General features: G+C 27.0%; 1 protein-coding gene across 1 annotated transcript; it reads left to right on the top strand.

Annotated features, from left to right (window-relative positions):
* The first annotated feature begins 38,781 nt into the window (after nucleotides 1–38,781).
* Nucleotides 38,782–71,083, top strand: kl-2 (dynein heavy chain 2, axonemal kl-2). The gene is made up of 65 exons (XM_089216553.1): nucleotides 38,782–38,827; nucleotides 42,263–42,385; nucleotides 43,370–43,494; nucleotides 48,170–48,336; nucleotides 48,436–48,601; nucleotides 48,662–48,786; nucleotides 48,891–49,070; nucleotides 49,387–49,699; nucleotides 49,822–50,042; nucleotides 50,113–50,270; nucleotides 50,344–50,489; nucleotides 50,564–50,706; nucleotides 51,134–51,230; nucleotides 51,364–51,513; nucleotides 51,589–51,781; nucleotides 52,081–52,228; nucleotides 52,294–52,494; nucleotides 52,581–52,708; nucleotides 52,793–53,035; nucleotides 53,590–53,720; nucleotides 53,986–54,284; nucleotides 54,370–54,493; nucleotides 54,559–54,710; nucleotides 54,783–54,894; nucleotides 54,960–55,098; nucleotides 55,173–55,387; nucleotides 55,462–55,570; nucleotides 55,631–55,758; nucleotides 55,822–56,041; nucleotides 56,119–56,460; nucleotides 56,539–57,011; nucleotides 57,103–57,447; nucleotides 57,954–58,071; nucleotides 58,219–58,355; nucleotides 58,434–58,589; nucleotides 58,656–58,867; nucleotides 58,927–59,115; nucleotides 59,168–59,445; nucleotides 59,595–59,924; nucleotides 59,993–60,102; nucleotides 60,336–60,451; nucleotides 60,533–60,846; nucleotides 60,908–61,176; nucleotides 61,232–61,371; nucleotides 62,447–62,591; nucleotides 63,966–63,998; nucleotides 64,091–64,236; nucleotides 64,299–64,626; nucleotides 64,740–64,904; nucleotides 64,964–65,130; nucleotides 65,190–65,361; nucleotides 65,417–65,996; nucleotides 66,072–66,499; nucleotides 66,626–66,992; nucleotides 67,051–67,197; nucleotides 67,262–67,562; nucleotides 67,618–67,834; nucleotides 67,895–68,086; nucleotides 68,203–68,387; nucleotides 68,855–69,185; nucleotides 70,094–70,244; nucleotides 70,319–70,473; nucleotides 70,545–70,634; nucleotides 70,710–70,857; nucleotides 70,925–71,083. Exons 1-65 carry the CDS (start codon nucleotides 38,782–38,784, stop codon nucleotides 71,074–71,076), a joined length of 12,831 nt encoding a protein of 4,276 aa, XP_089072679.1. The 3' UTR covers nucleotides 71,077–71,083.
* Nucleotides 71,084–72,089: the final 1,006 nt, after the last annotated feature.

Here is a 72,089-nt window from a genome sequence, read left to right as displayed (position 1 = left end):
TTTTATTACAATATCATAAAATATTCTTTCTGAGTTATATTATTTTATATTAATAATATTTATGTACTGATAATCAATCTTCGGTCAGAACAGTTTTATCGTATGTAATGGTTTTAAATCATTGAATTCAAATTTAATCCATACGTTAAGTAACGCCTCTTGCACTTACTGAACAGGAGATTGGTACCCAATTGCCTATTTTTTTTATTACCTATAATTGTTAATATACATTATTTGTATTTGATAATTATTACTACGATTACAGGTTGGTCGAAATATTTGAATGTTCTTACTTTTGGGGAAGTATGATATGATTATAATTAATATTCTATCAATATTTAAAAATAATTCACATTAGGTATATGCCAACAATATATATAAAAATAAATATAACTTTTTCGAATATTTTAAATTGACATAATATGATACATTTAATTCATCGACCAGTATTGATTTATACAATTCAGGACCATTTTTATTTTATACTATTGTCAATATTTGAACATAGACATCTATAAAATGGCCATATATAATATTGGACTGCAGTCGTTTATAAATATTAGTTTTTTATTTATAAATATGAGTTTGTACACACTGTAATAATAATTGACTGTTACAACATAACGAAAGGGTCTGGAACTATTTGTAGTCAAGTAAGCGGCGTCGGTGGTAGGGTTGTGGCTGGAGTGGTGGTGGCAGCGTAAAATTGGATTACAAAAACGTCCGGCGGAGCTGAATGCGTAGCAGCGGCATCATTTCTCTGACGGAGATAAAATAATAATTGGACCCAAAACGACAACGGGTTGAGTACACGCAATTGGGATTTAAGATAGGCCTCTGACCGTAGGGCATAGTGTCTAAAATAACACACAAGCTCTCCCCCGGACAAACCATCACCACAGCCGTTCTATAATACGTATTTCCCGCCACAACGACCGACAGTCGGATGAATATACGGTTCCCCGAGGATCTTATAAAATTATATACATATAAAGTAATATGTATATATTATATACATACACATAAACTTATATATTATATATTTGGACTACATCCGAACGGGGTATCCGTACACTGACCCTAACCACGTGTGCTCGTGTGTGCGTGTACATATATATCATTATGCGTATGACATACACGCTATAATAATATATTATGTTTCGTATGTGTGTGTATGTATACGTTTAATAATCGTATTTCTGCGTGGTGGCATTGAACCTTCGTCGACGAGCAGTCGTATTCGTATACTCTAAATATGATATTATGCGTGTGTGTGTATATATAGGCCAGTCGATGGTGGTGAGGGAGTCAAGCTGAAGGGATGATAGAGTGAAGGAAATAGAAATGAAGAGAAATGACGTATATATTATAATAGTATTATAATGTCGTGCGTAATATTGTATATCGATTGGAAAATGCTATTTTCTTGCACTACATGATGGCCCACATATTGTGATTTGCGCCTGTTTGTCGGTTACGGTCGTGACTTTTGTCTATATGAGTGTAGAGTGTACACTGTACAATATAGGTGCATACCTACTGAGAAATAGATAATAATACGTATATAAACTGTCACGTATAACACCAAGGTAGTAGTGGAATATTTATGTATTGTATAGAATATATTGTTGTTGGTGTTGTTACCTGGATCGTTATATTATACACATAAAAAATAAAATAAGGACACTCAGTACCTAATATATGTTATTCCAATATACAATAGTTCTACGCGCCCACGCTTGAATCCATTCATAGTGCCTACAATGTTTAAAATATTTTCTATTATTTCTATACTTAATGATATAGGTCGTACAATTTTGAGAGATATATATACGCGTTGAATTTCGTTTTGGGTGTTTCCGCGTGGCATCAAAAATATAAAATAAATTCATAATATGTTCACGTACATTTATATATAATATTTAAGATGTATAATAATATAAGTATAATAATAATAATAATATATCGTCGGTATGACGCACGTAAAATATGCATCGAACATAATGTTTACGAGGTCGAACATGACATTTTAACAGTCAAATCACGTAAAAAATTCGGTACCAACAACGGATGACGTGGAAAAGAAGTCTTTCTACGGAGTTTTACGGACTATATTTCAGAACGTCCGCCCTATATTATACTTTATTTTTTTTTATTATTCTTAATGCGACATTTACGCCATACGTCGTTACGGATGATGTATCATAACGAGTTCGTTGTAACCTACTAAGACACGCATACACACAAGTGAGGATGGAAGATGGAAATCCAAGTTTTAGCAATGAGCGTAAATTCAACGTGCAGTAAAATATGAAGAGACGATCTTCTATAGGGATATCATGTGTACGTTTGTTTAGGTACACTCAAATCAGTATGAAGAGTGAGCACCCACTTTTTTTAAAATTCAACAGCTATAAATGCTTTGCTTATAAAACAAACTATATTACACAGGGCATACTACCTACTTACTTAAAAATAATATACAATTGCATACTGATAGGAATTCTGAGCCTTAAGCACCACAAATGTTTTAAAATCTGACTCACAAATAATTTACAGAATTTACAGAATTTACAGAATTTATGGAGTTATATTTTGTGCTATGGATATATATTTACCAATCATACTATTGTAATATAATTTATAAACATCATGCAACGTGCTAGTAGTTATAAGTCTGACACTAATTTAGCCACTCTAAATATTTAAAAGAATATTCATATTATAAAATATATTATACTCACCTAGTTGTGTAATAAAAACTATGTACCTATTAATAAAATTATTTATAAATTGTATTTATGATCTTAGTTACCTTCTCTTATTGATAATAATAATTATTATTGTAGAATTAAATTACTATTTGAAATTGTATGTCCTAATATAATTCCAAGATCATATACTAACTCGATAATTTTAATTTCGTCTTAAGAATGAGTCAAATAGTTTTTCACAATTACCGTCTCAAATTGCAACATACAATTAGCTAGTTATTCGCTTATTTTACATATAAATGCATGACATAACTTATTTAAATACCACTCATGGTAAAATTGTTAACTAACAACTTTTAAGCAGACGAAATTCTGACCAGAATATTTCAACTTATACGTCCTTAATTTTCAGGAATTCAATGATCAAAAATATAAGCTCTCAAAATCTAACTATATACTGAAATATACCCAAAACCAGTCTATTGTCTATTGAGTAGCGTCGGTTTATCAAATGACGGTCACTGAAGTCATATCAGATTTTTTATAAAATCATGTTGGTTTAAATTTTTTAACTTCGAAATCTCAAATTAAATTTTCTCTAGCTCAAATAAAATTTCGGTAAATCCGGTGTTCATATGTTGAAATAACAGTTTTCTCTGAAGGATTACGGTAAATAAAATCATATTGATGTTTAAAGCAAGAAAATTATATTTTTAAATTATAATTTTCGTAAAAAAAGCGATTTTTTAAGAATTTGTGAAACTCATTTAAAAATATAATAAATTTATAATTTGTTTAATCGTAATTTAAGTTTTATTTTTACTTCACTCGGTAACAGTTTATACTCGGTACAGTGCAGATAAATAGCAATAATGTGAAAAATTCACTTGACCAAGTACTTTAAGCATATTATGGGTCGTTAATCATAACCCCTTATGACAGCAATCGTATAGTTGTGTAAATGAACCCCAGGTAAATCCTGTAGTGATTTGAAATAAAGAAGATTTTTATAGTCTCCGTTCTCTTAATTTGTATAATCTGACTAATAATATACAAATATATTTTATTTTAATATAAACTATAAAATTATATTTGTGAAAGACGCTTAATTTATTCTTGAAGAAAAAAAATATATATTATTTTATTATATACTACCTATTGTTATATGCCCACCACTATAGAGACTATAGAGACTATAGAGACGCTTGTTTTACAGAGTATGATAACGCCTGTATGTAGGCGTCTTATCTTAGATATTTTGCTTATGCACGACAAGACTCATTCAAGTTAAGTAGTGTGCTTGTAGTAAAAATTACATTTTTTAAAACTAAGTATGATACTCTCATTCAACTCTAAAACGTGTATTATTTTTATTAATAAACTATTAAACAACATTTGATTATCACCCGCTACACAGAGAACGGTTTCAACAAATTGTCGTCTTCGGATACAACCAGAGACACAGTATAAAATATATCAGAATATCACAGCAGGTATACGCGGTGACGTTCATAACACTGTATAATATTATAAAGGTGAAGAGTTAAAAAAGTTTGAACGCGCTAATCTCAGGAACTAATGATTCGAATTTAAAAATTATTTTTTGTTGGATTGTCCTTTCATCGAGGATGGCTATAAGCTATAATAACATGTTTAAAAAGTCTACAGGTTAAGTCGGAACTTAAGATTTATATGAAATTTATGAATTTGATATTTAAAAATCCGTAAAAAATATCATAGTTTTGAAATAACTAGGCAACTAAAAAATATTAATACGAGGTATTCGTATTAATTTGTATTATTGTTTTTTATTTAAGTTGTTTATATTACTTTATATATTATTAAAACTTTATAAACATTCTACAACAAAATGGTGCTACTAGATCTAAAACTGTTTCATGTACCTATGTAGTTTTAAGCCTTTAGACTCATTGCGAAAACAGACGACCTTAACAGCTTACATTATTTCAAAGGATTATTCAATATTCAACCAATATTGTGTTGATATGGTGTCAAAAATAATATCTTAAAGGCTTAATGTTGTCAAAAGAAATTTAAAAAAATTGAGGGCAGAAGAATACATTAATTTAAAAGATGCTGTGCCGTGCCGTGACTAAAGATGATAATAGGTATATACTTTTCTAATATTAGCGAACATATTATATTACCATCGCCATTTACAGGATATCAAACTATCCAAGATACATGAAAGAAAAGAGTTGCCTACGAACACTGCATCATGCGAACGAAGTTTTTCCTGCTTACGAAGGCTTAAAACTTGCCTCAGAACAACTATGGGACAAGAAAGACTGTCTAATATAGCTATGTTACATATTGAAAGTCATCGGGTTATAGATTCAGAAGTGGTTATTGACAAATTAAGTGCAGCAGCAACTATACATAGTAGAAGGTTAAGTTTAATTTAATTTAGTAATTAGTATGTACCTACTAATATCCAATGTAATAAATCACAGTGTTGACTAATTATTTAAATAGTAAAATTTATTTAGTTCGTATTTATTTATTAAATTTTTATATTTAGTTAATGATAATACTAAATTGCCTATAAAGTTTTGATCGAGGAACCCGAATTTAGTTAAAATGTTGTTAAAAAAAAATGGCAAACGAATCAAGGGAGTTAGAAATTTTGTAGACAGTTGGTAACTTTCGCGATTAGTTTTACACCCCCTGAATTCTAGCGAAATTACTCCTATTTAAGTAACTACATTGATTTAAAATATAAAACTATAATTTTACTGTGTATGATGTTCACCCAGGGTCCCTTGAATAAAATAAATCTAGTTATGAATCATAATCATAATTAATATTTAATAATATTATGTACCTACTTACTTTCACTGAAATAATATTAAATTATTTAATTGCTTGAACCGAAAACTAATTATATGATATATAGATATACTGAATGTACTATTATACTCATCAATTAAGTAAGGAACATAAAAAATTGATATGAGATAATCCTTCTTCGCTCGCCTATTTAACAACATAGTTGAAAACTATAAAACAAATTAATTTTAATCACAATTAAACTTTATTTTAGATTGAATAAATGACAGGTAAAATATAAATATTACAAACAAATTGATTCACATAAGTAATATGTATATATACATATATATTATATATATATATACATTTAAAATGAAAAAGATAAAAATTTAAATATTATAATTAAATAAGAATTTTTATGTAAATTAAGTCTTCTTGTCGTAATTATTTCTCCATTGTAAAAGTTTGAACTTCTCTCTTATCAGAATTGACATTTTACACATTCATCGACCATGATGAAAGTACGTTTCAATATGTACCAACATATAATACATAATATATCACTATTGGTAACATTTAATGTTTATCTTGTAAAATGTATCTTCTCTTTGAAGTACCTAACTACAACGATGGGCCATCGTAAAACATTTGTAAAGGTTTCTCAGGATCATACTGTAAAATCATGCTTGATAACTTTGGTAACAAATTTTAAATGTCATGATTTCTGGAGGATTCATGTGAGGTTTTGAATGATTATATGTGTTTAGATTTATTTCATATGATATTGTAAATTCATTGGTTATAAAAATTTACCTGATAATTTTGAAAATACAGTTCAAAAATTAGTATGTTTCGGAGCACATTGCAAACTTAGCTGAGTGTTGAGGATAGTATACAAGTAATACTATATTGATATAACAGGACCTTATATATTTTATTGTTTCCGTGTTCTACGAAATCTTTCATGTTCCTAAATGTACGTTTATGGTTTATAACAATATTTTTGGCCTTATGAAATGGACAAACGAGAAGATGGGGTATCATTATATCATGTCGGAAGCCCTCCATCCAGATCCCATGGGCCATAAGTCACATGATGACCTTTTCAATTAAGGCCAATCTTATAAATAGTATGTCATCTGTTTTTGTTTATGTAAATACTGTATCCAAAAAAATGTTTTATCTTATAACTCCTTGTATATCAATGGCCATAGACGCCAAGGCTTATTTATTTAAATAAAAATAAAAATAAAATATACTTTTGGGAACTTTTGAGTAGTCCTATATAGTGTTGGGAATATATAGTTAAAATATTATCTAGATAAAGATAATAGATGAATATTATTTTATCTAGATAAAAAATAGATAAGAATTTTTTTGTATTTTTTTTTTACTTGACATAAACTATACAATGACATAGCCATAAGTCTCCCAAGGGGGCACTAAGTTAAATACTATATAAATATATAGCTAGGCAGTATACGAAATAGACCCGTATGTTTGCATATGTAATTTTATGGGATAAACATAATATTATACGTTCCTTGTATTTATTACAGATACTATTATTATGTATACAGATTAATTCGTCTAAAACGGCATACGAAGAAATACGCTATCATTTTTTGACAATCAATTATTAAATAAATCATTATTTTCTGTCACTGCGTTCTGAAATTACTCCTGCCTACATTAAATTATTTAATAGAAAATAAAAATAATAAAATATAGAGTACTGACAATCAAGATGCATATTAACCTATTATATTTTATAATTGCTTTGTTTGTTGATACTATTTAAAAGTACTAAATATCTTCTATTAAATTCCACTATTATGGTTTTCGAATATAAAATCTAAAAATATTATAAGTACTATAAATATCTATTAAAAAAATTATAAAAATTATCTAGATAAATTAGTATACATAATTGAAGTTGTCATCTAAGATAAAAAAAATAGATAACCTGTAAATTTTAATCTAGGTGAAATAATAGTTAATGAATTTTTCAGCTTGGTAATTATCTACCTAGATAAGTCTCTACACTGATCCTATTTATTTCGAGATTTTGAAAGCAATAAAAACCATTTGATAAAATCCTATACAACGTGTTTTACGAAAATGTTTTTCGTTAATTTTTCACAGTTAAAAAATATTTTTAATTTTTTGCTTGTGATCTCTTTGTGTTCCAATAAAATTAAATTTTCTTACTGAAAAATATTAAAAAAGTTAAAGATTTAATAAATTGACTGCTCCGAAATTTGATTTCAGATAATATTGTTGAGAACCCTAGCACTTATAGCACTTACTTTAGATTAGTAAAGATATTTAACAATTGTTTATTAGTGTAAGCAATATATATATATATATATTTTTTTAAAGCGACTGCTTCGCAAAGACAAAACATAGTAACATGAATCCGAACAAAAGCCAGACAAGCAATCGCCAAAGAATACAACTTCAGGAGCAAGTTACTTTATAGAACATATCAGGGCGGGCAACAACTTTTTGTGATACCAAGAAGTATGCACAAGAGCATCGTAGTTGCAACTCATGACTTGGGTAGACCTTTATCAGTGGAATTAGTAGAATAACGTAAGATTTGTGGTTTGTTGGGTTACGTAGATATTAGAGGTGGGTCGAACTGTTCGAAGTTCGCAAAATTGAACCGAACTTTAGGTGTTCGGTTCGAGTTCGAAAGTCGAACCAAGTCTTAAAAAAACTGAACCAAACCGAACTAATAAAAAAAGTTCAAAAATTAAAATAGTTCGTACTCAAAAAATGTATGAACAGCAAAAAATTATAACAATATGTCAAACGTAACATAATTATTACACGGATATCGACCGCGATTTGAGTTGAGTAGGTTGATGACCTCTCGGCAACTGCTGAAGAACAGGTATTTCTAAGCTATGGGAAGATTTCAGGGATCAGATTATCAAGTCGAAGAAGAGGGTGAAGGCCACCTTCGACAAACATCGTAACAACCAAAAACATTAAGTGTTGGGAGAAGTAGTGGTGATGGCCAGAACACTAGTCTCTACAGGCTTGTAAACTAAGCTTTAGGAGTGGTACCGTGGGCCTCTTGTTGTGACAAAGGTATTACCTAATGACACATATCGAGTCTCAACAGCACATGTGTCGCAACTGAAGTCGTAGAAAATTGCTGGGACTACCTACTGATCCTAGTGAGAATAAATCAGAAGAATTAGATACAGTTGCTGAGAGAGCAGACCTTGGAAGTACAGAGCTAGTCAAAGGTCAAGAAGTGAAAGTGAAGAAGACTACACGTGTGAAGAAAAAGCCAAGAAAGTTGAACGACTAAGAATGACAAATGGATCTAACTACTTGTATATTTAGCAATAATAAGTTTTGTTACCTTTTAATTTATAACGTTGTATTTTTTTGTTTATATATAAGTTTGATAATGTCGTAATTTTTTTTTATATATAATTTTATAAGTTGTACACTTTTCATATATAGTTTTCAGGACGTATTAAACTGTTAGCATGCGATTGTTTGTTATTTTTGTTTATATATATATAATTTTCATGATGTATACGACTCTTAGTCTATGATTTGTTTTGTTGGCTGGTATATAATAATTAAGAAAGAAACACCTATGAGGACATAGGATAGTCAGGGGGCTGAGTGTTAACCTTTCCCACCAAGCGAGTGATAAGACTAGGGCTGTACTAGTGTTCGGAAAGGTAGTATTGGTAGTTGGTTGGAGACCGGCAACGGAGAGTGTTCCCGTATAGGTTGTCCTGAAGCCAGATCATGACACCGTGTCTACCGAGTGTGCTTAATGCTTATAGGTATGTATTGTTATGTTTTGTTGCGGTTAACTTGTCATTAAATAATGAATAACAGTTTATCAGGTTTTCTAATTAGTAGTTATATTATTTAATACTCTTTACATAACTTAATATACTTTTTGCCATTAACTGGGCGAGTCTATAATAATATGCAACACATAACATTATAAAACAAATATATACCTCGCTCCGCTCTATCTTAAATAATATTACCTAATTTAAACTTAGTCATTTTTAATATAACATTTATTATACTATATATTTTTATGCATAGAAAATAAAATGAAATCCTAAAAGAGGGCTCTTGGGTGCCCGTAAATGTCTACAAAAAGATTCAAAAGCTTAGACCTTAGGTCAATAATACCCTTGTGGGTGCTTATATAAAATAAATATAAGATATTTTGACAAAGTTGACGGAAAAAGTACATTTGTATAGTCTTATTATTTTATTCGGGTCTATTATAGAGAGGTCTTATTTTCAAGCGCATAAACATTCCTGTTGGAAGTTTTAAACAAGCGTGCTATCTTTATGAAACTGAATCTTCAATAAAAATATAGAAAATTAAAAGGGTTGTTGAATGTTTAACTGTGATTTTTACAAATGTTTACTAATCGTTGTAGCACAAGATCTTTTTCCGTAATCAAATCAATTCATATATATTCAAAATTATACTTTTGCTAATATATTATTTACATATTAAGACATTATATTGTACACATAATACGTGTTTACAGTTGTATTATATTTATAACATGTACCACAACGTTTATTATATAATTATAAATATATATAAAATATTTGCATTGATAATAATATAGTTTTTCTGCATTTACCTGATGAATTTATATAAATATAATAATATAATACCTATATATTTATATAGACATAGTAGTATAGTAGACATAGTGTGGTACTTTTTATTTTTTTTCATAACTTATCTACCTATTTCGAAAAAAAGCTTACATTATTAATTATTAAATGATTATAAATATAATAAAGGTTATGTAACCAGACATCACACTTGTTGAATTCGGCCTGCCAAAGATCCAGGTTTAGATGGTTTTTAAATAAATAGTTAAATTTTCAACAATGAAGAAAAATTATAGTTTATTTTGAACTTAGCAAAAATTATTAATGTAAACTTGTATCGAATTGAGTTGCGTGAAGGTGCTCAGGTGTCAACGGCTTTAGTATGTTATGGCGCTAGAGACGATCATATTGAAGTATTAAAATATTAGAAACACATTATTTTGCATCATAATTTATAAAATGAGTAATAAGCAGAGTTAACAATACAAGTGATTCGCACAGTAGCTACAGTCAACATCAAACTTCTTATCGACCCTACTTTAGTCACACAGAAAATAAATCATTGAGGGCTTTCACATTCGTTTTACCAGCCTCCCTTCTCCCCAAATTGAAATTCAAGATTTATTTTTTACTAAAAATTAGCATGGATGGGCAAGATGATTAACATACAATTTGCATGATACTATTCAATAATCAATCTTTTTTCCTTTCTCCAGCCTCACCAATAATCGGGAAATAACTTTTTCAAATTTTTGAAAGCAATGGCAATTATTCTAGTTGCCCGGCGCCTTGTACGAGTTTTACAGTCTTCTTTATGAACGTTTCTCACCCGTCGTCTCACGATGTCTCATTTTTTTGACCTTTTAATGCATTTTTTAATTTTTTAGGACACATTTGATCCCATTGAAATATAAAATATACTACATAGTAATATACCTATGCATTATACATTATTTTAATTTGAACAACTAAACATCAAGTAATCCTGCTTTAAATTAGACAAGGCTGAAATTTATCTGTATGTCACACTTTCAATAAGCCGATTTCAATGCATAAAACAAACAAAATATTTTTTTATCGGCCAATAATATTATATCAGTGATGTGTGTGGCCGATAGTCGGACGCTTATATAGTTGTGTTGCCGATTCAACTATTGTCATAGTTTCTACGTATAGTCGATGATACAAGATAGTTAAGTTAATGTATTTTAGTGGGTATTTGTTGAACATTACCAATTATTTTTGATAACTAATCAGATTATATAATATTATATTAAAAGTTGTCCTTTTACCATACCTACCTCATACATGACACAAATAGGTACTAAACTTAGTTATTTTATTACTTGATTATGACAAAAACGTCATTTTCTACAGTTTGAACATTATAATATACTATATATTCAATTAATTTTGAAAAAAATGTAAAACCTAAAAGTTTTTTTGGAAGAACTAAAACACCGTCAGGATCATGCACGTACACAGAATACAATTTCGGGGAGGGGGATTACAAAATATGGCAATACAAATTGCACAGCAACATAATAAAACAATTTCTTCCTACTTGGTACTCATTATTTTTAATGTGACAATATTGTTATGCTAAATATTCAAACTTTATGCTTGTTTTTATTAAATTTACTAAATGTTCTTTACATTTGTTTAGTTTTCAGAAGTAAGTATATTTATTATTTACTTAAAGTAACTATGAATATTAGGAATAATAATAGTGATAATAATAAATAAAACTTTAAATAATAATATGTATTATGAACAGAACAGAAATGTATTTGATTAATGATTATTATATGCACATACAATTACCTAGGTATATTAAACTTTTAAGTAGATAGAAGAAAAAGTTTGCAAAGCGTTTGGAACATCAACTTCGGTTGCAATATTTTCAATATTACTCGATTCATTTTCATTTTTTCGTTATTTTTAATTTTTTTTTACACCAAAATTGAATAATGATGGCTGCAGTTATAATTATAAAAATATTTTATAATAATAGGAGTATAATATATTTGATTATTTAATTATCAAAGAAAATATTTCGGTTGTGGGAAGGTTTGACCCCCCCCCCCCCCCCCCTACATACATGCCTGGTCACGGTACAACAAAGTAGATACATGAATATTATGTGGTTCAATAGGTACAACACATTATATTTTAATTCAAATTTTAAGATCTTATAATTTTTAAACCATCATAATGTTCTAGTGTAATAAAATTTAAATAATAATTATTCATATGATGAAAAATAAGCAAGGTGCCCACAAAGATTTACCCATATTGCGATATCTCACGAAATAATGAAGATATCAAGATTCTGATTTTGTTTTAAGACTCACAGGAATAAAAACTACAATTGTTTCATTTTTTTAATTTTTTGGTGAAAAATTTAAAAGATAAATTTTTTTATTTAATCATTTCCAAAATAATTAAAGATAGCCATTTTGTAAAGTTTATTTCTCTGAAAATATTGGCGTTTAAACATTGTATTTTCATTAATTTTCTAATTTTTAATATTTTTTTTAGTTTTGAAGAAATAAAATATGATTTTAAGTTTTAACTAGTGTTATGGTCTCACCGGGTTGATTCGTTGACACCAGGTATCATTGAATTCGTCAATTCGGTAGTCTATCAAAAAGAAAGAAGAGATGTGATAATACACTGATAGTTTTAATTATATAGGAAAATATATTTATCGAAGACAAAATTTACTATATTATACGTCGACTGACTCGCCCGTACGATCGTTCCCCACATTACAAATTGTTCATATAGTAATCACATTATTATTATAAATTACATACTAATAATAATAAGAAGAAAAAGAATAATTGGGGTTCATAATACTAGGTAGGCACTGAAAGCGTTCGGCCGGCCGTTAGCACCTATACAGCATTCCACATGCTTGATAACTCTACGGTTAAATTATATTTTTCTTGAAACTAAAACAAAAATTAAAATCAGGAAATCGATGAAAACAAAATTTTGAAACGAAAAAAAAACTACATAATGACTATAGTGAATTTTTTTTTAAATAGTTAAATAAAAAAATATTTTTTTAACTTATTTACAAAAAAATTAAAATAAATTAAAATATTAAATAATTGTAGTTCTTTTTCCGGTGAGTCTTATTACAAAACCAACATTTTTATATCTCCATTATTTCAGAAAATATTGTGATCGGTTAATCCTCACGGGATATCCTGTATAGCTCACACATACTCGCAAGTTTGTCACAGATGATCACTAATGTTTTATCCGTAATACTTTATAATTGCGTGACTCCGTTGCACCCGTCATACGATAGTTATCAATTTCACCATTTTGTGCAATTATGATTATTATTATTACTATTATTAAGTTGTCACTTGTCAAATATTATTCTGAAATTTGTTTGCGAACGCTGAGGCCACCAATTATCAGCTCAGTCTCTCGTTTGTATGCCACCAGCAACATAAATACGCATCATTCCTCGTGGTTGTTTTATAAATTACAAAATCAAGTGTCTTAGATAAAATTGTATTTGTATCTTGTATCTTGTATCTCAATATAATTATAATATGAAACATTGAAAATCTTGTACCATAACACATTTTTGTTAAAATATCTGGAATTTCCTAAAAGAATTTAATCGATAGATACTCTGTTCGGGCCGTACAGTAATCGTAACCTTGACGAAATTGAACTTTTGTTGATTATTATTTAAATTTAGTAAATACAAATATACACGTTAAATTATCATATTAATTTTGCATGATTTATTAAATATATACTTTTTAATTTTTTAAATAATTTACAATTTTGTTCTGACTATTGTCGCGCTTATAGAACTCGGAGATTGACGCTGCATCCGGTAGCAGCTGTCGGCAGACTAAATCAAATAACATAACGTCGTATTCAGCATACCTGATCGATCGCTCTTATCTATATTTCTCGTTTCAAAATATGATTGCAGTCAATTGCAAAGACTGAACACTCAATATATAAATGCAATACAATTTTTTTTTTACTATAAAAGTTAATAAATAAAAATAATTACAATAATAGTTTATATGTACCTAATATAATTTTACTAGTCACAGGTGATTTTCTGTAGGTTGTTAGAAATTTTTTTTCAACCATTACAGATAAATCATAATGTTATATAGTTACACATTATAACTTATAAACTTATAATATGTGTGATATATCTATAGATAAATCTATGACACATTTAATGGAAATTTGTTAATTTGTTTATTTTGTTATATTATTAATTAAATATATAGTCTGTTCTATTAAACAAAAAAAAAAAACTCGGTGACTAATTTTACTCAAATTTATGGAGTAGCTAGTATCGCGATGCTTGAAAGTAATTAAGTATTGAAATTAGATGATATTATTTTATACTCCTGGTCCATGTTAATATCAAAGTACATTACTACAGTTAAAATTGTGTCACTCATTATCAATATTTTGTTTGATTAACTATTCATGTAATGTGTTGAAAGCTATATAGTGGTTAAACCACAATAACAATTAACAATAAATTTTAACATTATCGTCATTATCAAATGTTCATACATAATTCATTTGTTATATACCAGTTACCACATAATATATGAAAAATTAAAATTTAAAATAATATTCAATATTTAATTCTAATATGTAGCAGTATTATATAGGTGCTTATATTAAATTTTATATCATATTATATTATGATATGTTTTTTATTTAAAATGTTCCAAAACGAAAAATTATTCATTTTTAAGCAAAACTTTCTTTATTGGGTATATAACAAATAAAAAAAAACAGCTAGAGTATTTTAAACTAATTTTATACTGTTTAAAAAATTATCAAAATAGTTTTTGTTGATAAAAAAAAAAAGTTCAAATAGTTGAACAAAATATTTGTTTTCTTGTGAAGATCAAATGTTTAGCATCATGTACAAATGTTGTCTAGTGTTTAGAGTTGAAAATACCTCTTAGATTAATATCGGGACATCCATCCTGAACTTTAAATTTGATAATTAGTGTATTTTCACCTTTGATATATTATGCAAAATGAGAATATTATTCATAACCATTAATGATGTTAATGATAAATAATGTAACGGTAAGGAATACATTATAAACTTCCCAGGGCCACCAAGTCAAAACCAAAATCCCAGTAAAACCACACGTATACGTCATAATGGATTTGGTTGAATGAAAATAACAGTACCACAAAATTAGAATCCGGGTAGATGTGGTGATATTCACCTGTCTAACTGCGTCCGGAACACCAACCAGAGTATTTCTCCCTCAATGTCCCTTATATATTTTACTGTAGAAATATAAATAAATTAAAAGATAATATTCAAACTTAGGTAATCAAAATATTTCTCGATAAAGCGATGAATGAGTGCAAAGTTTTAAAAAAAATTAAAACTACTAAAGGACTAGATTTTTGTTTAAATTTGGGTCACTGTGAATATATGGTGCTTTTTAGAAAATACCTACTTCACATCCAAGATAGATAATTCAAATCTAGGAGTTTACTATGAAAAATCTATTTTCATATTAATTGTTGTACAAACAGTTAGAAAATATAGTAAATATCAAGTATACTTGATTCTAGTTCCATTATTTTATTGATGCGATACGTATGAAAACATTAAATTGTTTACTGTAATAAGTTTTTGGGTAGAATTTGAGACGGAAAATAGTTAATCCAGACAAATCTTCAGATAAATGCATTTTACACGACTAGATCATAACTTAAAATATATTTAGTGTTGACGTTCAGGTAATTGTAAAAAAAAAAAACATAATATTTTCATGAAACAAATGTACATAATATAATATGTAACATTGTGTAGCAATATTGTTCTAAAAAATAAAAAGATTTATTCTGTAAGTAAATATTTTGTTCTTATTGAAATCATCAAGCAACTATGTATTTTTATACAATGTTTTACATACTTATAAAAAATGTTTTAATTTTGCATTCTGCTGAGTGGATTGTTCAGCTAATTTTTTGTCTGAGTAGTCTAATGGTGATAGTTTCCCGTTTAAAAATATCGGCACATCGCTCTCATCAATAGCCCATAAAAATGAATTTATAAAGTATACATTCGTTGTAAATTGTATAATTTACCATTCCGTTCGTATAATTTACCACTAACTTACTCTGAACGGCAAATGTATTAAATTTGAAAAATGTTTCTGAATATCCTTTTTCTCGTCTACTCCATATACAAATGCATTATAATAATACTAAATTTACAAAAAAAAAAAAAATTATAGCTACCAGTATACGAAATAAGATTTTTCTTCCTTTATTATTTTCACTCATATTTTGTATTACAAAATCACTATAATATTATTCTACAAAACCATGTGTTGCATACGTTTTACGCGAGGAACTGGTTTTACTCCACATTATGCTGTAATTTGAATTTTTCTTCTAATACTTAAAATAATATTATTTAGTAATTTATAAGTAATACTTAATACAATTCCCAATGTTCATAGATACAGGAATATAATTAAAACGTTATATTGTTTGTTCCACGAAATACATTTGACTGTATAACACCATGTTATGAACATTAATAATTCTATGTATCATAACATTGTATTACACCTTAAATAATTGTATAACATGACACATGAGTACCTCAATAATCACAAACATTTATCCAAAGTCCATACTACGTTGAGATTTTTTTTTATATAAATAAATATTAGTTTTTTAGGTATTGTTATTTATAGAATATATTATAGGTATCAGCAAGGATAATTAATTATCTATTGACTATAATGCAAGAATTGTATATTATGTTATAATATAATTAAATATTTTTAAAAATAATATGCATAAAAAGATACATAAGATGTAAAAATCGTCAAGGAGAAATTAAAAAAACTGTTTTATATTTAATTTAAATTATTATTTGTCACCGTTCATATTATTATAAGTGATAGTATAAATTCCATTTTTTACTTAGGTCTTTTGTTATTTATACATTGAAAAAATGGGAATTCCATATCATTGACTGTAATAAGGATTTAATAACAAAGTCAACATTGTATTCAAAAGTACAACTATGTGGTAGGTTATTAGTGAGGAGAGCGCAATAATCTTTACAAATATTTTCATACCCACCCACCCAAATATTAATTTGTCTGTAGGTAAGTCAGGAAAACTTGTTTTCCTTGTTTATGCAATATTTTAATTAAAAAACGTATTATTATGTGTAAATTAATTAAGATTGCCATATTCTATTATAATGATTATTCTTACCAAAAATATTATTATGATCTTCATGGCTTTGTCACTGTACAATTTTAATTTTAAAAATCAAACTTACCTAAATCGTTTTTGCTTGTTTATGCTCTTCGTTTGCCCCTATAATCTCTCCCTGATATATCTAACTTTTAATTTGCGGGAAGTTTGGAAGTTCAAAATGTCTTAATCAAAATTGAACCTTTCGTTTATGCCAAATCCTTTTATTTTATGCTCAATTCTTTCATGTAATGTTAAACTTTTAGAATGGGTGGGGAAATATAATGGTTATATTAATTTATATCTGTATTTTTTTAAACCATTTTTGCTACACAGATAATGTAGGTACTCCATCTATTCAAGCTTGACATGTGATATACATCATGCCGATCAGACATCGCACTCATTCAGATTCACCGACTATCGTGGAACTTATATAATAGGCACCTACTAATATGAACTCAGTAATGGTGTATTCTAGATTTTATGTATTCCTGATTTTCACTACACTTATAGTTTTCAATATTAAAACAATGTTTTTCTCTGCACGCGTTTCAAAAACATTTGATATTTGAATGTCCATGGTACTACACGAATTAAAATGACTATGCTATCTCGATAGCATCACACGTTTGACTAAATAATAGGCATATAGTAACATCCAGTGGTCGTCAATAACTTATACATTTATCTAAAATCACTTTATCGTTTAGAACCGCACACTAGTTAATCAATTACGTGTATCTTATCGAAATTTGCTCTACAAGTAACAACATAATTTAATAGCTGTACGCAAACGAGTCATAATTTTTCAGGTCAAAATTAGTATTAACCAGGTTTTCACGTTATAAAATGTACGCAAACGAGTTGTCAGTTTACAGGTAAAAAATTATGTATTGTGCGCAAAAGAGTATCATCGATATTTTGTATATAGGATATTTGAAACAGGGATATTTCTGGGATATTTGTAACGTGGAACATTTTGAATGAGGGATATTTTGATGCACAGGATATTATGAGGGTGTATCAGTAATAGTGTTATTTGTACAAAACTAACAAACAGTGAAAGTAATCATTAAGCACATTTTTAAATAATTTTTTTGTATCATCGAACAGTAAATAAAATATATGATATATACTGTGTATTTAATTAATATACGACACAAAGTACATACGAATAAATCCAATAACATAATGACCTAATGATATACTTTTCCTACACATATTATATAATATAGGTTAGTTGTTAGGTTTGCGTCAAGTATTTAAATTTAATAATTTAATTACCCATCACGTAAAGAGTCTCTAGTGGGTGACTTCTTAATCACGAATACCATGCGTCTTTTTTTTTCTGTCTCTTATCACTTATACTCATTATGTTAAGAAGTATAGATTGTATAATTATTATAAAAAAAAAAATATATACAGTGAAAACTCCCTATAACGAATCTGAAGGGACCATGTGATTTCTTTCGTTATTGAGAGTTTTTGTAATAGAGAGTAATTAATAGGTTTTAAATCAAACCAACCATTATAAGTTAACTTAATGTTATTTACGTAATATAGAGTTTTTCGTTATAACGAGTTTCGTTATAAAGAGTTTTCACTGTATAATAATTTAATACCCCAGTGATATATCTTATACATTTTGGTAATGTTCTGGTATTTCAGCAATTTGTATCAATTACCGAAAAAACGAGACTTCTATTGAAAATTAAAAAAAAATACGGGAAAAATCCCTGCAATGTAAATTCCACTTAAACCTACCGTCAAATCTGTCCGGACCGCAGCCAACAAAGTATTAAATAATAAATTTCTATACACGGTATTAATTTATTCCTGAACGAGCCTTATCGCATAACGACTAGATTAATTTTCAAAATCACTGAATAATCCCGGTGACACACGTCGGTGTTATGTATTAACATAATATAGTAATATTGTGACCATTGACCGACAGGTTTGTCAGTTTCCGAACACCACCCTCTGCGTGAATGGTAATAATATAAAAGTAGGTACTCGTATAATATACTAAGCATATTCGTGTAATTATTTAGCTAACCATAAAACACTTAAAAGTATAATATTATAATTTACGGAATCAGTAATAAAATCATCTTCAAATTTATCTATTTAAAATAACGTACCTGTGTTTGTAACTTATGAGATATATACTCAAAAACTACACAACTGATTTTGACAAAAATTTCAAATTATTCTAAAAGATATCGGTAAGCTTTGGAGAGTAGTTTGAACTGCATTTTAAAGTAGGTATATCAAGTGTTATATCAAATCAACCACAATCCCATCTCAGTGGAATTAGTTCATACAATACGAGGAACACCAACGCTTGTTTCCCGTGAGCTAAGGTGCACTAAAACTGTGATATAACTATTCATAAGTGATATTTTATTTTTTTTCACGAGGAAAGTTTGTTTATACATTTAGTATTAAATTAATTTATCATTATTTTATAAAATTAGATAGATATGCGTTTTTCCAAACACTCAAAATGTATTTATTTCGATATATATTTCTTCGTTCCGCTATTTTAATATGAATTATATTTATATTATGTTAGAAATTCATTAAAAATATAATTTTTAATTTAGTTAGAAAAATGTTTGATTTTGAAATTTGAAATTTTTGGCTAGTTTATTATTGAAGTAATAGAACTAAATTTATAGTCATTTTAAGTATAACAATTTTTTACAACCTAAATAAAAATATAGGACTACAGTATTTTGGTCTGTGGAAAGTTCAATCTTATGTTGAATGTTCTTATTCAGTGGTTTCATGTTAGTTCTTTAACATCCTTCTTATAGTATGTTGATTGCAAGACTCTTCTAATTTAAACCACGGTGTTATTAAAGTAATAAAAACAATAACTTTTGTATGTAAAATAGGTACAACAATTTATTAAAATATGCCAAATCACTACAAATTGAAATGTTCGGTTTTAAAGATTATCTATTTTTTATTATAATATTTTAAATTTCATATTGAAAAGCACTATTTTGACTATTTATTCTTAATTTTTTATTTAAAATACTTGAGTGAACAAATTTTAAGTTGTGGCATAGTAGCGTTTTTATTCTATCTCATTAAACAACGAAAACTATGTACGTGAAACTGAACATTCACTAATCGACTTGACAAAACCGGTCAATATTTTCAGCTAATCATAGCAAGATAACTTAGATAATATTGTAATAATTATATAATTTTTTTTTTAATATAATGAGATACCTAAAAACAACGACTATAGCGTGGTATTGAATGATTGAAGCTGTGTATGGAAATAACTAGGATATTTAACGATGTGTTTTTAAAAATAATAATCATAATTCGTAATAATGATCAAAAACTAGAGATTGTTAACTATATTTCCATTGTCAATGAACCGGAAGCGTCATTCAGTTTTCTTGGTTCTTTGAAGTAAAATACTTCTAAACTATAAGTTTATTTAATACATTATTGCACATATCATAATTGCATAAATGCATTTTCCCCATAAAGAGCTTAGAAATAATGGAAGAAAATGTGAGATAAAATCACTACCTATGCATTAATACGTTATGAAATCACTAATGGCGTTCACTGGTTTTAATTGAAATTTAAAATACAAACCATGGATTTATTTGTATTGTATATAATTTGAGTTAGTAACACTGTTATAATAATTGTTTTATAAGAAAAACCATGATGTGCTTTATCTTTATGATATATCTGTCATTAAGTTTGTGTAACATTTTATTTACTAAATAAGATTTAACAATGTATTGACAAGGTATCATACTTTACAGTTCTGATGAAAATTTAAATAAATAAAAAAAAAATGAACACTAACAGGATGGGCATGTACCAGTTGCGCCTAAAACAATATTTGTGTTTTAGGTCAGTATACCAATTGCGCCGCTTATATTTTAGGTTCCTTATTTTTACATGGACATATTATGTAAGTAAGTTACTACACGGCGGAAAAAGTTAAATATGTATAAACACAATTAAATATAGCTAACTAATATACATTCAAATATACTTAATTTAAAGCGAATCGTATACGAAATTACAGGAAAATACGACAAGCTACAAGCTGATAATAGTACCTATCCCGACTCGACGTAGGGCGAAATATAAAATATTTTATTTATTATTATTATCGAACATATTATAAAGTATGAATTTGAGAGATAGATTACTAGTATAACAAGTTTTCATTATCATTACCTAATGATCGTTATCCACCTATTATTTATCTGTCTAATTTGTACGTTCCACACACTGTCTAAAGCAGACATATTATATTTTTATATTTTTATGTACTTATATATTAATTATTTATTTTTAACATGTATGATTATATTATCTATGTGTATGATTTGGTATAGATTTATATTGTACAATTATTATTAATATTGACGTTCATTGTATAATTTTTTTGTGTTGACTGAAAAAATTATATAATACAAATTTTTATAAAAGTATTTTTATATACTAAGTGTAATGTAGAATAATATTATAATCCCTGAAAACAACTGAGCGCAATTGGTCTACCGACCCAAAAAAGACAAAGCGCAATTGGTATATCGGCCCAAAAAAGTCTGAGTGCAATAATTGGTATATTAAAAGGTCATTTTAAGCACAATTGGTAAACTCCCAACAGGACATAAGTCTCGAGTCGAAAAACAAAGGTTATCCTACTAAAGCGACTAGAAAAAATATGTAACTTGTTAAAAAATAAATTTTCTTCAAAATTACATTTAAAAAATGTAGCCATGAACTGTAATTATTTTGGAACTGACTTATTTAAAAAGCTAAAAGTCAAATTTTCCATGGAGCCTTAAAAGGACCGACACTAGACATTTTTTGTGAGGATCAACCAGATAAAAATCTTATTAAACTAGTATAGAGATTGTATGTAAAAATGAACCTTTAGTTTTATAATCTAACTAAATTTTTTTTCTGGCTAACAAAAAACCGTAATCGTATAAAAAAACGAAGGAAAACAACAGACAATAAGTGAAATGGCATCAAAAATCTCAACTCAAAACAATTAGCATATACCAAAACATGACTATCAAAAAGACAGCAGCCTATGTTTTCATTACAGCACGCTGAATCATGATTTCATCAATTGGAAGTATAATACATACGAATGTAAACTATGTTCCAAAGTTGGATAATTAGCAACTATTTGTAGAAAGAAAATATTGGTAGAGAACATGGAGGTTATTAATTGCAGCAATATTGATAATATAATAAATTAATGTAATTTGTTTGTTATTAAATTTGATGTTAATATTCCCTCAGAATTATTTTCGGTTGAGATAAAAAAAAAAAAAACATGGAGATTGACTCAGGTGTAGCGAGATAAATTTTAACAGAATAAGTTTACAAAGAAAAATGGTCTAATATTAAATTAATTAAAGTAAATATTAAGCTTCATTATTATAGCATTTTATCAAAACCAATTGATAAACTTAATACTAGATTAACATTAATAGACAATAGTTTAATGCAAATTCAATGAATTCAAATCCATTCAATTATTATCTATCGTTTGGTAGACTGATTAAAATGTTTAATATTTCAATAGTTCGTAAAAATCATAATATCAGTATTGTGTAGAGTCATCATGAACAAAAAATTGAACAATTAGTTGATGATGTTAAGAACATTTTTGACAATAAAAAAAATCGGAGAATATAAACATTTTGAAATTTATTTAGAATTAAATAGTGAAATGAATCCTATTTTTTGTAAACACCATTCTATACTATTTTCATATAAAATAGCTGTTGAAAAAGAGTTAGAAAATTTGGAGAAAGGGGGTCTTTTGGGGTCAGAAAGCTTTAAATTGATTAACAGACTGTATCATAACTGTGTGTACCTACTAGTATCAATTGAAACCTTATAAGTAGCTAGTATTTCAGGAAAACTCTGTTTTGTAAGTTTGTTAAACATTGTTGTGACGTGACTATTTTTAAGCAAAATCATGTGTAATAAATAAAACCTCATTCATACCGAGCATTTTGTTTTTAAAAATTACGGATTGTTTGTTTTAAGTTTTTTTATATAAAAGTTTAGCTTTTTTAATTATCGAATGAGGCAATACGAAGTCGAAAAAATCCCGGTTTTCACCTAAGGTGACTTTTGCCGGGGCAACGCCGGGTGGGACAGCTAGTAGTAAATAATTTTTACATAATTTCACTATTTTTTTTATTTCAATAATTTATTTATTTTATGAGATAAAATTATAATTGTAAGTGTCCAATAAAGGGTAGCACCCGAAGGACCACTTGCACGATTTTTGAGACCAATTTTAATATATGTACCGCCGAAGCAAAGTACGCCTTAATTTAAAGTAGGTAGGCAACTTAACTAACTACTCATTTTCCGTCGAGGAAAGGCAACCAATTATACATGACAACTACTACGAGGACTGGAGTTTATACGTAATATCACAGGAATATGGATACTAAAATTTAGTTATGGGGATGTTACAATGACCATATAGCTCATATTCGACAATACTTAAAACTAATTTAGCAGCTAATGAAGTCCGGTGACGGAGAACACAGCAGGCATCGGTGGAGAGAGCACGATGAACATGACGACCTGGATGGCTTCTAAGACAACTTCGTTGCTGGTGGACTTCCGCGCTTGACCATTGATGATAATTTTAAAAAAAAACAATGACTTACTTAATGAAAGTAGATTTTATTGTTGGTTGCACACGATTCATATACACTTATTATTTATGCACTATGTCATCAATAATTTTATTTGTTTCCGATGTATAGAATCGATGGATATAAAATTGTATGTAATAAGTAAATTTAATGGTAGCATAGAATAGATGGTCACTTCAATAGCGGAACAAAAACAATACTTATGGTCACTTTACTAGCTGGCCAAAAAATAACAAAAACAACCAAGGCGAAAAACGTGCTGGTAGACAAAACGGAGCTAACGATAAAGAAAAGAAAAAAATATATATAATAATAATAATATTAATAATAATAGTAATAATAGGGCGTTGGCTTTAATACTCATTAGTTCTCTCTTCAGTTAAGAAAATTGCTGTAGCAATTATTCATTTGATTTGGGAAAATAAATAATTTAATTCCTAATAAATAGGAAAATGAAAAATATTGGTAGTCCTGAGTAACTACTTTGTAATATTTCTCAAAAGTAGCTTAGTAAAACATGAAAGCACCAGTTAGGTGTTATCTATTCAATTATTTTAATATGCAAACTGTCCACCTGTTATAAAATCAAAATAACAAAGACATTTTTAAGGGAAAATTTCCAAAGGCAATATTATTTTTAATAATAAACATGTTATTAAAGTACATAAAATAAATATAAAACCAAACAAAGAATTATTTTAATGAACAATCATCATATTAGAAATAAAACAAAATAGTTTATTATAATAATAATAATAACAACAATAAACAATGTTTATTTGATACCAGATATAAAATAAATAATAAAAAATACAAAGAATAGTTAATAATTTAGCTATAATTAAATTTATTGATTGCTGAATAAAATTTCTTTTGTTAGGATATGGCGTATGCTTACTTCATTTATTGATTCTGTATAATTTTTTGAAAAAGAATTTAAACGGATTTTAAGGATTTTTTTTAGCAATGATGGTTATTAATAATTTATTTGGTCGTTCAAGTATAGAAACATTATCACAATTTAATAAAGGGAATATGTTTTTGTCGAAACTAAATTTTCGTGTACATTGATTAATAATAGATAAACTTAAATTTTGTACAAATATTTTTTTTTAAATTGTCAGTATATAAATAAAATAACATTTCACATTCAGAAACAATTTTGAAAACACTATCTGAACATGATATGAGACCACCTCTGTTTTTAAAACTTACAAGACTAGAATATTGGTTAGAGATATAGTCATGGTCACACCTTTGCAATAGAAGAGATTCTTTACAACACACAATTTTTATGTTCATCTTGCGATCTATCCAGTTATATAATAAAGTATATTCCTTTTTGCCTCATAATAAATACTACTTGACTGTAAATTGTTTAAAAGATATAACTTGTTTTGCATAATATAATAATCATTTTGATTTCAACTTTCAATGATAAATTCTTCTTGATTTTTTTTCTCTGTCCATTTAAAGTCAAACAATGATCCTACATGGTCATCATCGAAGGTATTTTATTTTAATTTCCATTAAATCTGCATTTTATGGCATTTTTCAATAGAATTTGTTTCATGGCAGTTTCGAATTGAGTTAAATTGGGGTTGTTGTTAGCACCAAATCTTTGGCAAATACGACCAAACAGTAACTCTAAATGGTCCTGAGAAAATGTATAACTTAAAACATAACTAAAATAAGTAGATACAACAAATAACTCTCTAGCAATACTTAACATTGATTTAACTGCAATTGCAAAACCAATTATAAAGGTTATTTTAGCTGAAGTATATAAAAAAGAACCATTAAATTTTAGAGTATAAAGATATTTTATCAAAGGAGTAATTATGTTTTCTAAGAAAATTATATTAGATTTAAAAATTGGTGATTTGAATCCTTTAGAAAATTTACTTTTTGAATTTAAAAAGTCAAAAATGCTATCAATGGCTCTACAAAATTCTGCTGTTGTAACTACATTATTAAATTTAGGATACTTAATACTACTCAAATATTCCATAGTATCAGCAGTTGATGAACTTAATGTTTGAGCAGCATATTTCACCATAATTTTATTATTTGTCCAATGGACATGAGCCATACTTATTTTGTTGGCAAATTTTAGAGTTAATTTATTTTGTTCATCATAAATATTTGTTATATGTCCCCATTTAATGAAACCATTGTTTGACTCCAAGACATGATTATTCCCTAAAGTATTTCTAGCCAGTTTTAGCATTTGAAATGCATCTGGGATATAATATACTCTGCTATTGTCAATTGGATGATCAAACAGGCACTGTATTTCTTCATAGTTATCACCAATTTTATAACCAAGGATCTACATAGTGGACAATTTGGCATATACACCATCACATGTCAATCCTAAAAAACTTTCAATCCTGCTTTATGTGAATGGTTTAAAGCAGTATTTACTAGCTCAGCTTGTTCCGTAGCTGTGATTTTATTTTGTAAGCATAGCCAACTGGTAATTTCCATTTTCCATTATTACTTACAAGCATGAAGACTAAAGCTTCAGTGGCTGCAGTGTTATATCTTTCAATTTCCAAAGCATTTCCCATATCGCAATTCCCAATAATATTTTCTAATTTTTTCATCCCAAAGTCCTTGTTTTTTGATTGACATGACATCAAACAAAAGGCAACATTGTTTATCCTCAGGACTTAAAGTGCTTAGCGCTATAAAAACTACAGCAAAAAATCCAGGTACGCCATTTATAGTGGAAGTCCAATTTCGAACTGACTTTGGAATAGGTAATTTTAAAATTGATCTACAAAGTTTAATATGATTAATTATAATGCTATATTTTTAATCATGAAATATAAGAAAAAAAGTATTATACTAATTAATGTAATTGAATAGATAAATAAATTTGTAAATTTGTTTGTACCTTGTAATTATTACAACACAGCTATTCAATTTACCCAGTTAATAGGATAAGTAAATTAACAACATTATTAAAAGCAATCAAAGAAATAATTCATGATTTTTTAACAGTGCCTCACCAAAAACAAAATATTTATATAAGTGTACTTAAATTAACTATTTTATGTAATAAAGCAATATAATAAAAAGCTAGGATGCAATTAAGCATAGCTGTGTTAAAATGATGTTAGTTCCATTCAATAAAAAGCTCTTTAGCGTTTAAATACCTGCAATAAGTAATCGCTTTAGGCGAATAGTAATTAACAGTTAAAGCAAATTCCTATTGTATAACAATTATTTAAAACTTTTGTTTTAGGCATAATCAATTATATATTGTTATGCACAAAGATACAACCTGTTTTTCTCATTCTGTTTTAATAAACTTTTTATAAAAAAAAAAAAGAAAATAGTCCAATGCTAAGAATGATGAAATTGGCCCAGCACGAACAAATCCTCTTGTTTGATTCTTGTATAATTTTACACTTCAGATGTCAGTATGTTACTATTACTACAATATTATTATTTTTTTTTTTTTTTGTTATATCATTCGTTTTACTAAATGATCCTTTATTTTTTGTTTAAGTTTAGTCTGTATTAAATTGGATTAGGCCCGTACTTTTTCAATAAATAAAAAATAAACATAATGTAATGTGTATTTTTTCCTCGTTATCATGTAAATTTTTTTTTTTACATCAAAGGTTTTATTTTGATAATAATTTACATCTATTTTGTATATTATAGTGAAAAAGATAATATAACATACATGCAATACTGTTTTTGATGATTGATATAAAAAGTGAAAAAACGAGAATATTAGTTATACAAACCAGTATTTTGATAAGATGTAATTTAAAATTATAGTGATAATTCATAAACAATATACACTCGACACTTAGGCGCTATTCAGTAAAACCTATTTCCCTAATTTTTTTTAAGCAGTTTAAGTATACAGCAAGTACACTAAAAAAAATCATAATTTTTATCGAGAACATCAGGAGTCAGGACCCGTTAGAATGTCAACCAATCGTCATACTATACCTTTACATTACAATAATATGCAATTGCCGTAAAGGGTTTCTCGTACTATGACATAATACAATTTTGCTAAGCCATGCACATTACCTATATATAACACATTATACCATACAGAATTAAATGGACCGAACAAGCGATTAACGATTTAATCGAATGGGTCCAAATGGTTCAGATATAGATTTTATGGTTGGTTGTTTTCGATGAATCTCAACGTAGCACTGTACCTAGGTATATAGAGAATATAAAGTGGTTGTCGTGGACACGGGGGAAATATAAAATAGCTGTTGGAGTCTTCTATTTGGAAATAGTGCAATAACTAATTTATTTTAATAAATGTAAGAACTTATAAAAACTCTTAATTAGTATTAATTATAACATTTTATATTTAAAATGTATTGGTTGACAGTTTAATTTAAACAATATAATATGTAGAGCCCGAAATTGTATGCATTTGCATATTTTTATTTATTAAATTAGAAAATAGCTTAGGAAGATACAAAGTTGAATCTTAACCTAATGTGGATGAAGGATGTGACTATGTGAGTGATATTGCAAATGGCGGGGCTTGACCTATCATGTTATTAATAATAATACTTAATGCTATGTCATATGTTCAACCCGTAGATGTAAAAAGAAAAAAATTTGTCTGAAAATCGAAGTGCATTTTTATTTGAAAATGTATCCAAGTCTTTATTAGTTAACTGTAATTCTCCGTGTAATTTTTAAATATTATAAAAATATACTAAATTCGTTGTATTTGATTTTTGTTCGTGAATTTTTATTTAGATGAGTGAATGTTCAAAAAGTAACATAAGTCCTACTATTGAATATACCATACAAAATACAATTAAATTATATCAAATTGGCATTTAATGCATTTTTTTGTTATTAATATACTCCTTATTAATTATTTAATGAATTATATGCATTTTTAAACTAAATAAATTTAATTAAAATACATTTTCGTTCATATATTTTTGCATATTTTAAACGCATATTTGAATGAAAATTATTGCATATTGCATACATTTTTAGTGCGTATAATTCCGGGCCCTAATAATATCTATTTTGGTAAAATATATTATATCGATTATAAAAATCTAACCACCAACTCGTGGAATCTTTTCAACAATGCATAATACTTATAATATATAAATACTCAAAGGTGCAATTATTGGGAAACTGAAATATCAGTCAACCACTTAATCACCAAATGTATCCAATTCACAGACGAAACAAACCGCCTCGACTTACCCTTCACCTTATCTGCAGCACTTAGGCCTAACGCAGACACAATCATACTAATTTTAATATTTAAAAATAATAATAATTTGTATAGTCCAATATTATGTATAACAAAAAATAAGTTGTAAATCATGGCTATTGCCACCGATTTTTATAAAGAAAAATAGTATATAATATATAACATAGTAGAGTATATTATTATGTTTTATAAATATAAATATTTCATGTTATTTAATCATATTAACTGACATTTTAACTGTCTTATGGCAAAAAAAAACTGATCAGTAATCATATGGTCGAATTGAGGAGTAGGGAACACCTATAGAAATTCCCGATTGCAGAATGCCACTTGTATGTAGGTACAATTTTTTAATTGTTTGAAGGGAACAATCATAAGTACCGTCACCGGTTTTCCTTCAGTCAAATCAGTATACGAAAACATACAAAAGACGGAGCATTATAATTATTACAATTATAGGGAGCTTAATTTTAACTGCGAAGACTTAAATAAATCCAAATGTTTTGGCTTGAGTTAAAGTTATTGAAGTACAATAGAATAGGATTACACAAGATTTATTTTTCTTTGGTATTAAAAAAAAATATTCATCACCATTCGTGACTGCTATTCTAATTTATTTCATCGGAACTTCTTATACGGCAACTATACAACAATAGATATTTTTAGAATATTTCATTATTTTAGTTAATTTACTAAAATTCACACAATTTTAAAGTATCATTTTTAATCGCTCTTCAGATTTTAGTTCGTTTAAATAATGTCATACTACTCGTACGTCATAATTTTATAGTTGAAATTAATAGAAACTGAGAACAAATTATACGAGTATAATTACACGGACTGGCGCTATAATTAATAAATTATTTAATTTATCTATGTAATTTAAATTAAAGCCAATGATAAATAATAGTATATTATAGTTTTTAAACTTATATAGATAAATAAATTAATATAATCAGTTATCTAAGATAACATTTTCCATAATATAGTTTAATTTATTCAACTGTTTTCTTTTCATTATTACGCTAAGCATGTAAGCCCTACATTACAGGGGCTCAATTTTATCAGTATATTATGATTTTTGGTACTTATACTATTTTAGTTAATATACATATTAATTAATCAATTAATTAATTATATAATAAATTAACCAAATATATTTGGTATATTTTATATTTCAAATAAACAACTAAACAAGTAATGAAAAAAAGCGATTATTATTATAATTACACGAAATACTATGATCTAGATACAACAATTTTTAGATTCTGAGCGGAGTGAGGAAGGTATTGATTTTACAATGATATTTATTTCTTTTTCTTTTTTATTCTGTAAACAATTTTTCTCCCTCTAACTTGCTCAAAAGTATCAAGTGAAGCATTTTTTCTAAAAGGTAATGTTCTTGAGCTGGTACTTTAAAGAGGTCATTTAAAAAAAATATATATGCATCTTTGCCTAATATCGTTAGGAAATGATAACATGAACTATGCAATGATATCACGTGTTTCAGTTATTAAGAATTGTCATAATTTCCTAAAAACTGTCATCATTTTCTAAATGTCAACATTTCAGGTAACATATACATTATACATATAGGTGTAAGAATCATAGTAAAAGTACATGAAAATATCAGAACATTTCTACAATGCACATACCTACACGCATAAGTGCAAACAATTATTAAGTTTATACGAAATAACATTTTTTTTATATCAGCTGAAAATAACAAGTAGTGACAAATTATAATGGCATGGCTCATAAAATTGCTTTGCACTTGATAAAAATGAATATCAATGAGCTCTGATTTTGAATACTTTATAAAAATATACAAACTTGAAAATTCTGTAAGTTCCTTCTATTTATAATTTATTTGTTGATAAATTGAGATATTGATTGTTATACTGACGTGCTAAGAACCTAGTAACATTGTCTCGATAGTGGTATTAGATGCGCATTTCATGTAATGTGTTTCATGATTGCGAGCTGACTACTTTGTACATACAGAGGGAAGCTATCCATGAGCTGCAGGCTATCGCCAACCCTATTATGCCATGTTTAATTAAAACATGTAGTTTTAAACTAAATGTTGTCAAAAATTTACGTCCTAGCGTATCACAGTGAATAATTTAATATAATACCTACCTATATGAGCTAATACATAATATTTATTTTAAGCATATACCTACTGCAGTACTGCAAACATAACGATGCATTAAATTATTAAAATATTTCAGCCGAACACAGGATGTGTTTATTAATAAATTAAGCAATTACATAAAATGAATACGTCAAGTTTATATTTAATAAATATCTTGAACATATATTTTAAAATTGTAGCACAATTAGTACATATGTGGAAAACTCGAAGAATATCCAAATAAAATATTAATGGTTTTAAACTATAATCATGATGGTTTGGTTCGCATACCGTTCGAATTTTTTTTTATATCAAACATTTTTTTAGAAACAAATTTATATACCTACTTTTAACATATACATAATATTAATATAATTTGTATCCGTTTTTGTTCATATTTAAATTAAATTTCAAAAAATAATAATCTATAAAATATATAATATTATTATTGTACAATAAAAGTAATTGGTTGATCTTTTTACTTTTTTATATTAATTACGAGTAAGTACAAAAATGTACCTACTTCTTACATAATATATTACATTATTAGAGCTTCAATTTTTTTCATTGAACAAAAGTATTATTTCTGTAAAGCTATGTGTAGATTTCTGAAAGATGTAAATTTTAATTATATCATCAATAACTTTTTGTTAAAATGTTTTTAAGGATACAAAATGTATAATTCCTACGTTATCTTTACTAACTCACAATAATAATTATTATGTACAAAGTAACAATTATATATTATCATTTTCTTTTAGATTAGGTACTTTTTGTCTATTATAAATTATAATAGATAGTTAAGATTGTTAAACATTTTAAAATTATAATACATTATACAATATATTTTATTCAATATATTTATTGTGTATTAAGCAAATATTATTAAAAAGACGATTCAAAATATGACGGTATGTAAGTTAATTGATATAAAAAATATAAAACCGTTTTTGATAAAATTTACTTGATAAATGTATATCTACCAATTTTTTTCTTTTGTTTGCATAATAATATATTACTACCAACTGAATATTCCTGTACTCAAATAAATATTTTAATCAAATTATTGTTTATCATCGTAGATTATAAATTATTTCTAAAATATGTTTTGCATAAAATTCCACAACATATTTGTATAGCCGCTAAGAAATTCTAGCACATTCCGTCAAGTTATGAAGAGGATCAAATAACCCAAACACTTTATGTCTTAATGGCAACATTAACGGCAAGCGCTTCTTATATATTTAAAAAAAAAAAAAAATTGGCATTGATGTAAAAAAATACAATTATTCTAATGGTTTTTAATTTGTACCTAACCTGGTACTTATACTAAATCTTGGTTTTAACTATCGACCTACAATATAGGAACATTAATATTTTATGATTCCTCAAAATAAAACTAACTTTGCGTGAGTATTAAAGATAGTACAACAAAACGAATAATATTTTAAACTTGACACGCAACGCTTAAAACCAACTATAATATTATAATCTTTGTTTGTTTTATTTATTATTATTATTATTATTTTTTTTTTTTTTTTAAGTTAAAAATTAATTATTTGATTGCTAAAAACTTCGTTTGTTAAGATTTTAAAGATTTTGCGTTTGAACGAAATTATAATCCCCAACAAAACCGGTCACCTAATAATTAATTTCCTACACACTGACTGCAAAATTACGTACAGTCCCTTAATTTTGCAACTGCTTTATATTATATTATATATTATGTATACCCATATTGAATAGACTTTCCATAGACATAATTACATAAATATTATATAAAACCTTCAATCATTCTTTTACCAGAATTGGGTATATTAGGCCAAATATAATATTTTTCATAATAATGTATTAAATATTTAAAATACTTAGAATTAAATTATTGAATTGCTAATCGAAGTGGTTGATCCACTGGGCCGAATAATGTGAATATTTTTATTTTGATAGAAATGTATTAGCCATACATTTTCGTTCTGTGTTATAAATAATTCTGAAAAATGTTTTCCATCCACAACAAAAACATAAAAATAAAACTTAATCATTTATAAAATCTATAGCTCTTTTTATTTATACTCAGAACATACTTGTAAAATGGTTTTAAATAAATATTTATAATTTATACATTGATTATGAACATTAATATGGCTACCTATAATTGAAAAACACAATTAGTAGGTATAATAGTGTATAGTTATGTAAAAATTAAAATATGTAAATTTCCTTTCTAGGTAATATTAAGTATAGTCAGTTTTATACTGACTTAATATAATATGAATGGGCAACAATTATAAAATTCAATAAAAATAATAAGTATTTCAATAACCTATATAATTTTTTTAAACCTTATTTTAAAAAATTTAATAAAATATTGCAACAAGATACGTTGATAGAAAATCATTAGTTTTAAATAAAAAATTGTTTTTTTTTTCGTTTTTGGTATCTTTAATATTATGCAGGTAAAAATGTTTAGACTATTTTTATAGGATATTAGCGAACTGTTTGTTTTATATTTGTAGCCCACGCACAACATAGACAACAAACGCATTACATTGTTTTTGATCTTATTCGTTACAAAAACGAAAGAGAATAATATGTTTTTTTTTTTATTAAAGTAGAAAAAAATATACAGTCTGTATAACATAATACAATAACAATAATTTATGTTTTATAGCTTAACATTTCAATTAGACTAAATATTGTCCCAGAACAATTTAAAAATAATTTGAACTTACTATTTTTTTTTTCTTAAAGTCGAATACAAATTTAAATAATAGTAAAATATGAACCCGATATAATATCATCTTGTTAAAAATATTATTCTTTATAATTTTTGTAATATACGATTTTACTCTAAGATTACTAAAAACCAATGAATGAATGAACAATACAAGACAATTATTATTGTAGGAATGACTTATGTGAATAAATATATGTGTGTAAATCTTACAAGAGTAGCTTGATGAGGCGCGGTCGTACGCTCAATCTGTGGAGACGCACTGAGTGTAGATTACGTAGTAACCGGCTACAGTTGCTAACTACCAGATGGATGACCACTCTGAATTTTTAGCAACATATCCTTGCCACACATTCTCAAACACGAGTTACAAGTTTACAACCTTACCAACTTAAAAACCTACAAACAAAAAAATATACAAAAATAACCCATACCGTACCACCTTTCACTCAATGGCCTATATGTTTCCGTTGGTTCCCCTAAAAAAGTCTTACAAAAGAACTTTGACGGTTGTTAAAAATATTAAAATAAAATATATAATTATAATTCAAGAGTGAAGTTTATTTACATTTTTTCAACTATCGTTTTATTTTTATTTTTTTATTTAAACACAGCGCATGACAAAACATTGCTTTAGTCGATTAATATTTTCTTCAAGCTGTTCTTTTGTGTTTTTTTTTCGATCGAAAGTTCTCTATTAGATTTATAGAATACCATGTACCAAGAAGTTATGATTGACTATCCATTTGAAGGAAAAATTACTATAGAGTGTTTGCCAATAATCGAATAATACAACGGCGATGTATCTACTTATGATTGATGTGTATGTTAGGTAAGTATGAATAGAAACCGATCAAAAATATTAAATTAATTTCCATTAAGCTTCTTGAAATATTTTTTGAAATCTAGAAATGTTTATGTACATTTTAAAACTTTACCTCAACTCATGAAAGTGGGTACATGCATCTACTCATTAGTCATTAGTACCACCTTTCGTTGGCATTATCATAATTTACAATTTACATGACGTGTGTCCTACAAAAATAATTTTATCAAAATAATTTAACTGTAGTCCATAATAATATTAAATTATTTAAAATGTTCTAAAATACTATAAACACTTGTTCATTATTGCAAAATGGTTAAGTAATTATATATGATTTAGATTTATAATTTACCCAGTAGTATTATCTGTTGGTACATAATACAAAAATAAAGTTTTTAAAAATGTATAGAAAACAAAATAACTTAATTTAGAAATAGATCATCGTGGATTAAGTATCTACTTAATAACATTATCATACATTGAATTTTCAAGAACAAACTTCGGTTAAATCAAATTAAGAACAATAATAGAATTGAACTAAAGTCAAGGTACCTAAATTGGTTTAGAAACCGCACATTTAAAGACTGTAACATGCATGTATGGTATCTGTATATAAATATAATTAGGTACCAGGGATTATATTATATTGGATATTTTATATAAAACTTCTATTAATTTGATTTAAGGACAGTAATTTTGTTCATCTAAAAATAGGAATTGGCAACATTCAAAAGGAAATTGAATCTGTTTGTAACGATAGGTATAGATATTGATTTTTTTATAGCATGCATGGTTCATAAACCAAATGAAATATTTCAAATCTTACAAAAACAAAACGAACATGAAATAAATACATAACCCATAATTTTATCACCAAATACAATAATAAACTTTATTGTGAAATAAATAGTTCAATTATGACGTATATCTATAATAATAACTCAACATGAAAATCTGTACTTGTCACCACCATAATTTTCTTATTACAACTGAAACAAACAAAAGTTACACATAATTTTTATCAGAAAAAATGTTCTTGATTTGTTTTTAATCATTGTTTCCAATTCATTGGTTAAAGTCATTAATTTTGATTTTTGATCTTTAATCATATTTTTATATACATAAATAATACGCTAAAATTAATTTAATATTAATGAGTAATTATTAATTACTTAATAAACAAAATATGTACTGTAGGTATCTGCTTATGTTAGATTTTAATTTTTTTATTAAAATATTAATTTCGATTTAGGTAACAATATGTAGAAAGACTAACAAATTGGGAGAGCACTCAGTAGTACCACCTGACAATGTTAGAAAAAATATATAATTTTTTATTCAACCCATTGGCAACCCGAAAAAATTTCGAATCTGACAATCTACAATTTTAGTTTTAAACTCAAATCAAAACAAAAACATCACTATTTATTATAGCTGGACTATAACAGTTAAATATAATTTTAAGTAGTATAACTTCTTTCGTCTTCGTGATATACTTGTTTAATTAATTTTCCATCATGAACAAGTCCATGACATTTACAATAAATATAAATTGATTAGCTAGTTACCTATATGATATTATTGTTGAGAAAATATTGTATAGATCCCTTACAAAGTTTATAATAATATATTTCCATTTTGGCATTTTGCTTTGGGCAATGAATTACCTGTATAATAAACTTTAACAATATGCAAAACCGTATACGAGTTTAGATATAAGTTCTATAATCTTTATTATGTATTTGGACATAATTTTTATCTTTAGAAACTACGTGCTACTTAAAAAATCAAATAACCTTTATTGTGTGGCACAGATAAGGTAGATGTAGGTATACTGCTCTATTTACTAGTGGCCTCATGGGATTTTGATGCATCCTAACTTTTTTTTGTGTTTTAAATTGTAGCTTCTTGACTAAAAAATGCGTATTATATTCATTATATAATGAATATAATACGCATTATTTATTAATAAAATTCGATACTATTTAGGTATTTCAATTTTATTGTTTCATTTGGTTGAAATTGTTATCAAGTTCGTCTGAATTTGGCGAAATTTTTATTACAGAGACATACTAATAGTATCACTGAAAAAAGTCCACATAGGAACCTATCATTGAAGTATTATTAAAAAAATTACAAAAAATTTACATTTTAAATACCTATATCATGAATTTGTATATATATTTAATTTAAGCTATATTAATATATTTTTACCGTATTATATAGAGCGTTTCAAAAACTTATAAATATAAATTAATTAAATATCTTATTTCTAAAAATATCAGCATTTTAAATGTGGAAAAATGTGTGTTGAAATGTGCTAAAATCAAAGAGGAATATTGATAAAATCATTTTATTTATTTTGTTTTTGTCTATGATATGATAACCATGTATAGATGAAAATTGAACAAACTATTATTGTTCTTTTTAGAAATGATTTTGCAAAAAGAACTGCAAATTATTTATTAATATTTTAAATTTAAAATTTACCATAAATAAATTTGATATTTAATTGTTGAACAAAAAACAAAGCTTGAACAAATTGTAAAAACACATAATAATAATATGCACTTAACAAATAATGTAAAGTTAAAAAAAATTTGAAGCTTTACCTTCGTTTTGTATTATTGAAACTAAATTTAAAATTAAGCATCAATCAAAGGGCTAAAGATATAATATCGATACCGAAAAACATGAATAAATTATTAGAACTTACAAGCATTATATTATGTTATGTTAAAGGAAAATATGTGTAAATTCACATAATTTTTTTTTGCTATTTTAATATTAACCATGGTCCATGACATTATATCAAAATCGTTAAACAAAAAGATAGTCCAAGACGTGCAAGACGTGCGAGCAAACATTAATAAAATTAATTAAAATATAACTGTATATTAACTCAAATATTTGTTTTTAGTAACATGTAGATAATTTTTTATACAAGAAAGCTATAGCTTAAAGTTTAAATGTTACTATAACTTATTTTATAGATTTTTTTAGATTAATATTTAAAAATGATAGCATAAAATTAGCCTTATTGAAAGTCTAACATACAACTGATGATTGTAAGCAGCTTAATTATGTTGTATTTTATTTATACTAATACCAATGATTATTTATTAAATCATTAAATTTTAAAATCAACATGAGAGGCATTACTCGGTTTATTTAGATATCTTTCAACAGTTTTAGATTTTCAAGTCTAATAAAATATTTGTTTAAAAATCATATTCCCATAAATAATATTACGTTTATGATGTGATTAATTTCAGATTTTATAAAATAAAATGTAAATACTAAAACAGTAAAATGACTATATTAATAATTTGTATTTTTAAAAACAACAATATATATTTAACTGTATTTGTTTTATAATTTGTAAACAACAGTTCATAAATAGTAGCTAGATAATTTAACTCTTATAAGAATTGACAAGTTTGACAAGACGATTGACGAGCTTAAGAACCTGTAAAGAGAAGTCGCACGAGAGTCGTGAACTATTGCATTGCGTGATTTACCGTAATGAGTTTAGGACTAATTAAGTTTACTATACTATAATTAATTGTTCTTTCAATTTTAATGAAATATATCTAAATGTGCTATTTATATAAATTTAACGTTGACAAAGTCATGGCAACGAACAAAATTGTTTGCATTTATTTTTGTATTATGCTTTTAATTTTTTTTTTTGCGAAACTTAATTTTTCTTTTGGTCATATCATTATTTTGGTTATCCTAAAACTTTTGCAAGATGTTGGAGGAGGAAGAAGAAGAGCACACCATCAGACAACAAGAAGGTTAGTGTTATACTTGAGTACAGCTAAATAGAATTGAAATAATAAAAATTGGTTATAAACCATAGATCTATAACAACTAATAACTTAAGTTAATATAACATGACTAAATAACTAAATAAGAGATTATTTCAAGTATCTCTAACGTAATCGTTAATTTCACAAAGAGTGAGCGAAGGGTAAAGAACAAAGAACTTAAATAAAACGGAAAATAATTATTTTTCATCTGACGTTTGTTATTGTGTGTTCGGAGAAAATATTAAGGGGATGTCAAGCGTGACAATTATCATCTATATACGATTTATTGAAGTATTTACAAGTTTTAAAAGGTTTATTAAAAAAATTAATCAAATATTAACTAGGTACCTACTGTTTTTAGTTTAAATGTTTATGGGAGTTTTCATGAAAAAATTGATATCAAAAACGGTCAAGACAATTGGTACCATAGCCAACTTTAATTATTAATTATTTAATATTTAATCTTTTAGAATGAAAAGATATGATAAATATAATAAATAATACTGTAATATTATTTTAATATTAATATTTTACGCAAGAAGAAGTTATAGGAATGTTTGGATGTTTTTTGTTCACCGTAGGTGATTTGTTCTGTTAGATTTTTAAAATTATTTAAATTGTTATTTTTTGAGATTAATTTTCACATTGAATCACATAATTAAGTTCTTAAATAAATGCTCAGTGTCACCAACACACCAACCAATGGGCTTATGGGGAGTTTTATGCTACATCATACATGATTGGAATACTTATTTTTATTATTTAAAATAAACTGGTGGAGATGATTTCATTTTGAATGTACCTATATATGTTTGGGTTGACCGGTATCAAACTAAGTACGGGCTGTACTATCATTCTTTTTTTTTACGTTTTTGGGACTTATTTCAAACATGAAATTCAATCGAGAAAAATCGTTAAGTGCTGAACGGATTCATACTGTTGTCCAGAATCCATTTTATGATATAGTCGTTACAGAGAATTGAAACCGATCAAAAACGATTGAAACATTCGATTTAGACTCCAACAGTCTATAACAGATAACAGCGATTGCACCTAACTATTTACATGCTTTTTAAAAAGATGTGTATACCCAAAACTTATTTTAAGAAATGAAAATCTGATACGTCTTCGAGGGGGTAGGAAGTGGATAGTTCGAGTGTACACATTATCAAAGTGACTTTTTGATTTAAAGCGAAAAGACTCGTATTTGAAAAATCTACAAAGAAATCCTACAAACCTCGTTATATGGGTACGTAATTTCAGTCGATTGCAGCATGCGAAATTTGGTCTACTATCAAAATTGAAAAAGACAAAAAAATTAAATAAATGCAAATTCCGAACTTTCTTTTATAGCCAACTTTTGAACCTTGCACCGGGACTAGGCGAATCGCCGTCTATCGAGGGTGGGTGTGTTTTTCTTAGTAAACGTGTCCCATGGGTGACGATCCCACCGTTATACGAAAAGCATATAATGTCTATAGCCGACAGTCGAAATTCATTTTACACGACCGTATACCTATTACCATTAAATGTATGACTTTCCGCATATATGAGACAAAAATTTCTATGCTCAGCTGAGAAGATAAATTATTACGACTATCTTTCGCTACAATAAAGAATCACTGATACACTTACGATGTTTGGCGCTACATACGCATAGGTGTTATGTCGCTCTCAGTTCGTCCGCAGAGAAGTTTGTTTGATTACTTGTCTTAATTGAACAGCTGATGATTTTCTTTTTTTCTCTCATTCTTTTTTCTCTTTGATCAATCTTTCAATCATATTTGTTTTATACTTCACAACCAATATAACCGCGGGAGAATTATTTTTTTATTATCGAATGTCGCAATATTATGATATTTATGAATATTATAAATTCAATTAGGGTATTATGCTTATTATCATTGAAGACATGAAATACAGTCTGATATTAATATTAAAATCTTAATGGCATTCTTAACATTCCTTTATTGACTCAATATGTCCTTGATTGTTCAACATTTAAAATATTTAAAATAACATATGCAATTTAAAGATGAGCTTGTAATATTAAACTGTAAAATAGCATTTTAGTTCACTTTTATTGATTTTTGAAATCTTAAATCCAATATATTTTAAAACGTGAGTAGGTACGAACGAAAGTTTAGTATTTATTATAATACAAATACAATATAATGATTAGAGCTCGGAATTCTATGCGTTTGCATATTTTATTAAAAATAGCTAGGTAATAATATACAAAATTGAATCTTAACCTAATGTGTTGGTATGCAAAATTAAATTTGCATATTTTAGGATTTTTTAAAAATAAAATGCATATTTATGAAAAAATAATACCTATTATGTTATTATTACTAATGCTTAATGCTATGTCATATGTAAAACCCATGGATGTAAAAAGAAAAAAATTGCCTGAAAATCAAAGTACATTTTTTTGAAAATGTACCCAAATCTTAAGTAGTTAACTGTAAATCTACGTGTAATTTTTAAATATTATAAAAATATACTAAATTTGTTTTATTTGATTTTTGTTTAGATGAGTGAATGTTCAAAATGTAACATACTATTGAATATATTATCATACAAAATACAATTAAATTATATCAAATTGGCATTTAATATATTTGTTTTGTTATTTATATACACCTTATTAATTATTTAATGAATTATATACATTTTTAAACTAAATAAATTTAATTAAATTTTCTTTCACATATTTTTGCATATTTTAAGTGCATATTTGAATGAAAATCAGTGCATATTTCATAAATTTTTAGTGCATATAATTCCGCGGCCTAAATGATATATGAGTGTACCATCTAATAAAAGGTAGTAATTATATAATTTTATAATCTATGCATCACACTAAAAAATAATTTCAAACTATCTTCAAAGTCCAAATGTACGTACCTAGACTTTTCTTCATTTTGCACTGTCAAAAACCTAACAAAAACATAATAGATAGGTATGTTTTAAAAACATTCCCGAATTTAGATTTTTTTTAAATTATTTTTTTACAACTACAGTGATCAATGAGTATCACATATATTTCATCTATGATTTTAAACCTATACTTATTTGATTTGTGTGTTAATTACTAATTTAAAAAAAAAAAATAAAAACTGTTGAGTGGACTAAATCTTTAATCTTTATGGTTACTAAGATGCTCTATTATATCTAACCGTTATAAATATATATATATATATTAAACTATACGCACTCATATTTTTTCAATAAAATAACAATACGTCACCTCATTCTGATTTCACCTCCAAATACTACCTCTAAGGATGTTTTCACGGTGGGTGTATGGCTATTATTTATTTTTACTAGGCATATATTTAATAATATACTATGCACTATATATTATATTGTATTACTTGTTTTCCGGTATGTGATGTTATTCATTTGTGGCCGTAGCCGAATTAGTCCGATGGTACGTGGACGTACATTTACACCTGAATAATGATAACCGGATCCCGAGCCGATGCGAATACGGAATGATACACATCGTTGACGAAGTCACTTACTGGGAAGAAAGACGTTAGTGATACATGCCGTACAGTACGGTAGCACAACCAACAATTTCTGGCGGGTGGTCTATAATAGTTATTATTATACCTACATTAACTATAGAATTTTTTTTTGAATGATATGGTTTTTTTTAATTTACATTTTAATTAAAGGTTAAAATTTAAATACTTGAAATATACATTTATTAATTCTTTAGAAAAATCACTGAATATGATCTTAAAATATGCACAGTGTCACTTAAATATGATCTTAAAATATACCTAAAAATATAATCATTTTAATTACGGTATATTTAGTAAAAATATTTTTATTAGTTATAGTATTCATCTTGGTTGTTAAAAACTTAATACTTATATGTTAAAATACCTAAACTTAAAGTGAGAAAAACTATAACGTAAATCAATAACATTGAATAATATAATATCCATCATATCATATTCTTTAATCTATATGGATAGATTAAAGAATATGATATTTAAAATTTATGAACTATCATAGGATGATTTTCATATGGAGTAAAATAATATCGGTGGGCCATAACTTTTACCATAGATAAATGGATAGGTATAAATGGAATATTTCTTCTAGTTGATATTTTTGATAACCTTGAAGAAAACTAAATTATTAAAATCTTATGAGATATATGCACTTCGAATGTGAATGTAATAAAATATTGACTTAATAAGATAAACAAGTGTGCAAAAGATGCAAAAAATAAAAAGTATTCTTAACTCTGATATTATGAAGAAAAAAAATAATATCACTCAGATGCATGTATTAAATAGATATCAGAAATCATGTGGATTCCTATCTTAAGTTTATGACCAATTCAAATCTACACACTGGATAATTCGAAGTGCATAAAATATTTAATATTTAAATAATGGATTCAGACCAAACCACCACCAAAAATGGATTTTGCTACTAGTTCAACCTGGCATTAGCCTCCAAAAAAATCACCAAAACATTGATTTTATGTTTTTTTTTTCGCAGTTGTGGACTTGGAATTCATAACGGCTGTAATACACCACGTCCGGGTGCCCGAAACAGTGGACCGTTTGAGGAAAGCAGAGTCCGGGTTCGTGAAACTTTACGACAACATGACTAATAGTTTGCAAGTAATTATACGATAAATAACACATAAATAGTAAGTTTTAGTTATGTGTCACGTGTTTTTATTATTATAGTGAGTTCCTGAAAGGTATTTTTTTTTCTATTTTTCTTGTCTGTATATGTATAACTCCGCCTTGCTTAAACCGTCTTAAGTCCTTTTTAGATTCTGAACGAAGTGATGAATGTATTGATTTTACAATTATGTGTGTTTTTTTTTTTTTGTGTCTGTGTACAGCATAACTAGTCGAAATAATGCTTTGATTTCAAACTTTGGGGGTTGTTTCCGATGTAAAAGTGAATATCCTTGGTGCATTATAGAGGTCAAAAGTAAACATTTTCCAACAGTTTTCAAAAATATCGAGAGAAACAAAAAAACGGGAATTTTTACGCAAAACCAGTTTTTGACCAAATCGATTTTTTTATATGGCTGTAATTCAAAAACTAATCACTATAAATACTTGAAATTTTCACCAAATGTTTATGTTAGTAATTTTCGATTTTTTTGAAGTGTCGGTAAAAAAATGTTGAATGACCAAAAAAACTTGAAAATTTAATACTAGGTTCCTACTAAGTTGTTCTTATTGTAGCTAAACAAAATTAAAAATCGTTAGTCACAATTTTTTTTTATAAGCGTTTATAGTTCAAAGTTTTACGAAATCTGTCGAAAACGCGAAAATTTGCAAGTAATTTTGAAGTTGAAAAATCATAAAATTTTTTGCGTTTATAACTAAGGATTGAAAATTCAACACTAAGTTTTCTATAAGTTTTCCTTCAAATAGCTATAGAGCAGTTTCGAAGCATAATTATAGGAAAAATTTTAAGTGCGTTTGAATTTTAAATTTTTACGAAATAGCGTAACGATAACGATTAATCCTCAAACGAATTTTAACATTTGTTATTATTCAAAAAGCATAAGTCGTAGATACTTAAAAATTTTATCAGTTATTTAGATTGACATTTTCTTTACATGATTTAATTTTCAAAATATTTTGACTTCTTTTGAGATATTTATAGACAACTGAAATTTTCAATTTTTCTGAATTTTTTTTTTTGAAGTGTCGATAAAATATTTTTGGCCCCTATAAAAATACTTGAAAATTTAATACAAAGTTTCTCTTAAGTTATTCTTATAGTGATTAAAAAATTATAAGAATCCATAGGCACAATTTTTTGTTAGCATTTGAAGTTCATATTTTGACTAAATACGTAAAAATTACGGCAATGTTCAAATTATCTTAGATAGAAATTCATAAAATTTTTTCTTTTTAGATCTAAGATTTGAAAATTAAATACAAGGCTCCTAACCATTGTAACAATAGCAGTTGAAAAATATTAAAAATACATAGTCACGATTTTTTTTTTATAAGCATTTAAAATTCAAATTTTGTCAACATGCGTAAAAATCACGAAAATTCGCAAATTATTTTAAGCTAGAAATTCATAAAAAAAATTTTTTAAATCTAAGATTTGAAAATTTTTAATAATCTATAATATATCCTAGACAGATAAACCATCTCCGTTCAGAATCGTTTTTCGTATACAATGATACCTATCATTGCATTCAAATTTAACCTACCCTAGTCAGAGGTCCACCCCACCCCCTAATGTACAACAGAGCGACCTCCACTTACCCGCTTTTTAATATTTCATTTACAATATATTAATTAAAGTATATAAAATCATAGTTTTACATTATACACTATAGTTTATTAGGTAACTTATATTTAGTATAAAAATAATATTTTATACATACATAATATTAAACTTCTTAGTTTAAATTATTTAGAAGAACACTTTGTATACCTAGTTAAATAATTTTTCTTCAAAATGTTTAGCTTTAAAATAAAATATTTATACTTAGAAATCAATATAATTATTTTAGATTCTGAGCGAAGCGAGGAATGTATTGATTTTACAATGATGTGTGTGTGTTTTTTTTGTATTATTTTCTCTCATCACGCTTTGGGGCAGTAAAAGTGCTTCGATATTCGACTTCAGTACCTTGTTCGATTAGAAAGTGAATCTAGTTGGTACTTTGGGGGGATCAAAAGTAAAAAATTCTTAATATTTTTCTAAATAATCGGGATAAACAAACTAAAAATTAAGGGAAAACGACTTAGTTGAACTATTCATAGGTATTTTCAATTTTCGATCATTATTAGTTTTTTTTAAATTAATATCGATAAAAATTTATTTTTTGGGTAGAAAATCTTGAAAATTTAATACAAAGCTCTTAACATAATTGTTACAATAACAGTTGAAAAATAAAAGAAATTCATAGTCACATTTTAGATTCTGAACGAAGTGATGAATGCATTGATTTTACAATGATGTGTGTTTTTTTTTTTTGTGTGTTTGTGTACAGCATAACTAGTCAAAATAATGCTTCATTTCAAACTTTGGGGGTAGTTTCTGATGTGAAAGTGAATATCCTTGGTGCATTATAAAGGTCAAAAGTAAACATTTTCCAACAGTTTTCAAAAAACTTTTTTTCATGTTTCAGGTGAATAGCATTAACTTAATTCAGATTCAATCAACTTTTTTAATAAACAAACACTTTTTTGTACAATGTTTAATATCCTGTACCTAATATTAATATAAATATAAAAATTAAATTAAAAACAATTTTAAATGAATTTTATACTATAATTTTTGGCATTTTATATTCATTTTTTTTTGTATTTTAAGCGCATATTTTGCATTTTATGTGCATATTTTATTGACTTTTTTTGGCATTTTTAATGAATTTTTTAAGGTTTTTTAGTTCATTAAATTCACAGCCCTATTTATAGCCATAAAAAATTGGGCAATTAATGTATGCCCCCCCCCCACAAAAAAAAATGTTTCACAGGTACGTCACTGGATACGGTAAGCAACAAACCATTGAGGTGTATTTATAAACAGATCTTAACGTGTTAATACAATACTGTGCTGCGATAATAATATAAGGTGCAATTTTTTCGGAATATCTGAATAATTGGTTCCGAAACGTCCGAATTGGTTCCCAGTTTGTTACAAACGGTATATCCTAATTGGTTTCCGGTTGTTACACAGGATGTATACGAATTGGTTCCTGGGTCAAAGCGTTCTCAACTTTCCTGGTATATTCCTGCAGTTATGGTTAAAAATTATATTTGTTAACACTTTATTTTTATAATTTTTATAATTTGATCGTTATGGTACATATAATAAGTAATAATAATAATAATGATAAGAATAATAAATAATATGATAGTTATACCTAATAACATTTTTTTTTTTAATTAAAAATTTATAATAAATATTAATAAACAAAATATTATATTAATTTGTCGATTCCTTTTTTTAAATAAATTATTTTATTTAAATAAAATACTTACAAGTTCTTTTAGCATATACCTATGCAATGGTCAATGTCATCTGCCAACTTTTTTTGAAACTCAAATTTATAATCTTATAATACAATAAGTGTAGGTACCTACATAAATTTCATAGTTTTAAGTTTGTATTAAGTTTGAAACGCAAACAAAAACGCGAATGCAAACACTATAATAGGTACACTCTATTACGGTGGACTACTGAATGCTGTACCATTTCATAAGTAACAACTAGATATCCGTCCATATTGATAATATTGTTGAAGATATAATTTGATTATCGTTTTTGATGTGATATTTAGAGTCCAAGCTAATAGATTATCTGTTAAACAATCGGTTCTTTTATTCTGTACAATTTATTTCCTTTTAAAATTGTATACATTTATATTTATAAAGATGGGAAATATGTTATAATAATAATAAATAATATTATTAGATTGTATTTTACCTATTTCGAAAGTGTTTATCGGGAACCTATGTGCCGCCTACCTAAAATATCGGGAACCAATTCGTATGGGTGTTGACTGGAGTTCGGGAATAGGAGGTGCCTATAAAATATATTACTTTGCATAAGATTTGTATCAGCGTACTTGAACAGTGGAATTCAATAACTCTAGTTCTCGCGCTTAGTGTATATTGAAATTTTACGAAATATTGTGTCCGTTCATATGCTGAGAAGGAACCGATTATTTCTCACATCTAATCAATCCAGTTTTTATCAACACATCGGTCTGTAGACATAATATTATTTTGATTATTTCCATATTTACAACATTAGATGACAGGAAGTGCGCATTCTGTTTATTATAGTGATCTTACGTGTGTAACATTTATAATAACTAATGAAATAATTCTCTATACTATAATTGTTGTTTCATTCAACATTTCATAGTAGTACAATAAAATAATATATTGAAAATAGAGGTTCATCATAATAATTTGTTCATTTAATATTATAATTTTAAATTTCACTTCAATATAAAAATAATTGCCAACTCTTATAAAGATTTTAATTTGGAATCACCATTAAATGTAGAATGCATTTTATTAATAACTGTAAAGATGCGTTAGCATTCTTTTTTTTAAATAATTCAATGTCTGATTTCATTTTTCTTTATACCTTCCTTTGTGATTTTTTTAAAATTAATTACTTAGTTTATTTATTTTTTGGGGGTATTTTTTCTTACTTTTATCTTGTCTATACTATACTAGTATACTACGTTAAATAGTATTATTATATACGTATATCTATAGATACGTCTAAATACTGTATAACATAGCGAATCTTTTACATATTTATTTTTTATGTTTTTGAATGTTACAGGAATCATTAACTGAAACGAGATCCAACCTGAACTTCTTACATATTGTTAAAGATACATGCATGGATATGTACGACATTGAATCCCTGAGCGACATCCAACCCATATTACCAAATTTATTTTTACAGTTTATTTTCATATATGAAGAATCCCTTTATTATAATAATATGTAACGGACATTTCATACATTTAATTTTCAAAACCAATATTTTAGAGATCTGTATATATTATTTATATAGTAATGTGGTAAATCTTTGATTTATTTTAGACAAGATTTTGACTATTTGTGTGGTTGTCTGTGTAATCAAATAGTATTTTTATGCCGAAAAACCATAGACACCGTTACTATACTTAATAGTGACATAAAGATGTTAATGGATTCCCTTTACAGATGTTTAATGTTTTGTGAACAATTCATATTTGTGTATTCGGAAGTAACAGTTGATTTATTTATAACGGATATTTTCGAGATAATGTTTTTTATGTGTTCCTAGGTGATAAAAATGTATAATGATCAAGATAAAGAACACTTGTGGGTAAAAGCTAAAACTGTATACAAATTTATTGAACGCTGCAAAGACTTAAAATATATTTTGAAATCAAAAATAGTATTTAAAAGGTATTAACTTTGTATAACTCTACTATAGTCAAATTTTATTGTGCTGATAATAATAGCGAATGTTAGAGGTTACTTAGCAATTAATTCTAACAACTTATTACCAGGTTGAACGTATACAATCTTGATGTAGCGAAACCAAATTTTTCGTTTAGTCCAGGAGACTATTTCGTGAAATATTTGGACGACAACGAACTGTATTTCGATGGCATTATCTACGATTTAAAAGATCCTCTAATAAACATATTCAACGTGCTTGACAATGTTTGGGCTTACCATATCAAGAAGTAATGAACGATTAATAATTTATATGTGTGCTAAATATTACAAAAACATATTGACTTAATTTAATGCTCAGTTCCTTAATTAAAGTATAAGTACTTAAAAATTTTCGATGACAAGTTGAATCATTTTTGGAATTTATAGGTATCGATCGAATTGTATTATACATTACTGTTGTACTATTATACTCAGTATATAATTACTTATATATATATATAAGTATATAAAAGCTTGTATCTTAAATGAATTATTTGAAAATGGACTTTGACATATTTTATTAAATTAGAACAAAAAAATCAAACATTAATTATTTAATCATAGATTTCAGAATGAAATCAAACAGTTATGTTTAAAAATTGAACAGCTAACTGACATGGCGTTGAAAACAGCCTGCAATGAAATAGACTGTATAAAAATATTACAGGGCTTACGATATTTCATTGAATGGCCGCCACTTAAGTATTATTTTCGTATAAAGACAAAATTAGTATATACATTTATAATGGACTATATTGCATCGGTCATGGAAATGTTTTATAACAATAAGTATTGGATATCTTATTACATGCCAAAATACTCGGGTATTTGCTTGATGGCCGTAATCCAGTACAACAATATAACAATATTAAAAAATGTAAATTTACATATTGATTATTATTTTACATTCATTAGATAATTAGCCGAAATAGTATTCGATAATTATTTTATATATCATCTTTACAACTGTTTTAATATACCGCGTATGTTTTATAATAGGCTATCTTTGACCGGCCTTGGTTATTGACATGTTCTTTAACTAAACAATTACGAGAGGCATATGCTTCTTACACAGACCTCTATCAACGAATGCTTAAGAATTCATTTAGAGCTTGGTGGGATCAGATTGATCCGGAAATCGAAACCCAATTGGAAAATCATATATTTGTAAAAACTCAATTATCAAATCGTTGTTGGAAATATAATTTAGATTTAAAAAGGTAACATATTAAATATATTGATCTTTTAATTGCATTTAAAATGTACAAATTATATTGTTTTCCTGAAAAGCTGTGTCTATGATTTGACTGAAGAAGTCATTTTTTGGAAGTTGATCAAAGTAGGAATGCCATATGAGTACTCAGAATTTACTAAAATCGCTCAAAAAATAAATGATGTACATAAAAACGTTACAATGGTTCTCAAGAACTACAATTACATAATTTCAGGTACTTTTTATCTTTGTAGACAAAAATATTGTATGTGGTAAATTAATGGAAGGATTATATGTGTTGCACACAGGCTTATCCGTACAAGAAGTACAACTCTTTTATGAAACAATACATACGTGTGTTAAGACAATAGATCCGTTGGTTTTCAAATATACTTGGGCTCAGTCGGAAAATGTTAACAAATATCTTCCTAAATGTTGTGAACAATTGGAATCAGTTAAGTCGTATTTAACTAATATGGTTTAGGGAAATAAAAAAAAAATTAAAAAAAATGTAATAATAATTTTTAGGTCCAAGACATTGAAAATTGCTATAAGCAATGCAATAATGGAATCATGGAAATATGTATACAAATATCTAATACTCCGTTATTTGGCAATGAACTTGAACTTATTAAGATAAAAGGTTTGAACCATAGTACGGATAAATTCAGGTTTGATTCCAAGTTTTTTTATAAAACGTCAATACTCTATAATAGGGGTCATCAATAAATTTATATGGAGGCACGTTATGAAACTTACCAAACTGGCCGCGGTCCCTAGCAGTTGTATTGTCTTTTACACAAATTATTCAATTAAAAATTAAAAATTTAACATCCCGAAGTGCGCTTCTCCATTTATGAATATACAAATACAGATTATTTTATATTACTTAAATAATTCTGTTGTTTTAATATACATTTTATATGACACACTTACAGAATTTATTTATTTATTTAGAAAAAAATTTAAAAACTTAATAAAATTAATAAAGTTAATCCTCGGATAAGGCATGTAAAAAAGTATTCACGGTCTACCAGTTGGTGACTCCTGCTCTACATAATACATAATAAATACATACATTAGTTTTTCTTTCAGTAGTAATAAGACGTCGGTCACCAAAATTATCGGCTATTATAATGAAATTATCAGATACGTGACTGTTGTTTATGAAGGATTTGAAAAATACATTAAGCGTGTATGTAAAATTGTCACAAAATATTATTTTTTCTTTTCACAGAGAAAATAAAAAATAATCTACAAATATTTTAATACATCACATATCAAAATTATAAAATATTACGTTCTTTAAAAAACATAAATTTAAATAGATGGTGTTATTTTGGGAACAATACCTAGTCAAAATTGATATGCTCATACATGAATCGTTAGTTCTTAATGTAAGATGGTCTATGAAAAACAATTTATCACAAAGAAATGATACTGTGTTTTTGATTAACGTCAGTTTACATGGCAGTAATGTAAGATTAGTGGAAACTTTATTGTTGTAATAACATTTTTGATCACAACTTATCAATCGATATGATTTTTGGCAGATTAAATATAATCCAAGTTTATTAAAACTAGTGGTATATTCTATGAAGCTACTTTTGGATATGGCAACAGCATTAAAAGTTATACCCAGGTTATGTCATACATTCAAAATGACAAACCTTAATTTAATGCCATACAGCTATGCGATCGCCAATGACCGGGTGTGTTGTGATTTGCAGACGGATATCGATTTTAGTATGTATAAATCATAAATTACATTAATTGATCAAAGAACTCAAACTAAGGTATTAATCTATGATACAATATTTTACAATCTTGTAACCTCGTACTATCTAAAATCAACAAATTATTATATTAAAATAAACAATCATATTATTATAACCTAATCCACCGTAATGAAGCTGGTGCAGAGTTTTAATAAGAGTTTTTTAATGATATTATTGAATTCAGCTAGTTTTTATGTAACTGTATATTTAAATAAGTTAAACAAAATTAGTCAAATTAGTTAGTATTTATTCTCGTGTCTTATTTAGCAACGAAGGATATATTGATAAATATAAATATTTATATGAAAAAGTTAATGAAGTACAGTGATATTTGGACCTTGGATAAACGAGAACAATTAATTAAATTTCAGTTGATACCACATAATGCAGATTCGATTGATAACAAAATTATGCTGTACGAAAAACCACTTATAAATTTTACAATTTGCATTTAATTATTTGTTTCAAATTTATTTGTAGATACCTCAATTATATAAATATTTTAAATGAGATGCAGACTGAATCGATAGTATCTTGTATTATTATTAAAATCAGTGATATGATAAAGCAAGTTGTAAGACACTGCCAAGATTGGATTTTCAATTATTCCCAGCTACTTTTAGGTGAAACGGTCGATCTTATTGAAGGATTTTATGAATACATTGAAATTAATGGTGAACGGTTAGTCTCAAATAAAACATTGCTATACAAAGTAAATAAATTTAAAAAGTAATATGAAATACCTGCTTTAAATTTTTAATACCTAGTGTAATGGTACCACCATCAAACTTGGACGAAATGGTGAAATTTATTGAATATAAAAAAAAAGTTGATTTAGAGTGTAGTACAAAAAAAGAAGAGATAAATGTGATAACTGAAAACGTTCTTATTTTAGGTAAGCTTTGGGTTAAATATAATATTTATATTAAATTTTTATTATCAAGCGTCTTAGTTATATGTATATACTTATAATTTATAGACAAACATGAAATACATATGTCAGATACATTACGCAGCTTGTACAATGATTTACATAATTCATGGAATAACTATACTATATTATTAAACGAAGCAGAATTAATGTTAAAAGAGAAACACAATGAATTTCATGATATGGTATTACAAGATCAAGAAATCTTCAAACAAAATATTGAAGATTTTAAGCAAATTTGGGAACAATTCAAAGAAACCGAATCTAAAAATGTAGAATTGACTTCGTATGGTTCGTAAAAACCCTAACATTCATAAAATTTTCATTTAATATTTTTTTTGATAAATACGCCAACCTTGTATTATTTACTACGCGTTTAATAATAGTATACGATATTGATACTTATCAAATAGATAAAGCTAGTTCCAAAATTATTAAAATTCATTAAACATTCACAAATAGATTTTGAGCTGTGCCACATTTTGTTCGAGATTCTGAGTAGAGTGATGAATTGGTGATTTTAAAAATAATTTACTTTTTCTTGATAAGTAGAAGAGTTAACTAATCAAAACATAAGAATGTTAAGAAATAAATTTTTATAGTTTCATTATTTTCTTCTAAACACTAAACAGGATTAATTGTTTTTTTCAATCAAATCAAATAATTGTGTGGACAGTTTAGTCTCTATTGTAATCTCCTTCTAAATTACGAGGAAAATTGATTACATGATATACAGCATAGAGACTTGCCTAGTTTTTTTTTTTTTTACATTCAAACAGCTGTATTTTTGAAAAATAGGCTCAAATTTATTAATAAATATTAATTCATTTTTTAATAAATTACAGCTGCTTTAGATCACATGTCTATAATGGAAGACAAATATCAAAAATTAAAAATTGAAGAAAAACAATTGAAAAATAATCTTGCAATATTCAATTTGAAATATGTGAAGCCACCACAGCTTAATATTAAAAAAGTAAAAAAGATACCAAAAATAATACTTAAAATTATTTATTTTGATTAAATTAAGTATTTATAAAATAATAATTTAAAGGTTATAAACAAATTATATGAACTTAATGTTCTATTTAAAATGCATTATTGGTATAATAAAAATATTTAGGTAGTAGGATAAAATCCTGTTTAAGGAACAAGGAAAACTATTAAAAGTTATTCCAAAATGATTGAAAATTCGTTATAAAATTAATAATATAATGTATTATATGAATCATTATTCTTAGGAAATGATTTTCTTGCGTCAAACTTTTACGATTGCTTATAATTGGGACAATACGTGGAATAAATATAAAGCTGCGAATTTCTGGGAGATCAAAGTATCTGAAATAGAAGTTACTATACAAAACATTTACAAAATGTTAATATCTTCAATGAAATTGCTAAAAGAAGAAAGTTGGAAAATGCTAGACACCAGACGTGATAGTTTGGATGCTTTTAGGCGTGTTTTACCTCTTATTACCGACTTGAAAAATCCAGCTATGCGTGACCGGCACTGGGATGAAGTACGAGAAGCTATGACTAAGTTAGTGGATGTTGTTATATTATTGTGATAATAATATTAATTTTTAATAAATCTCAACATTTAAAAGTTAATTTAATTTTAATAGATATTTTGATGAATCTGATCCCGGTTTTACTTTGGAATTAATAATGCAAATGCAAATTCAAAAGTACGGAAATCAAATAAGTGAAATTTCAAATAAAGCAACGATGGAGCTTAATATAGAAAACGTAAAGTCATTTAATATTTGATATTTAAAAATAATTAATTTTTAATGAATTATTTTTCTACTTAGTCGATAAAATCAATAGCAGATACGTGGATTAACATGGAACTAAACATAAAATATTCTAGTGATGAAGACATTTATCGTATTTCAGTACCTGATGATATATTACAAATGTTAGAAGAACATTTAGTACAGTTATATTCTATGAAAGGATCGAAGTATATAATTAATTAATTCAATGATTATCTGATACTTTTTTATTCTTCTATCAATCAATATTTTCATTTTAGGAATATTTCTATATTTTTCAAAGAAGCTGATTATTGGTCAAAAGGAATTTCCCTTGTCACTGATGTCCTAGAATTAACACTTTCTGTCCAAAGGCAACTTTTGTATGCAATGGTAGGTATATTAGGAATGCCCAATAATTTATAGATTTATGTATTTAAATTCTTCTACCATCATAGAACATATTTAAAGGTGAGGATATTCGTATTCAAATTCCAAAGGAAGCTGATGAGTTTGATTTATTAACAAAAGAGTGGAAAATTATAACATCTAAAATGTATACCGATAAGAATTTATTTAAAGCGACCAATTCAAAACGTATATATCATGTTTATCTAGTATACATTGAAGTTTATAAGTGTTAATTATTTAAGTTATTTATTTATATTTAGCTTTATTAAAAAAATTGCAAGCTATGAGTGCACGGTTAGATACAACCCAGAGAGCACTTGAATTATACATGGAGACAAAACGAAACATTTTTCCTAGGTTTTATTTTATATCCAACGATGACTTATTAGATATATTGGTACATTCAAATAATCCAAAACGGCTACAGCCACATTTTAAAAAATGTTTTGACAATATTAACAAATTAGAACTTTCAGTAAGTGAAATATTAGTTACATTTAATTGTTTCTTATTCATGAACTTTTGTAATATTATACATTTTAATCAAAGGATAATGACACTTCAGCCATAGGAATGTATTCGGCTGACGGAGAATACGTAGCTTTCACAAGTAGAGTCAAGTGCAGTGGACCTGTAGAACATTGGATGAGCTCTATTGGTAAATTTATTAAGCTGATTTCAATTCAGTTAAAATTAAAATAACATGTTTCTTCTATAGAAGCAATTATGCGAGAGTCACTTAGATATAAATTAATATATGTTATGGATGCGTTGAAGAAAAATCTTAAAACTCGTGATAAGTGGATATTAAAATGGCCAGGACAGTTATGTATTACAGCGTCTCAAGTATGTATTATAACACTGGTTATTTTGAAATCTTAACATGACTTACATCATCATTATGTACAGATTCAATGGACAGCTCAATGTACACTGGCATTGTTACAATCCAACCTTACTGGGAATAGTAAGCCACTAAAAAAACTTCGGAAACGACAAAAAAAAATGTTATCAAAGTTTTCTGATGCTATTCGTGAGGACTTAGCAAAAATAGATCGATTAAAAATCGTTTCATTGGTAACCATCGAAATACATGCTAGAGATGTAGTTGATCATATGTATACTTCTAGTATGTACAATTAATTTTTAGTATTTAAAAGAAATAGTTTAGACCCTTACCATTTTGTGTGATGAATCATTATTTAGAATGTATGAACGTGGCTGACTTTGAATGGATGTCACAGTTACGATTTTATTGGATTAAAAAAGATAATGAATTAACCATCCGACAAACAAATACTGATCAACCTTATGGATATGAGTACTTAGGTAATTCTGGAAGATTAGTCATTACACCTTTAACCGATAGATGTTACATCACAATGACTACGGCCCTAAATTTGTTTCGTGGCGGTAGTCCAAAAGGACCGGCAGGTACAGGAAAAACTGAAACTGTAAAAGATTTAGGCAAGAATTTAGCTTATTATGTAATTGTCATAAACTGTTCTGATGGCTTGGATTATAAGAGCATGGGACGTATGTTTTCTGGTAAGTTTATAACAACATTTACTTTTATCCTTCCACTACCTTAATTTGTACTTTTTATTTTACTTCTGCTTCTAATAGGGCTTGCACAGCAAGGTGCTTGGGGTTGTTTTGACGAATTTAATCGTATCAACATTGAAGTATTGTCAGTCGTTGCACAACAGATACTGTCCATTTATTCTGCCCTCGCCGCTCGAAAAGATAAATTTATGTTTGAGGGTTCAATAATAAATCTCATACATACATGTGGTATTTTTATAACGATGAATCCTGGATACGCTGGTAGGACAGAATTACCTGACAATTTAAAATCAATGTTCCGTGCCATATCCATGATGGTCCCTGATAGCAAACTCATTGCCGAAATAATGTTATTTGGTGAAGGTTTTAGAGAAACCCGTGTTTTAGCCAATAAAGTGTTCGTTTTATTCGTGTTGTGTAAACAAAAACTTAGCAAACAAGATCATTATGAATTTGGACTTCGAGGTTTAGTTTCATTAATAAGATATGCTGGGCAATGTAGACGACAAAACCCACATATGTTAGATGACGAGGTATGGATTATTTATGTGTATTCAATTATGCATCTTTGATAAATCACCAAATTAATTTGTTGTTAATTAAAATGAAAAACTATGGAATTAGGTACTATTATTGGCAATGCATAACATGAATTTAGCGAAACTTACAGTAGACGATCTTCCAATATTTTTGGGCATCGCGAAAGATTTATTTCCCAGTATAATTCTACCAGAAGTTAAAAATGACATACTCATTCGTGCAATAAAGCAATGTATGGCAAATAAAAATCATCAGCCATCAGACGCTGCTATTGCAAAAATTATTCAGCTGCACGAAACCAAAATTTCTAGGCATTCTGTTATGCTACTGGGACACACTGGAGCCGCAAAAACTTCTACATGGAAAACTTTAAAAGATGCAATAGCATTATTAAAGGCTGAAAAAGTTGAACAATTTGAAACAGTAACTGTAAGTCTTAATCTTATAGTTAAATGGAATTAAAATATAACCTGTTAAAAACTTAAAATGAGTTTACTATAGTACTAAACTTGGTATATTCTGCATCACATAAAAGTAACTTCAGAACCCACTTTATTACTCCAAAAACCATCTAGTTACCATTTTATTAAGATGAACAATTGTTGGTGAAATTGAAACAATATAATTAAATTGACGTCAGTAACAAAAGGTTTCTGATATTTTATCGTTCCGGACTCATACTGGTCTTAGCTTCATATTACTATTATATGGTGCACAATAGTTTAATCAAAACATTGGTTGTAAAATCTTCATGAATGATAATTAAGTCAATCTAAAACCTAATACAATTAAGTATAACCCTTTGAAATATAAAAATATTTAATTATTAAATTAAAAATAATTTCCCATAATATGATAAGAAAAATTTTTCCTATTCCTAAAAAAAGATTCCTATTCTTATATATTCGTGAGTACTTATTTAAATTATTTCATAGGAATATCCTTTGAATCCAAAGGCGCTTACACTTGGTGAGCTTTATGGAGAATATAATGCTTCTACACAAGAATGGACTGATGGTGTATTATCGTCTCTAATGCGTACAGTTTGTTCAGGTTGTTAAACATTTTTAAGGCTTATCAGTCGAATTGCTTATAACACATTTTATTTACAACTTGAAAAAACGCTATTTTGAACCTTCAACCTTATACATGTCAGTAAATGAAACTTAATTTATATTTATAATCTTATCAAATTTATAGATATTCATATGGATCAAAAATGGATACTTTTTGATGGCCCCGTTGATGCACTTTGGATAGAAAATATGAATTCAGTAATGGACGACAATAAAGTATTAACGCTTATTAATAGCGAGCGAATTACAATGCCAGAACAGGTAAAACATTAGTATTATTTTTATGTGAACAAATTATAGATATATCGAAGGACTTGTGATACTAACTATTTAAATTAGGTATCCCTTCTGTTTGAAGTAGAAGACTTAGCTGCAGCATCTCCAGCAACTGTTTCTAGATGTGGAATCGTGTACAATGATTATAAAGATTTTGGTTGGAAATTGTACTACAAATCATGGTTGACTAACTGTGAATTTGAACCATATAAGATTAACGTCAGTAACCAGTTAATTATTTTATTAGCCATATATAATAATTAACTAAAAGAATATTGTTTTTAGATCGAAAAAAATTTTAAAAAATATGTAACTACTGTACTAGAATTTAAAAAGTTGAACTGTGTTGAAACTGTTCCTTTACCTGAATTGAGTTCTATTGTTACATTATGCACATTGCTAGAATGCTTTACATTTAATGATTTAGCTATTAAAATGCCTACTGGATTAAAATCCGATGACTACGATCATCTCATTAAATTATGGTTTCTGTTTTGGTAACAACTGGTACGAGGAATTAAAACTATCAAAATAATATTGAAAAATAATTTTTCAGTTTGATTTGGTCAATTTGTGCCGCAGTTAATGAAGATGGTCGAAAGAAAATTGACACTTTTTTTAGAGAAAAGGAAGTGGTATTTCCAATAAGCGATACAATTTATCACTATTATGTTGATACAAAAACTGCTCAGTTTTATCACTGGGATAACTTTTTGCGTGATAGTTCTTGGATATACAAAACAGAGTATACATCATATAATTTTTTGTATGCATTCGGTTAATAAATTCATTTTCAGATTACCTTTTTTCAAAATTATCGTACCAACAATTGATACTGTTCGTTACAACTATCTTGTAGAAGCATTTTTAAGTAAAAAACGGCCCGTTTTATTGGTTGGCCCTGTTGGTACCGGAAAAACTTTAACCGTCCAAAAAGCACTGGAAGTTATGGATAAAAATAAATTTTTATGTTTAACAATTAATATGTCAGCACAAACTACTGCTCATAACGTTCAAGAAACCATTGAAGGAAGATTGGAGAAACGTACAAAGGATACTTACGTTCCACTATCAAGTACATAATTATAATAAAATATTGGATAAATTAAAACAAATTTAATTGCTTAACTGTTAATACACATAAGATCTTCATCTAAAAAATTACATTCTATTTTTTTTTTTCAAATTAATTTGTTTATTTTGTTTGTTAATTTTTATGCGCAGATAAAACGTTGGTGACATTTTTGGATGACATGAATATGCCCGAAAAAGAAATTTATGGTGCTCAGGCACCACTGGAATTGATTCGGCAGTGGATTGACTACGAGTTTTGGTTTGACCGACAGAGTAGATTACTGAAGTACGTGAAGAATATGCTATTGATCGGTGCCATGGGACCACCTGGAAGTGGTAGGAGTACCATTAGTAACAGACTGTTGAGTTGTTTTAGCGTTATAAATTTAACGTTTCCCGAAGAAGCGCAAATATCAAACATTTATGTATCAATGTTAAGCCAACATCTTAAATCATTTGTGGAACATATACGAAACTTGAGTATGATATAGATATTAATACTATTTTGATAGTATGATTGTGTTGTCACTTTTTTTTGCTCGTTGCAGAAAACGGACTAACCAATATGACAATTAATCTTTACAAAAGTGTGGTAGATAACTTGCTACCAACACCTGCGAAAATGCATTATTTATTTAACTTGAGAGATATATCTAAAGTGCGTCATTCACCATATAATATTATATATAACAAGCTTATTCTATAATTAATTAAATATGTATATAAATATATTAATATAATTAATATAATTAATTATATTATATTAATATAATTAATATATTTAATCGAAAATATTATGCCTGATAATATTTTATATAATATCTTAATACAATTTTTTCCACCCATTGTCAAGTACACAATTTTCTCTCCTGATAGTAATTACATTTTTAGGTATTCCAAGGATTGTTGCGCAGTAATACTGATTACCAGACAACTGATAATTCGATGTTACGGCTTTGGTGTAATGAAGTGTTCCGCGTATTTAATGACAAATTAATTGACAAAAAGTAAATTATTCAACTTCCTGTGATAAAATGTATAATAATGTAAACTACATAGTTTTATAAATTCTGATTACTACGTTACAGAGATCGAGAATGGTTCATGGATCAAATCAACGTTCAACTGGGGAAACATTATGATATAACTTATAGAAGTCTATGCTCCTCATCAGAACAAGGTTTATTGTTCTGTCATTTTTTGAACAAGCAATCACGGTACGAAGAAGTTACCGACGAAAAATATCTACGTGAATTTATCGATGACAGCATAAAAGACTACAATTTAAGCTTTGGAGTTATACCATTGAACCTCGTATTATTCAGAGACGCTATCGACCATATTTGTCGTATTGTCAGAGTTATATCCCAACCAAGGGGTTATATAATGCTGGTCGGAATTGGTACAAAGTTTATAATTCGACACTATCATTCTGCTTTAATACCCTACATCTTTTCTGATAGGTGGATCCGGACGATCCTCACTTTCAAAGGTTGCAAACTGGCTATGTGAATACAAAATGTTTACAATTGAATTGAATAAAACGTATGGAATAGGAGATTTCAAAGAAGACTTAAAACGTCTGTATTATCAGACAGGAGTGAGGGATCAACCAACGTCATTTTTGTTTAATGACACGCAAATTGTAAACGAAATGTTTTTGGAGACTATAAATAACATATTAAGTACCGGTGAAGTACCACAACTATACAAAGAAGAAGAGTTTGATGAGGTTAGAATACCTAATAAGTGCTAAAAAAAATGCAACTTTGTATTGACATTTCTAGATTAAAGAAGTATTATCGCCCGCTGCTAAAAAAGAAGGTGTTCCAGAAACAACAGATGATATTTATTCGTTTTTCTTAGATCGCGTCAGAAGCAATCTACACATTATTCTATGCCTTAGTCCGATTGGAAACCAATTTCGGTAAGTTTGATGTACAATACAATTAATGTATGAATATAAACGGGTGAAAATAAACTTTTTACTGTTTTTTTTCCCCCTTAAATGAATAATTCAATCCCTTGTGTGGGTGGTGGGTGGGTGACTAAACATTCTAATAACATTTAGTCAACTTTATATAAAATAAAATATTATTCTTCAATGAATGTAATATTGGTGATCATTTATCTTTGTTTTGAGCTGGGATTCATTACAGTTTTTGGCCAAATACCAAATTTCTACTTAGTTCTATTATATTGACTTCTACAAGTTAGACCAAGTTAAAACCAAAAACAAGTTACGAAGTAATTTATGTGATGCAGTGGTGAAACGAACCTAAAATAACCCATAAGCAAACTTACAATTTACACATAACCCACCCACCCATCCATTAGTGCTATTACCCATAGTAGGCCTAACCTAACCTACCTATACCTGAATATATCTATAAATTGTTATAAATACTAATACTAATAAGTACTTAGTTATGGTTATTCACTTTCATATTTTCACCCATGGCACACACCCACCACCAAACCTTAAAAAAATCGAGAAGCAGTCGCTTCTTAAAGACCATGCGGTCGTTTCGCCACTGATTTGTGATGAATATAAAAAATTGTCGATACCTACAATATCGATAAATAAATAATTAGTTTCGTTTTATGTTATTGCTATATACAATATGTTCATTTTTTTACCAATGATATTTTAACTATTATTTGCAATTTACTAATTTAATTTAATCTCAAATATTTATTATATAGGTAGGCAAGACCTGTCCATGATCTGCAATATACGTGTTGACTTACCATTTACACTTTTTTATTTTTTGCAATGTCTATTGTGACAAAATCGTTGAAATAAAATCTGCATTATTTATATTAGGTTCAAACAACGATAAAAAAAACCATCCATATAATTGATTCACTTATCGGTATAAATCATTCTGATTTATTCAACATTAAGAAAAAAATTTAAATATTTGTACGAAAATATATTGTATACAAAATTTATAATTCAATAATTTCACTGATTTTTTTGTTTTTTACTCGCCAATTAGAACGCGGTTGCGTCAATATCCTTCATTGATCAATTGTACTACAATCGATTGGTTTTTGGATTGGCCTAAAGAAGCTTTACTAGAGGTAGCATTTAGCTCTCTTGCTACAATAGAAGTCTTGGAAACTATAACTGGCGCACCAAGAGTAAGATTAAAAGTTTAATAATACTAAATACCTGTCTACTGTACTTTTATAGATACTACTGAATTGAAATTATGTTATAGTGAAAACCAACAATTTTAATTTCTCAACACATTTATTTTTCAATTTTTATACTTCAGTAATTATAAAAGTTATTTATAAAGTTAAATGTTTAATGCATTTTTACATTTTTCATAAAATTAAAACAGATTTAGGTTCATATTGGCTAGATTTCCTAATGAACATATTAAGTTAATTTTAATTACATTAATATAGTAATAAGCTAATGACAGATATCATTAAAAAAAAATGTAACAAAAATATAGTATATATATTTAATACATAAAATGTATTAATAACTATTGACTAATGTAATAATATTAACCTTAATAATTAATATAATATCAGTATAAAATAGTTAAAGAAAACTATTTAAGATAAATAAAATCTAAAAATCTATATAAATTCATATTAATTATAAAATACATAAATAAATACACAGTAAAAAATATAAATACAATTTTTACTTGTTTTCATTACATTATATAGATTTATAAATATTGAATATGATTGTACTATATTTTTTTTTCTTAATTAATTATTCCTTAATACATGCAGAAAATATATACCTACCTATCATTTGCTATATAGTAGGTTTTAAAAGCTTTATTCGCAAAGAAACTCAAAATAAAATAATAGATTACATTTGAACTCAATGTTAAATCATTTTTAGTTCAAAAACATTTTTTAATTCTATAATGTACCATTCAATTAAAAATCTTAAAAATTATTCTATTCCTTGATTTTATTGCTACTTTTCATCCAAGCGTTAAGTTGGTTATTCTATTTATTATAAAACTGTGTTTTTGTTATCATTTGTGAATTAACACTTAAAATGTGGAATGTATATCTAACATAGTTTTATGTATTGATTGTATTATTAAATATACTTAAAATTACTCGGAGAACACCACAGTTCTCAATGTTTTTAATAACTAATTATTATTAATATTATTACAATTCGTAACGTAAATAATCAAGTAGATACTATTGTATACCTATTCAAAAAACAAATATTTCACGAATTATTTAAAAAACTTATATGATATATGTTTAATTCTAAAGCCTTATAAAGCTTATCTGCATGATAAGACAAAATCAATGTTCCTTCTAAATTGTAGACAGAGAAAAAGGGGTAACATTTTTTTCTTGTGTACAATAACATAACTAGTTGAGGGAAAACATTTTTACATATTAACCCCAAATTACAAACAACATAAAACAAGGAAATTACAAATTTATTGATGATATATATTTTGTGCCTAAATACCTTTTGTTTATTTTTTCATTTTAATGTACCTACATTTTATTTTCCAGGTATTTGATGTAGATACAGTTTCCTTGTCAGAGGTAATTTATAAGCCAATAATATATATATCATAGTACCAAATACTACATTGATGGTATATTTATTAAAATTTATTATGTATTATTATTCATAGAACGAGTTAAAACTATGTATTGCAAATTTATTTGCCATTATTCACCAGTCAGTTGGAGAATATTCTAGGCTGATGATTTTAGAACTAAAGCGATACAGTTATGTTACACCTACAAATTATTTAGAATTAGTAACAGGATATAAGGAGTATGCAAAAAAAATCTATGCCTATTCTGTATTATATTTATCGATTTGGTTGTTTTAAACAGAACATTACACATGAAACGAATCGAGCTTGCAAATAAGTCAAATAAATTAAGAAAAGGTTTGTTCAAAATAGACGACACCAGAGAAAAAGTAGCCGGAATGACAGTAGATTTAGAAAAAGCTACTAAAATTGTTCAAGCGTATACTCTGGAGTGTGATCAGTTTCTAGAAATTATTTTAAAGCAAACATCGATAGCTGATCAACAAAAAACTGAAGTTGACGAGAAAAGTATTAAAATCAAAGAAGAAGAAATTGTGTGTAAAGAGTTGTATAGATTGGCTATGATTGATTTGGAAAAAGCATTGCCTGCACTAGAGGAAGCTATGGAGGTGAATAATAAGTATATATAATATAATAATAGTATATATAATAATATTAAAATTAATATTTTAATAGGTTTATAAAAAACGTAATATTATTGTAATAGTTGTTCATTATTTAGGCTTTGAATTCACTCAATAAAAAAGATCTTGCTGAAGTAAAATCTTTTTCAAAACCTCCACATAGAGTTAAATTAGTTTTAGAAGCTGTAATGATATTAAAAGAATCGGAACCTAGTTGGACTGAAGCCAAAAAACAATTAGGAGATCCGAATTTTCTAACACAGGTTAATTTCATATTTAAATAAATTAAATAAATTAAAATGAAAATAAAATAAATTTTTAGCTAAAAGAATTTGACAAAGATCATGTGTCACAAAAAGTATTAAAAAAAATTAATGCATTTACATCAAATCCAGAGTTTGAACCTGATAAAGTAGGAGCTCAATCAGTAGCTGCTAAATCACTTGCTCAGTGGGTCATTGCAATTGAAAAATATGCTATAATTTACAAGTACGCCATTAATATTATATTCATGTGATATTCGAATAAATATTTTTTTCTTTTATCAGAATTGTAGCTCCCAAAAAAGAAGCTGCTGAAGCAGCATTGGCCGATCTTAATGAAAAGGAAGCTGAATTACTTACTGCACAACAGAAATTATCCCAGATTCAAAAGCTGTTATTGAAATTAAAAATAGATTTTGATAAAAAAATGGATGAAAAAGAACAACTAGTCAAAAAGGTAAATTTAATTTGAATTTAAATTTAAACAATAATAAATTTAAATTAAATTATAGGCTGATACTTTGAAGAGAAATCTTGATAGAGCAGCATCATTAATTGAAGGACTATTTGACGAAAAAATACGATGGACGGAAACTGTAAAACAATTAAATATATATTTTGACTATTTACCTGGCGATTGTCTACTGAGTATAGCATTCATTTCGTATATGGGTCCATTTCTATTTAAATATAGAGATATACTTTTGAAATTATGGACAAATTCAGTAAAAGATATGAAAATTCCAAATAATCCAGCATACGACAATAAAGATTTTTTATCTGATCCGGCTATTATAAGAAACTGGAATATTCATGGTTTACCCAATGATGACTCAAGTACAGAAAATGCTATCATTATCAGCCGTAGCTCGCGGTGGCCATTAGTTATAGATCCACAATGTCAAGCGTTGAAATGGATTAAAGACATGGAAGCTGAAAATGATTTAAAAATCATCGATTTTTGTTTACCAAATTTTATGAATATTTTGGAAACAGCATTAGAAAATGGGTATCCAACACTATTACAAATAACTTCTGAACATCTTGATCCTTCAGTGATGCCAGTTTTATCAAAATCTATAATTGAAAAAGGTTATTATTTTTCATAGTACCAGTTTTGAAATATTTTAAAAGATTGATAGATTCACTAACCGACTATATTTTTAGGAAATCAGCTTTATATTAAAATTGGTGATAAGATGTTACCATATAATGACAATTTTAGATTTTTCATTACAACTAAATTAAGAAATCCATATTATCCTCCTGAAATTTTTACACGGACAACAGTAGTTAATTTTGCAATTAAAGAAGAAGGGCTTGAAGACCAACTTTTGGACGTTGTTATCACAATGGAAAAACCAGAATTAAAAATCCTTAAAGATAATTTAATAATGAATATTGATAAAGGTAAAAAAACACTGATCGCACTAGAAGATGAACTACTTCGACTCCTCAATGAGATTCAAGGATCACTGTTAGAAAATGATGAACTTTTTCAAACATTAGCTTCTTCAAAAGTTACATCAATAACTGTAAATGAACAACTTGATATTTCTTTTTCAACTCAAATTGATATTGAGGTTGCTCGAGAGGTATTATTAAAAATTGAAAAAAATTGTTTAAATTAAATTAAATATACATTATAAATACCTAATTAATTATTCATATTATTTTTAAATTTATTATCTTACAAAATTAATTTCGGTGTTTATTTTTAGGGTTATAGAAGTTGTGCTAAAAGAGCATCAATTTTATTTTTCGTTCTTAACGAACTTAATCAAATTGATCCTATGTACCAATTTTCATTGGATGCATATATGAACTTATTCGAGAATTCAATAAAGAAGAGTGAAAAAAATGAAAGGCTCTTCGAAAGATTAAATCATTTAAATTCTTACCATACATATGCAGTTTATAAGAATACTTGTAGAGGGTTGTTCGAAGTTCACAAATTATTGTTTTCATTTCAAATAATCATAAGTTTATTAATGGCTGATGACTTAATACCTGCGTATGAAATGGAGTTTCTATTGAAGGGTGGTATCGTAGTGAATAGAGTAGAACAACCAGAAAACCCTTGTTCATGTATGTCTACAATCATTCTTACTTAAAATTTAATAAATATATTTATTTTATTTTAAAGCTTGGTTGTCATCGTCTAATTGGGATAATATTTCCGAGCTAAATAAATTGCCAGGTTTCATTGGAGTAGAAAAATCATTCGAACAGTTCTCTCGAGAATGGAAACAATGGTATATGTCTTCAAATCCAGAATCATTAAATCTTATTGGTGAATATTTTTTTTAACTAATATATACTAGTATTTCAGTCAAAACAATTTATATATCTGATAGGTAAATGGAACGAGAGTACTAATTCATTTCAAAAAATGTTATTCGTAAGATCTTTGCGATTAGACAGATTATCATTTGCGATATCAAATTTTATTTCCGATAAACTTGGTTCTAAGTTTATAGAACCACCAGTTATGGATGTTAAAAGTGCTCTAGAAGATTCAAGTTGCAAAACCCCATTAATATTTTTGTTATCTCCTGGAGTAGATCCAACTAACACATTAGTTGGTTTGGCTTCAAGTAACAACATATATTATGAATCTCTATCTCTGGGTCAAGGTCAATCACTAGTTGCAACACAGTAATATCACATAGGATTAAAATTTAATGTGTAATAACGTCTATATATTTAATAGACTAATTGAACAAGGCCAACAAACAGGAAAGTGGATATTTCTTGCCAATTGTCATCTTTCTTTATCATGGATGCCACAGTTAGATAAAATAGTTGATGTCATGCAAGACGGTAAATCTCACCCGGATTTCAGGCTGTGGTTAAGTTCAAATCCTAATCCTGATTTTCCTATAGCACTATTACAAAGTGCTATAAAAATGACAACTGAACCACCAAAAGTAATTTTTAAGAATTCAAAAATAAACTTATTGCAATAATGGTCCATAAAATGTACTCAGGGATTAAGAGCAAATATGAAACGTTTATATCAGAATTTAACCGAAGAACAATTTGATAAATGCAATTCGAAAGAAAAATACAAAAAATTAATATTTTCACTATGCTTTTTTCATTCAATATTAATCGAAAGAAAAAAATTTCAAAATCTTGGTTGGAACGTGGTTTACAGTTTTAATGATTCCGATTTCGAGGTGAATAACATTAAATCCAGCTTATATTTTAACTAATCTATTGACTTAGGAATTTTATTTATGCAATAAAATAACATAGCCTTACCCTTAACATTATTTCTCATTTTATTTTATAGGTATCAGAAAATTTACTATCTATATATTTGGATGAATATGAAGAGACTCCTTGGAAAGCATTAAAATATTTAATTGCTGGAATTTGTTATGGTGGTCACGTTACTGATAACATGGATAGAAGACTCTTAGATACCTACATTAGTCAATATTTTAATGAAGATGCAATTACAACGCCTCATTTCAAGTATAATAAATTATTTCATTCTTTTATTTTAGGTATTTTTATATATATTATATTTTATAATGATATGATAGTTATTATCTTCTATCAATGTATGCATAAGTAATCAAAATTAATTATTAGTTATTTTATTTAATTGTGTTGCATTTATTTATTATTAGTTAAAACTGATTAAAAGCTTTTTTTAGTAATGCATATTCTTAAATAAATTATCTTAAAACCTTATAATTTTCTATAAATATCGTGATATGATTGATTAATTGCTTGTTAATTCTTTTCAAACTTACTCTCAACTATTAACTCCTTGATATAAAAATAAAATAAATTTAAATTTTAGAATTTGATTTGATTTATTTGAATCTTAAAACATTTCTCAAAACATAACAGTTATGTTTTTTCTTTTAAAACTTAAAGTTAAAAATACAGTATTTCAACTATAAAAATTAAAATATAATCTTATGGTTTTTAAGGTTATCTTCGTTGTCAACTTATTTTATCCCAAGAGATGGTGATCTTCAGATGTACAGAAATTACATTGACACATTGCCAATCGTGGATAGCCCCGAAATATTTGGTCAACATTCTAATGCTGAAATGGCTTCTTTTATGGGAGAAAATCGTATAATTTGCAATGCCCTCATGATTTTACAAGGACAATCAACGGTGGTGGAAGAAAATATAGAAGGAAAAGTTTTAGATTTATCTACTGAAATTCTGAAAAAACTACCTGATCTGATAGATTATGAGACTACTGCAAAAAATATTAAAAGGAACCCCTTGGATATTGTACTATTACAAGAGGTATTCTTCATAATCACAATACATTATTTACTTATTTTTAAAATAATTCATAAATAAATTCAATACTATAGAAGTTATATTTAGAAAAAAACGCATCGAAAATCCTACATGGATTCTAAAATTATAAGTACTTATTATCTTTCAATTTCATCAATTAAAACTTACATAAAATAACATAGTAAAACAGATTCTTATTAACCTAAAATTTGCTTTATTATACTTTTGTAAAACTGATACTACACATAACACATGCAACAACGATCTTAAACATAATTATTAGGTACTCAAATTAAAAAAATCGATTAAGTAGATGTCACTCTGCTATGTGTTAGGTTACTGAAATGGATTTTATTAAATTTGAATTCAATGATACAACATCATTCTATACGAAGAACGATTCTGATCGGAGACGTTTTGTCAATCTAAGATATTTTATACTATATTTCATTTTGTTATTATTTCAAAAAAAATTGAAGGTACCTATAAAATAAATTCTAAATTGATCAAAATTTCAAATTTTAAATGTCTTTAAGCATTAAGCACTAAAAATTATTTGAAATATTTTGAAAATTTTAACAATTATAGAAAATGCCAATATATGCATTCAGTTAAAATTGTATGTACTCGTTTCTACGGTAATTTTTTGAGTTACACCAATATACAAAATCAATTTTCTCAAACTTGATTTTGCGTAAAAGTAGATTCTTTTTTGAAATAGAAAATTGAAATATTATTTCGATAACTTGTCGTGTACACACACAAACATAATTAAATAAAAAACACACATAGTTATAAAATAAATACATTTATTTTTCCACTTAGGATCTAAATTACGTTTTTTCTATACACAACACACATTTGTAAAATTCAGTTGAATATGTATTTTAGAAAAATATTTTTCTTTGCAGGTACAACGTTATAATAGCTTATTAAGCGAAATTAAAATGTCATTAATCAGCCTTAAGAAAGGCATCAAAGGGCTAGCAATAATGTCATCTGATCTTGAAAATATATTCCAGTTTATAAATGAAGGTAGAGTTCCTGGTCAATGGCTCAAAGGTAATATACATAAATAACCACAATTACACTTGATATATTATTTATTAGTATATCTCAATACATAAAAAAATTAGCTTACCCATCGCTAATGTCTCTGGGATCATGGACTCAAGATTTAATAGAAAGAATCAATCATTTTAAAACTTGGGCGAACAAAACTCATCCACCAATTTTATTTTGGTTGGGAGCTTACACTTACCCAATTACTTTTTTGACAGCTGTATTACAGGTAAATAATTGTTGTTTCTGTTATTATATTGTTTTTAACAATTATTGACATAAATTTAAAATATTATTTAGATTCATTCACGAAGTTCAAACATAGCAATTGATTTACTCTATTGGGAATTTATTCCTACAAAACCAGAAAGGCTATCAATATCTCCTAAAGTAATCACAGATAGTATAATAATTTTTAAATATTTAAAAAAATCTTACGAAATTATAATAATTTAATTATTCTAGGAAGGAGTTTACGTGCGAAACCTTTATTTAGAAGGAGCTGATTGGGATTTAAAACAATCGTGTTTGTGTGAATCAGTACCATTAAAATTTATTTCTGACTTGCCGGTAATACATTTTAAACCCATAGATAGTGCGAAAATAGCAAAAAGTATAGTCTTCAAATACTCATATATTTTCATTTATGTTGTATACTTTACATTTTTACATATTTTTAGATTTCTACCAATGTCCCATATATTATTATCCTTTGAGGAGTGGAGATGGAAGAGAATCGTTTATAATAATGATGTACCTTGATAGTGGATCGAAATCTCCAGAGTATTGGATAAAACGAGCAACAGCAGTATTACTTAGTTTATCAGTCTAATCTAAATATCATCAAAATACATTATTTAATACATTCAACTTATTTTTTCAATTTCAACTGTCTGTCCACATTTATTAGTTGAAATAATAGGATTTAAAAAGACAATTTAATTACTTTTTATAATAAATTAAAATACTAATCAGATATAGCAGTATTCTAAAATCATAATTATTACGTATTTAAATATATAGCATTATGAAAATAATATTATACAAGTATTATATTAAATTATCACCTTAACGTATTAATTTCAAATCGACAATTCATTTTAGTTAGTGTTTTAATATAATAAGCAAGTTTCTTTTAAATGTACATAAGTCATAACAAACTTATCATAGTGTGAACCGTTAAGGTGAGAAAACTTCAAGTACCTAACCCACCAACAACCTAAGTTATACCATGTGTTGAGGACCGAAACTCAAATAGCACGCCGATCGCCATACACACACCACATAGCACAATTTATTTATGCATCATTATTTCTGTTTAATTATGGTGGAAATGATATAATTTGTAAATATTATGCAATTGCGATATCGACTGCCGGAGGCTCACCGGCACGCAAAACATTAACACTGCCGTCCAATAATTTTCAATAGTTTGCTCACCGGTGTCAACAAAGCTACGTTCGTCTTCCGTTGTTAGTTACTGTCAACGCGGTGTATTATGTTCTGTGGGCCCGAATCACCACTCTTAATCATTATTTTATAAAATGAGCGCTTATCGACACTTTTAGTAATTTTATTTTTTATTGTATTTGTGTGTGAAATTGTATTATATAGCTACAGGAGAACGTTGAAAGAAAGCTGACCAGTCTACGCTCCACCAATTGTGAGTTTTTATTATTTTTATTAGGTATACTTACGTATACTTAGACATATCTAGTTGTTAGGCCATAAGGGCCGCATATTTATTTTTAATATATAGTATAGTGCCACAAGGGCAGTACATTATTTTTATATTTTTATTTTTGGCCTTAAGAGCCATAAGAGCCGCACATTAAGTTATTATAC

Source organism: Diuraphis noxia, unplaced genomic scaffold (assembly GCF_037042655.1).
Source record: "Diuraphis noxia isolate RWA-SAM2 unplaced genomic scaffold, SU_Dnox_SAM2 contig0001, whole genome shotgun sequence".
Classification (NCBI taxonomy): domain Eukaryota; kingdom Metazoa; phylum Arthropoda; class Insecta; order Hemiptera; family Aphididae; genus Diuraphis; species Diuraphis noxia.
The sequence above is the reverse complement of the archived record's forward strand: the minus strand, read 5'-3'. Positions and strand labels throughout refer to the sequence as shown.

Bases quoted from the DNA above. Each gene is read 5' to 3' on its own strand.
- kl-2 (XM_089216553.1), top strand. From the start codon at position 38,782: ATGTTGGAGGAGGAAGAAGAAGAGCACACCATCAGACAACAAGAAG. The intron at 48,787-48,890 runs GTATTAACTTTG...ACTTATTACCAG, and splicing joins TCAAAAATAGTATTTAAAAG to GTTGAACGTATACAATCTTG. The intron at 65,997-66,071 runs GTTATTATTTTT...CTATATTTTTAG, and splicing joins AAAATCTATAATTGAAAAAG to GAAATCAGCTTTATATTAAA.